This window comes from Aethalodelphis obliquidens, unplaced genomic scaffold (assembly GCF_003676395.1).
Source record: "Aethalodelphis obliquidens isolate GAN/ISIS:26980383/991018 unplaced genomic scaffold, ASM367639v1 scaffold17, whole genome shotgun sequence".
Taxonomy (NCBI): domain Eukaryota; kingdom Metazoa; phylum Chordata; class Mammalia; order Artiodactyla; family Delphinidae; genus Aethalodelphis; species Aethalodelphis obliquidens.
The window spans coordinates 33,106,050-33,178,138 of NW_020837961.1; the positions used below are offsets into that span (position 1 = coordinate 33,106,050).

Below are 72,089 nucleotides of genomic sequence, written 5' to 3' on the forward strand. Positions count from 1 at the left end.
TACTTCTGCCATTTAGTAAATATATGAGGCCAGTAAATTAAAAGAATCTGAAAATTATATAAAGAGAAAGGAGACGTTACTAGCCATGATGAAATGAACATGGAAGGAGGAATTAAGGAAAAGCTGAACAGCTTTTTACCTTTTATGGAGATGGGCCTTTACAATGTAGCTTTATTATTTAAAACAAAAGTTCTTTAGGATATCACATATACCTGTTCTTCAAGTGTAAATACATTTTTAAAATGAATTATCAGTACCCAAATAATATTGATGGGTGGATATTCTGTTTTATTACAAGGATGACAGAATGTTGACTATTTAAGCCATTGTTGAATTCTGTTACTATTCACTGGTTAGACTAGGGCAGATGTAAGTTGTTTTTTTTTAATTATATTTGGAAAGATAGCTCTTAATTAAGCTTGCACATATGTAAAAGTTGTGTCTTGGAAGAGGGGGGATAAGTTAGGTCATTTCATGTATGGAGCACCAGTTGGATTAGAGAGGAGGGTGGGAAGAACTGGTTGGTTAAACCTAAGAAGATGAAATTCAGTATGACTCTAAAATCTAGTTACTTGATATAGGCTAGGACAGATTTGGGTTTTTTGGTTTTTGTTTGTTTTTTTGACAGTTTGCTTAATTTGAACTGTGAGTGTCATGCAGCTGTGTAAAACATGTAATCTTTCTCTGTACTGGTGGACTTTTCAGTCTTGGCCATCATGCTTTTAAAGGTAAAAGAGGATAGTGAGGGAACATGAAACTATACAAGAAGCAGTTAATATACCCATTTTCCAAATGGCTCTATAGAAAGCTAATAGAGTTACTAAGGAAAATGAGGGTATCATATTGAAATGTTTGGAAAACACTGAGTTAAACAAAGCCGAAAGGTTTGTTTAACTAAAACTTTTTGTGGGCTTAAATATACTGGTTTTCCTTGTGATGCTCTTAAGAGGAAGGTATAGTGATTCTCAGATGTTTTTAGGCATTGAACACAATTTTGAGGCCTGTTAATAGCTCCTGGAGTAATCATTTTAGGCACATCAACTTAGAAGATGTTGGGTTAAAGAAACTGATAATGTTTAACCTGGAGAAGAGACGAATCGTTTTTCAAATGCAGTTATATGAAAGATATGTTCAGTTTGGCCAGAAGAATAAAGTCAGAACCTATAGGTCAAAGTTACAAGGAAAGAGATTATGATCTATTAAAAAGAAGAACTTTCTTAAAGAGTTAGCCAAACTTACGTTGCTCTAGTGGATAGTGAGTTTGTTGTAAGAATTCAAGAATAAGATGGATGACTGCTCTTCAGCAATATTATAAAGAAGATGTAAACATCAGGTGGGTGGTTGAATTAGATGATTTTTAAGGTCTCTGATAAGTTTGAAATTATTTTATTAGGGGTTTTCCAAAAAGTTTTTGTTGATGGATTTTTTTTTCCCTCTAAGTTTGTACAGTGTTGTGGTTTTTTTTTTTTTTTTAATTGTGTTGTAGTTTTTCAAAGAAGGCATGAGTAATTGATTAGTTATTTTAACCTTTTTTTTTAAACTATTCTGAAAAAAGTCTGGATTCAGGTACTGGTATTGCAGTTTATAAGTTATATGATCTCCAGCAAATTATATCACTCTTTGGAGATCTCAGATTATTAAATAACTAAAACGAGGGTAATATAAAGTAGGGGTTTAGGAGTCCAGTATTTAGGCAGACGGGTCTCTGATTTGCATATCTACCCTACAAGTGCTATGACTTTTGTCTCTCTTAGTCTTAGTTTATTTATTTTTAAAATGGAAAAGAAAACTTACCTCACAGGGTAAGTACTAAATGAGATAATGTGTATAAAGTGCCTGTCATCATGCAGAGTATATAATGTGGTAAATAAATGAATGCAGAAATAAGCGTAAAATGGAATTTCAGAAATTAGTAAAGGTAAAAGTGTAAAGTGATTTGTCAAAGGTCTGTTGACTGAGAAGTAGAACCCAGGTCCATTACTTTTAGTTAAACCACAATGTCTCTCCCTGTCTCATTCATTGAGCATTAAACATACGCCAGGGAATGTACATTGTGGTAGAGATCTGGAAATAAAAGACTAGACCCTTCTAAAACTCTGTCGGGGGTTGGAGAGGAGGAGCGGTAGGGGTTGACAGCCCAGCACTCTGAGATGGTGGCAGTACAAAGGAATACAGTACCTAATTTAGCGTTGAGAAGGGAGGGTCGACAAGGGTTTTTTGGGAAAATATTAAGAGTGGGAAAGGCAAAGAAAGTGAGGAAGGACTGTGGGAGCAGCCTATGCAAAGGCTGGTATATGAGACCATGGCATATTTGTGAAATTGCAACTAGATAAGTGTTGTTGTTGACATATAGTAAGAAATGAAGTTGGAGAGGGGTAGGTGGGCCAGGTTAGGAAAGGACCTTTATGACTTTTCTAAAAAAGAGTTTAGATTTTATCTTTATGGAAGAGTGGGAAATCCCTGAAAGGGCTTTCTGCTTTTAATAAAAGTAGCACACTCTTGATATTCACAGAAAAGTGACAAATTAAGGTCCCTTAACTCCTCATTCCTACTTACCAATGATAACTACTGTTAAAGTTCCTTGTAAATTTTTCCAAAATTGTATGCCTTAATTTTTGTATTCACAAGCATCTGTGAGTGTATACATATATATCTTTAAACAAAACACACAGTTGATATATAGTAAAATGTATTGTTCTCCAACTTACTCTCATGTGATATTTCTTGAATATTTTTCCATATCAGCACACACAAATCTATGACATTCTTTAATAACTACATAACATTCCATTGTGTAGTTATACCATAAGTTTTAAATCATTCCTCTATTGGTAGACAACTAGATAGTTTTTAGATTTTTTATTTTGCATACAATGTTTCAGTGAACATGCTTGTGCATATATCTTTATATACTTGTGCAACTATACCTGTAGGTTAATTTCTTAGTAATTGAATTACTGAGTATATGTACATTTTAGATTTTTTTTTTTTTTTTTTGCGGTACGCGGGCCTCTCACTGTTGTGGCCTCTCCCGTTGTGGAGCACAGGCTCCAGACGCGCAGGCTCAGCGGCTATGGCTCATGCTCTGCGGCATGTGGGATCTTCCCGGACAGGGGCTCGAACCAGTGTCCCCTGCATCGGCAGGCAGACTCTCAACCACTGCGCCACCAGGGAAGCCCTAGATTTTAATAAATATTAACAAATTTTCCTCAAAAAACTCATTCCAATTTAATGCACACCTGCCCAAAGTGTATGAAGTTATATTAAGGATTTTTTTGAATTTTCTGTTAGATTCTTCATCCAACAAGTAATTACTGAGTACCTACTGTATACCAAGCACTGTGGTGGGTAACAGGGAAAGTGTTCAAGGCAGGTGGGATCTCTGCTCTTATGCAGCCCAGAGTTTAAACCACAGAAAGTCTGCAGATACTTCGTTTGGTCTCTACAGTTTTTATTATTGTTTTTTTAATTGAATTAATTTCCAGTTTTTTTTAAAACCCTGCAACATTTTGTTTTCAAGGAACTATGAATCTCTTGTAGAGATAATGCTCTCTGAAATGCAGGTTTAAAACAAAGAAGGCACCTAACTGGATGATGATGATGATATTGCTCTTTCCTGGATTGTAAGTCCTTTTAAGGCAGGGTCTATGCGTGAACTCTCTTTGTACTAAATTTTGGAAGGAACGTTAAAAGCCACGTGGTCCAGCAATGCACCCTTTGTTTGAATTTCTCCAGCATGTCCAACCTGTATTTGAATACTTCAGTTTGGCAGGAAGATACCTTCTGTTCAGCACTTTCCAACTTTGTGCAGTTCTCTCTGCTTAGTAGAACAATACAATAGCCAGGTGTTCCTTTTAAAATGAAAGATCATATTACCCTTGTGCTCAAAATCTCCAGTGGCTCCTCATTTACTCAGAATAAACCGTGAAGTCCTTCGCCACCTGACTTACAAGGTCTGTGTGATGTGGCAGCTTGTTACCTTGCTGACTTCATCTCCCACTGTTCTCCTCTTGGCTTTACCATACTGGTCCCCTTGCTGTACCTTATATGTGCCATGCATACTTCTACTCTTGGGCCTCTGTCCTCGTTTTTCCATTTGTGTTGAATGTTCTTCCCAAATAACTGCAATGGCTAGGTTCCTCAGTGTTATAGGGAGGCCTATGCTGCTTATCTGTTTAAAATTACACCCTGTCTTCTGCAAACCTCTTCCCCACCCATGTGCCCTATCTCTGTTCTTTTTCCCCCTACTGTTATCTTTTAACATATATTATTTACATATTACTTGTATTATCATTTGCTTTCCTTACTGGAGTATAAGCTATACAAGGGAGGAATTTTGGTCTTTTACTTACTGATGTATCCCAGACATAAGGAATAGTGCCTGGCACACAGTTGGTCCTTAATAAACATTTCTTGAGTAAATGAATGAATTAGAGTTTGCAGTCCCTGGTCAGCAGTTTGTTTTTTTATTGTTCTATTAATTTATTATACAACAGTATTATTTTATTAGAAATTACTATTAATTATATATTCTATTATATTAATTAGATAGTAAATACATTTATAGTGCTTATATGCAAAATACTATTTTAAGCACTTTATGCTTAATCCTGACAATAACTCTATGAAGTAGAAACTGTTACTGTCTATCTTTTAGAGACAAACTGAGGCCAAACTTGCCCAAAGTCATAGCTAGTAAAGGGGAGGAACCAGGGTTCACATTTAAGCAGTCGTTTAGGTACCTGAATTTGCTCTCAATTATGACACCATGCTGCTCTTCTTATTTGAAGGAAATTAGCCTTTTATTATGTTGTGTTGCGGATCATTTTTCCCTGTTTGTAATTTTCCATCTTAGTTTTGTGGTATTTTTTGCCTTCAAAATAGTTAATACTTAGGTAGTAAAAATAATCTAGTAATATTTTTCTTTGAGGCTTTTTGTTTATTTTTTAGCAGGGCCTTCTTGACTATAAGATTTTAAAAATAAATTTACCCATTTTTCCCTTAGTTCTGATTTGTAAGAGAAGCTTAAAGTAGTCATATACATATTTTATATCATCTTGACAGCATTGTGGAGATTTTGTTTGTAAGAGACAAGGCTAAAACCTGGAACAATGGTTAGGAACCTAGCATAGTTGGCCCTCCGTATCCGCAGTTCCACAGCTGCAGAGTCAACCAATCTTTGATCGAAAACATTTGAAAAAAGAAATTCCAGAAAGTTCCCCAAACTTGAATTTGCCAGGAATGCTGGCAACTATTTATATATCATTTGCATTGCATTTACAACTGTTCATATACCATTTACATTTTATTAGGTGTTCTAGTAATCTAGAGATGATTTAAAGTATGTGGGAAGAGGTGCATAGGTTATAGGCAACTACTATGCTATTTTATGAGACTTGAGCGTACGTGGGTTTTGGTATCTGTGGGAATCCCCTATGGATACTGAGTAATGAGGAAGGATTATGCTAATTCAAGTAAGAAATAATTGAGAACAGGCTGTGGGGATAGACAGGAAAAGATTGATTTCAAGAAATATTTAGGTGGACACAAAGCACCAAGCTGATCTCCCTGTGCTACGCATCTGCTTCCCACTAGCTAGCTATGTTACATTTGGTAGTGTGTATATGCTTGTAATCTCTCTACGGCAGTTGCCTCTCGATGAGAACCAGTTCTTTCTGGTACATTTACCAAATGCATTTCATTTTTGAAAAGTAGAAATTAATTACGTGCTCCATGAGCTGAAGGAAGGGAGGTCAATTTATTTCGAAATGGTAGAATTTACATGGAAAAATTCAGCCAAAAGAAGTAAGAAATAGGTATTGTAGGGTTCCATTCAAGGTCTACAGTTGGTTCTACACGGTGTTCATTTCTTTATTTTTACAGCATTCTTTTTTTTCAGATTTTAAAAATTTTATGTTGCACATAATAGAGTTATGTCAAAGTTATTGAGAACTGTTAGATGTGGTGATAAAAAATAAAAATTCTTTCCTTCAAAAGAAAAGAAAAAAAATATTTAGAAGGGAAAATATGCAGGTCTTTGTGACTGATAGCTGTGAGTCAAAGGAAGGACTTCAGGGTTTAGTCCCAAGTTTCTGGTTGTGACAGTTTGGAGAAGGAGTAATACATACTCCTTGTGGTGCCATTTATTGGTTGGATGGATGAATTGATGGAAGTCAGGTAAAACAGGAAGGAACACGTTTGGAAGATAAAATGACATTCAGTTCTGGATCTGTTGAATTCAGGATGCCAAATGAAAATCTCATTCTCAGTGCTCGTTAGGCAAACTCAGTAGGCAGTTTGATAAATGACTTTAATAGTAGTTTAATAAAGTAGTAGTTTATTGTTACTTTAATAGTAGTTTAATAAAGAACACTGGGCTGCTAAATTTAAGGCAATGAGGTAGATGGCAGGTAGAAGCTGTATGGGTGCATGAGCTACTCTCCTGCCGTGTTCAGAATTACATGATTGGATGCAATAGGATTGCTTGGAAAGAAATTTAAAGACTGTAAAAAGATTGGGTGTGATGTGTATGATATGGATGTGTTTGTAGCTGTATTCCTCATCACTCAGAAAAACTCAGATATTTTAAAACAAGGAAGGACTTTTGGAGGTCACCTAATTTTAGCTCTATCAATTTATAATTTCTGAATACTTTGTTACTACTTCTGCTTGCTTTTTTCTCCTCTCCCTTTCAGTTACTTCTGTTTTCCCACTTTTGTTTTTGTTGTTGCCTTTCTCTTTTTCACTTTTGACTTCCTTTCTTTGTAGCTTAGGCCTTAAAAAGGTACTGCTTAATTGATCAGAGACATTAAAAGAGTTTTCCAGCTTCCAGTGTAGGGAAGAACTTTGGGGGCAGGGCTACAGTGATAACCAAATGTAGCAGCCACAACTATCCTTGGTTTTTTGCTACTCAAAGAAATGCTTCATAGATTCCTCCTGGCGCTCCATGTCATAAACACTGCTTTTAAACTTTGCTTTAGGAACTGCAACCATGAATGAAGAAAATACAGATGGAACAAATGGATGCAGTAAAGTCCGAACTGGTACTCAGAATGAAGCAGCATTACTTGCTTTGATGGAAAAGACTGGATACAACATGGTTCAAGAAAATGGGCAAAGGAAGTTTGGTGGTCCACCTCCAGGTGTGAATTTGTTTATGTTCAAAAAATTGAATCTTTAATGTAGTCATTTACATCAGGTATATCTCCACAAGTATCCCAAACAATAGCTCTTTCCTTGTAACCGCTTTAAGACGTCAGCAATCATTTTTACTGTTGGGAGGGAAAAGAGGTAGATTATATGGTTATGCATGTCTTTCCCTTACATTTTTTAACTCTCCTCTTGGTTTAAGAAGCAGTTGAGAAAGAAGTCAGGATTAGGTCAGTCGGGAAAGGGTACTCTAGCTATGAAAGGGGTGGTCATTTGGAGAGGAATTTCAGAGTAGTGAGTAGAGGAGTGCTGTTTATACTAGATGCAAACAGGTTATTGGATATAATGTTTTGCCTTTCTACCAATAGCCAGTACAATTTCCTTGCTCAAACCCTCCAATTAACTTTCTGTCAGACTTAAAAGAAAATCTTGGCCTCTGACTGCATTGATGGCTACCATTTTACTCCTCCCTCAAGTATGCATTTCCTATACAGACCTGCATGCTCTGGTTGTTCTAATATAACTAATATAAAAAGCACTTGCTTTTCTTTTTTCTGATATATCCTCAAGGCTCATTCCCTCATTTCATTCAGGCTTTATTTTTCTCCATAGCACTTATTACTCATTGTCTCCTTTCTCTATTGAATATAAGCTTCATGAGGGAAGGGGGCTTCTAGTTTGTTCACTGTTGTATCCCCAACACCTGTAATAGTGCATAGCATATAAAAGGCTCACAGTAAATTTGTGGCATGAATTACTGAATAGTGAACATAAATATCTTATTAGAATTTGTCTGTTTGTTTATTTTTGTCTTTCAGGTTGGGAAGGTCCACCTCCACCTAGAGGCTGTGAAGTTTTTGTAGGAAAAATACCTCGTGATATGTATGAAGATGAGTTAGTTCCTGTATTTGAAAGAGCTGGGAAGATATATGAATTTCGACTTATGATGGAATTTAGTGGTGAAAATCGAGGTTATGCTTTTGTGATGTATACTACAAAAGAAGAAGCCCAGTTAGCCATCAGAATTCTTAATAATTATGAGATTCGACCAGGGAAGTTTATTGGTGTGTGTGTAAGCTTGGATAATTGCAGATTATTTATTGGAGCTATTCCAAAGGAAAAGAAGAAGGAAGAAATCTTGGATGAAATGAAGAAAGTTACAGAAGGAGTTGTAGATGTCATTGTTTACCCAAGCGCAACTGATAAGACCAAAAATCGCGGTTTTGCATTTGTTGAATATGAATCTCACAGAGCTGCTGCTATGGCTAGGAGAAAACTAATTCCAGGTAAACTTATCCTTTTTCAAAGGTTATTTTTCTGTGTTAACCTTACTATACATATGGACAGACGACAGTACCTCATAGATCAATTTATGAAAATATGTAGTGCCCTTAAAGAGGAATGGAGATTGTTTAAGGAAGTAAAATAAGTCAAGTGATTCGAAAAGACATGAAGCTGATCTTATGAGTCATTATTTATAATAATTTACTGATTTACTAAATGTATACATTTTAATTTAGCTGTTCATTGTTGTTTGATAAAAATACAAAGGACAGTACCTAATTCTTCTAATAAAGGTCCATCTTTGAAGTGTTTTTGTTCTTTTGACTCTTAAAATTAATTTCACCATAAGTTCTGGCTAGGTTTGCCTTAGTAAAAACTATTTTGTGAGTAGGAAACTAATGCTGACTAAATATATCGACATGTATTTGAGTTTCTGCTTCTTTGGAGAAACAGATTTACTTAATTTTGACTTTTGTTTTAATTGTCTTCAAATTAATTTATTCTTTTTTACAGGAACCTTCCAACTATGGGGCCATACCATTCAGGTAGATTGGGCTGACCCAGAGAAAGAGGTTGATGAGGAAACCATGCAGAGAGTTAAAGTTCTCTATGTACGAAATTTAATGATCTCAACTGCAGAGGAAACAATTAAAGTAGAATTCAGTAAATTCAAACCTGGTGCAGTTGAACGAGTAAAGAAACTTAGAGATTATGCTTTTGTTCACTTTTTCAACCGAGAAGATGCAGTGGCTGCTATGTCTGTTATGAATGGAAAATGCATTGATGGAGCACGTATTGAGGTAACACTGGCAAAACCTGTAATTAAAGAAAACACTTGGAGACAGCATCTTAATGGTCAGATTAGCCCCAATTCGGAAAACCTGATTGTGTTTGCTAACAAAGAAGAGAGCTACCCCAAAATTCTAGGCAAGCCACCAACTCTTCCAGCTCGACTCAATGGCCAGCATAGCCCAGGCCTCCCTGAAATTGAAAGATGCACTTACCCACTTTTTCCTGGAACAAAGCTTACTCCAATTAGTATGTATTCTTTAAAATCCAGTCATTTCAATTCTGCAGTAATGCATTTGGATTATTACTGCAACAAAAATAATTGGGCACCACCAGAATATTATTTATATTCAACAACAAGTCAAGATGGGAAAGTACTCTTGATATATAAAATCGTTATTCCTGCTATTGCAAATGGATCCCAGAGTTACTTCATGCCAGACAAACTCTGTACTACTCTGGAAGATGCAAAGGAACTGGCAGCCCAGTTTACATTACTTCATTTGGGTAAGTTTAAAAGTACTTTAAACAATATTGTAGAATATGAAATTAGGAAGTATTATAGATTATTTATAAATTCATTTCTTTTGAACTCAACATTAGTGGTGAGTATTTAACATAAATTTTACCTCAATTTTGTGAATTCATGGTAAATTTTGTTGAGACCTTTCTTTTGTATAAACTTCCTATATTTAGCTATTTAAACATTACTTGGGGGGGATCATTTAGTTTTGATTTACTTTAGAGTTCATGATCCTGTTTCATCAATTTACTGTTTTTGTAATGACATCCTCATTTGAAATGATTTCTATATAAGTTAAACAAGATTTGTTACTTAAACCAATTTATAAGAGTGTTACTGCATCTTTGGTGAAGTCTACACAATAATCTTTTTTTGAGGGCAGGGATAGGGAGTTGGTAAAATCAGAGGCATTTCAGGTGGGTCATGTGTAGACACAACCTTATGCTCACCAATCTGGAAATCTGTCATTATTACTCATGAAAGACAAAAAGCATCATTAAGAGATGTTTATGACCATTCTCTTTAATTTCATGCTTTAAAAAAAGTAAGTTTCTCTAAAGCATTTGAGGGATAATTAAGACAAGCTTTGGGCCATATGCTAACTAAATATTTGGCATTGTGAAGGAGGAGATGTAATATCACTCTGGTATTTTCCTACTGCCTGTTTGTTACTGTGTTAACCTCTACCCTCCCCCCTCCCCCTACACCAGTTTGTCTCATTTTTTAATGCAGCTGTAGATTTCAGTTGGTTATTACTTCATGCTTAAAATAATATTTATTAGAAGAATATTGGCTTATTGAAAAGTCCAATAGAAAGAAAAGGTCTCCTACTAAGGATTATAATTGTTCTTGATTATAATTTCAAAGCCATAGCTTAAATTGATATATAGTTGCAGAATCATACTACTGAAGCTTATATCTATTTAAAATTGATATTCTCAAATTTGGTAAGAAAAGGAAATTGAAAAGGAAAAACATTGTCAAAAGGGAGAGTAATTTTTATACACTGTATAGACTTGCTTATCCATCATGGCCACTCCCATGGTATTACGATGAATATTTTTAGGAGATTCTGATTAGGAGGTGGAGTCAGAATTTTAGACCTGAAGGGAGGGTTCCCTACAAGAAACTTTTCAGCAGTATCCTCAATTATTAGTTTGGAATTTGGGAACTTTACAATCATCTAAGTTAATAAAGTCTTAGGTATGATTTCTATTAAATTACAAAATAGAAATACTTCCATTTTTCTTTTAATAAAGACAACTGAGTTAAAGATAAAATTAGGTGGATAGCAAATGATTAACAGAGTTCTTAGAGCAAATTGAATTAAATTATTCTTTTGGAGTGGAATATTAGGCATTTAGTTGCTGAGCAAGATGCTTGCGTCTGTTTTAACATGGTAATGCTGAAACATTTTATTTCTATATCCATTCATTTCCCTTACAAAGTTAAGTTAAATTTCAAGATTCTTAAAACTGTTTTTAGTTTGTCAGATTTTCTATTTAAACATGGTTTACCCATCTGCTTTTTTTTTTTTTTTTTTTTGCGATACGCGGGCCTCTCACTGTTGTGGCCTCTCCCGCTGCGGAGCACAGGCTCCGGACACGCAGGCTCAGCGGCCATGGCTCACGGGCCCAGCCGCTCCGCGGCATGTGGGATCCTCCCAGACCAGGGCACGAACCCGTGTCCCCTGCATCAGCAGGTGGACTCTCAACCACTGCGCCACCAGGGAAGCCCTTACCCATCTGCTTTTAATTCGACTTTTAAGATGTTTTTTACTTGAGTCGTAGGGCCATAGTTAACTTCCTATTCACCTGTAGTTCCCAAAGAAAACCCCTGTTCAGTTATAGCATTTCCAACTTGATTATGTTCATTAGGGATACAGTTAGCTTCAAGAATTGAAATTCTTAGAGGGCGCAGACAGTTTGCTTTAGTCATTCTATTTCAGATTTTATAAACTTTATATCAAAATTGCTTATAACAAAAAATTGAACAATTTGTGTTTTATATATTTTTTCAGTTTTAGTTCATCATCAGAGGCAAAAGCTAAGATCCAAATATAAGCCAAAAATTTCAATTAAATACTAGGGCTTGTAAACACAAGGCTCGAGGCCTTGTCTACAGACAGTACCACAAAAATCCTTATTGTGATTGACTAGAAATATGAGTGAAGCTTGAGTTAAGAGGCAACTAAGCAGGAAAAGAGAGAATTCAAGGAAGTGGAAGAATCAGAGATCAGGGGTCTAGGAATCTTTGATAAGAAAGCAAATATCAGGTCTTCAGAGGTCATTAAAGTAGGGGCAGGAGCTATAGACAGCCAGGAAGTTACATATTGCCACAGGGCAGGTTAAGAATAGATTGAATATTGTTGGCAGTGTTCGGGCTTACCTTTTCCTTTTGTTAATATTGGATCCTCTGGGCTTTAAAGAGCTGATGCCTTTTTATGTGCAGTTTCCTTTAGATAAAGGTTGTAGGGTTTTGCTGGATGGCTCAGGGTTGAGATCATTTGGTGGTAGTGATGTGTTTTTAGAGGGGAAGGGATACTCTGTTACTGATATATCCTGCATGTTTCAAGCATTGGATTGTTTTGAGATCTTGAGAGGTTGCTACTGGTTCCTAGAGTCCCTTAAATGCACTTCCATTAGATCATCCTTTGCCTCTGTTTTCTTGAAGAATTTGAATCTAATTTTCTAGATAGTGAATTTAACTGCTATTTTAAGATGTTTTCTTTGGGTGTAGTATTTTTTTTTTTAAGTTGCTTTGACACTCTTCTATTACCCTTTCAGTTTTGATGCTATTTCGAGCATTACTATCAAATCTTACCTTAATGATCTTTTGCTATTATATGTGATATAAACAGTCATTTACATTTTTATTTCAGAGGTCTTTAAGAATGTGCTTTTACTATCCACATTGTTTTGGCATTACCACGCCCATTTTTCAAGTCTGAAAAATAAAAGAGAAAAAAATTAGACTTCTTTTAGTTAAATGACGATCATTGGTGTTGAGGAAAATAGAAGTTTTTTCCAAGGGAGAGCAGGCATCTATATAAGTACTAAAGCCAGAGTACTTCTGGTGACCATTTAGTGCTCTTACTAGAATCCCAAATGTTCTCATTGCATAGTAACTTAAAATAAATTTTTAAAATATTTTGGGGTTTTTTTTTTTGGTTCCATTTATAGCGAGCTTTATTTTAAGCAAAATATTTTAAGAAAAGCTGAAAACTGGGGCTAATGCCAAAATTACCCCCCCACACACACCTTTCTTTACTTCAAAGATAGAGACTGTCTCCATCTCCAAAATGTCAGAGAATAACCTCCCTAACCTCACTGGGAACTCAGCACCCAACCAGCAGGGTAAGAAATTATCTATCACCTGGTTATATTAGGAAGCTGTAATAAATAGGATACTTACTGGGTTTAATGGGTAGAGTACAGACTTGGGGGCTAGGTGATAGGTTCTATACTAAATATTTGATGTATGGAAACATCTTAGGTCATTCAGTATCACATCTTTTTCAATAAGCCTTTTCTATCTCATAATTTTGTATCTGTTTAATAATGGATCAGACTATCAGTGTGAATAATCCTGCTTTTGCTAAAACTTTGCCTCTGTTTTGAATCTGGGCCTTCTAATATTGCCACTGCTTTCCCCTGGAGGATTCTTCACCGTCTAGGAGATCAAAATCAAGGAGATAAAGGAAAGTCTTAGTTTTGAAGAAGAAAGTCTTGGAAAATATTTAGTGGAAGGAGTGAGGTAGCCTCAGTGTGTGTTCATAATTCATTTTATTAAATAATTTATTAACAAATAACTGTAGGCAAGGCATTTCTTGTCTCATTTCTGTGTTTGTGTAATCCTGATGCAAGTGGTAGTTTTTTACTTGAATGACCAGCTAAAACTTCTAAAACAGAGGTGAAGAACCTCTGTCACAAACGAGCTTGTGCCATTGATTTAATTTCATCTGACTTTTGTACTGTTGTTTTGCCCATGACTGATAAAATTTAATTAAAGAACAAATCTGTTTTGAATGCCTCTCATGTGTTAATTGTACTTTCCTAAGTAATCTGGAGCTAAAGATAAATAAAACATTGTTTTGGCTCTTAAGGAGTCACAGTCTGCTGAAGAAGGCAGAGACACAAATGCTAAGCACAGGTTATTTGGGGAGTACAGAGGAAAGGGACGCCTCCCACCTGATCTTGGTTGTAAATCTTGAGGAGAGTTTATGGGCAGAAAGGGGCACAGTATGAGCAAACACCTATTAGAAAAACAGCGTGATGGTGACTTAATGGCAAACATTTCTGTATAGCATTTGCTTTGGTGATTTCAGTGAGATTTTAAGAATTAGAAATTGAGAAGGTGTGGACTTTTAGTTAACTGAAATTTTATCAGTCCTGCTTTTTGAGACTTAGAAGATTTTTTTTTTTTTTAGTACAACTGTGTTGACTGTGCTTGCTTCTTCTCTAAGTAATTTTTTTCTTAGATGAATCTATTCTGATTTGTGTGGACCATTTTATATGTGAATATTCATCTTTTTTATATCTTCTGTACTTTCTTCAGTATTTATTTTGTGTCTGACTTGCATATTGCTTCTCATATTTTGACTTTGTAATAACAAACATCATCAGAAACTTTAATTTTTTCTCATCGAGTGCTAAAATATTTAATATATATATATTCTAAGCATGATAGCCATTGTGTTTGCTATCTCTTTAATATCATTTAAAGATTAGGGGATTAGGTTTTGATTTCTGCTATCACTTGTAAGTTGGTTGAAAGTTACTGAAATAGAAGACACAGCAGGATGAAGGTATACTATTCTGAGAAGCTTTAATCTGAAAAATAACTGGTGCTTTTTTCTTATGAGCTATCATTATTTACAGATTGATGGGCAGAAATGAAAAAATAAAATTTTGATTTAAAAAATTTGCCAATAAATTGCTTTGAAACAAAGAGAAACCTTCTCTAGTTTTTTTTAATTTAAGAAATAATTTTAGAAGACACTTAAGCTAAGTATAATATAATGGTTATATTATAGTGAAATTTTATTATAAATAATTAGAAGAAAAATAACAATACTTTTAGAAAATTATTCTTTTCTTTCCAGTTTTAATTATAGATCTAACTTTTATACTATTTCACACTTACATTTTAAAGAACAAAAATAATTTGCTGAATTTGCTTTAAAATTCACCTAGTTATGTAGGATGAGCACCAGCATTTTATACACTGATTTGTTTTCATATGACCAAGTGGTGAGATGAAAATTCCATTAACTCAACTATGTTTCTTTGACCCTCTGAGAGGGCCCAGTGTTCATGAAAATGTGTTTCTATTCCTGTTGAAACTTACAGTTTTTTTTCCTGAAAGATCATCATCTGGTATTACTCATAATTCTTATCTTACTAACACTTGTATTAACAGACCATAATTGTTACGGAGTTGCTGCTGTGAGAGGAGAAACTTAACAGAGTAATGAGTAGTCAGGTAAAAGTAAAAGAAGCTGTAGTCTCAGGTGCCAACAAATTGTGACCTTGAAATGGGCAATGAATCATTTACTCTGTGGACCTCAGTGCCTTCATCTCTAGAGTATCAGGGTTTTAATTGGTGACCTCTAAGGACATTTTTATTCCCCAAATTATGGTTTTGTTTAAAATATGACAAAAATTCTATGAAGTACCAAAAATAATACTTGAGTTTTTTTTGTGTGTGTACTGAGATAGATATTTGAATTAAAAATAGTTTAAAATCAAGAGCTACTTTTGTAGGAATTAACTCTTCTCAGTTTAATATTCCTTTCTTTATATATAATAATTCAAAGCTTATATTTGTCCACTTCATAGCAGAAAAACTAGATAAAAAAAATGAGTCAGTTACCTGTTTCATTTTCATGATGACAGGTAATTACTTTTTATTTCTTTCCCTGAATTTGTCAATTAATTATAATCAAAACCAAGATTTTATAAAACAACCTAATTAACAGTTTGGAAATTAGTTTTCTTTTTGTAACAGAAAATCTAGGAAAATAATGATATATATTAAAACATATCGTGACCAGTATTTGTTCCATAGTTATGTTATTAACTGATGAATGTGATCATGTGATTTCATTTACTTTATACATTTATTTAGTCATGCTTGATCCTCTGTCCTACAGTTTCTTAGTATCTTTGGTTAATACATTCCTAAAATATTTGTTCTAATACACTAGCTTTAATAGTAGCTACAGCTGTTTAATTTATAAATGTAGTGTTATGATATTTTTATTTAATATTTAAAAAAATCATGGTTTGTAAATTTTCGCCTGTTGTATCAAAGGCCACACAATAAATTTTGCATGTGCATTCTTAGATATCAGCAGCAATTCATAATTTTGCCACATGATGTCCCCTAAAATATTTTTCAGTGTGGCTTTAAAAGGAATTTCAATGTTGTATTGATTTTTCTCTCCTCTAAGGCTTACTTATTTTGGAGGGGTTTAGAATAGTGAAAATCTATGTAGAGGTTGCACTATCATGCCTTTATTTCTGTTTCCTGTTTAATATTTAGTAGACAGTAACTGCTTGTGCTATAGAATGAATGGACTGGTGAATGGAGATGGAAAATGTTTTGGAAAAACGTTTTACTGTGATGAATTTATTCAAGTGATCATCTGTGCTTTTAACCATTTTAAGATTATTCAATGTGAGTTGCTTCCAGGCCTTTTGGTTAAGATTAAATTAATCTTAAGTATTGTTAATCTTAAGTATGGTTAAGTATCTACTTTTCTTAGTTAATTTCAGATATATTATCTATCCTAGAGCAATTCATCCTCTATCCTAGAAGGATACATCCTCTATCTAAGATCTGATAGTGCGTTACCTCTAAGAGGAATGCACGTCCCTCTGGAGATTCAAAACAAAAGCAAACAAAATTAAAAAAAAAAAACTCTAATTAGAATCTCTAAATTGCCAAAATGTTAATAACAACTTGGATTTTCTTGCCCTTAAATTTGTAATATTTGGTTAAAGATCTATTAGTTACATGTGGGCCATTCCTTACAGCAAGTGACATTTGAGCTGTAAAAATGGCCTGTATATTGATTTTTATATATATATAATAATTGACATTTCAAGAAAATGATCTATTTGGCTAGCTGTATACCTTCCTGCATTGCTTTTACTAAATATAATCTACATACCACCCTGATAATGATTTCTACCATAAATGTATTTATAACTTTATGTTAAAAAGCATATAGGAATGCAGTCATTAGAAAACACGTCTGTTGTAATTGTATTGCCTGATAATTTGATGAGTATATTCTGAACTCCCTCATTTCTTACATGTTTAAACAGTATAGCTTGATTTTTATACACAGATTAATCAAGAATAAACGTGAATAAATAAACATTGTAAACTAGGATGTACAACTCCAGCTTCTTTTATACAGTAGTTATGGTGACCTTCACTTTTTCTTTTGCATATTTGATTTCCTTTCATTATATTTTCTAAGGATGTTATTTCTAGAGATACTTCACGCTTTTTTTTGTAATCCTGTTTTATAGGTGGATTGTTGTAAGACTACAAGCCCATGAAATTAATTTTTTTCTTGTTACCTTTGTTTCAACATACATGTTCCAGTCTGCTTGTTTACTGGCCAGATTAGGGGGTAAACAGATTTACAGCAGATGTGCCATATGTGTCTATGGCTTTTTTTTCTTCTGCTGCTATGTCAATTTTTGGTCCAAAGGTGACCAAATATGTAGTTATAGATTTGTGAAAGTGCAATTTCCCCCCACTATCCAAGTTAGAGCACTCCTGTGAAACATTTTGTAGGCTGAAATGGCAATAAAGCGAAGAAGCAGTTACCTTAGGACACATCTTGCTAACAGATGGACAAAATAAATCAAGGTAAAGCACAAACGCTCACAGACACAGTTCAAAGCTATGATGGCTTGATGCTGAGGCACTGATGTAGTTCTGGGGGAAGGATCTTGGCCATGCCAGTCTGGATGTTCAGGCTGCATGCTGCCTTTATAACGAAATTGCTACAAAACAAACCCTGAACGCTACTTTTGCTTTTTGCCTTTTTTCATAGAAGGGAAAATCCTCTTTGGATTTCTTTTGGTTAGCAAAAACAGATACTAATGTATGGTGTAAAGTGAACTTTTGAAAAGTGGGAGGTACCTGTATTGGATAATTTGGGGCACAGAATTTAAAAGGTTCCAAGTGAGCCATTATGATTCTTTGAAAAACAGGTTTAAAATTGTATTCTGCACTATAAAGTTATAATTTTTACCAAAAGCAAAATAATTCAAACAGAGAAATGTTTACTCATTTAAATGTCTCACTTGTGTGTATTAGGTGTCTACATATATTTCTTTGAGAGATCACAAATCAAGTTTCCTTGAGGGATTCCTAGATGTAAAATTTAGATATGTCAAGTGTAGGAATAATGAAGATATCAAATCGTTGGAAAGTTAATTTCTTTTCTCTTAAGAACTAGAGGGAAAGTGGAGATACTGAGCAAAAATAGGATTACTTACCCTGTGAAAGCACTCTTTTGGCTTCTGAGGGGGATTTACAAATATGGTGAGATAGCTGTGTTTGTTTTTCCTTCTTTATTTCTTTAAGTCTATGATTTACTGACTTAAGATTTTTAAGTGCTTGTATTGAAATGCGTCTAGGGTATCTGTGACTCTCTAGGATATCTGCTCTTTTTTACAATCATCTATTTCTCATTTATGCACTAGTGTCCTTTTTAAACCTCACTTTTCCTGATTTTTAAAAATATTTGCACTTTATTTACTTGCTTATTTATTTTTATTTATTGTGGTTTATGCCACAAGCAGGGAGTGGCATGTTACTGAACATGACTTGGGAAGGAGGGTGAACAGCCTTTTTCCATCAATCGTCTTAGGCTTTGGCAAGTAGACTGATATCAGCCAGTCTTTGATTTAAATTGGTAAATAAGGCAAATTTCATTGCCTTGAGATTTTATCTGAATTTTTAGGCAGTAATGATTATTTTCAGTTCTTTTAGTCTGATGTTCTATTTTTAAAGTTTTTATATGAGAAGAAAATTTTCTATAGTCAACTAGCAAATATTTATGTTTACATATGAGGTATGAATAAATTGAAACTAAATAATTCAAATGTTGCCTCATTTATTTAATTATATTTATCCTGGGATGCTCTTTAAAGATGTAGTTCATTAATTCAGGGAATTTACATACATTCTAAAGCCCTATTATAAAATCCAGGTTAGGAGAAAGATTGAAAGATGTTCAACTTCCCCTCAGCTCAGTTTCTTTTTGGGGAGAGATAGCATTGTCTCATATCGATGGGGCAGGCTGACCTAAGCAGAATATTAATCTTACCTTTCTCTTTTTTTTTTTTTTTACATGTGATGGGCTATCCACTGTAGTCCCTGCTTCACTCCCTGAAAGATATGAGGTGGCTTATTAAAAATAAATAAAATACGAAAAGATTCAAATCTTACATTGAAGGAATTGAGGCAATGGGAAATTATGAGTAGGAAAATAAAGCCAAGCAAAACTAAACAATATATTGTTTAGGGATGGAGGAATATATGACAAAACTATAAAGGAAAGCAAGAGAATGGTTAACACTTAAAAATTAGGATCATGATTACTTGAAGGACTAAAAGGAGAAGTTGGAAAGGATATAAGAGAGACTTCTAAGGTATTGATAATCTTCTGTTTCTACACCTGAGTGGTGAGTGCATGTTTTTAAAATTATGTTGACTGTACATCTATATTTTATACATTCCTCTGTTTGTATAACATACTTTTATAATTAAAAAAATAAGGTGACAAAGAATGAAAGTCAGCCAACCAACCAATAGTAAAAACCTGAATTATTTTGTCAAAACCACAATGAGTCATTCTACTCTAGAGATTGTCAGATTAACATACATACCCTGGAAACAATATGGGTTTGAATTGTGCTGGTCTACTTATATGTGGAGTTTTTTCAGTAGTACGAGATCCAAGGTTGGTTGAATCTGCAGATGTGGCGGGCTGACTATAAGTTATATGCGAATTTTCAACTGCTCAGAGGCTCAGCACCCAGCCTCTGCATTGTTCAAGGGTCAACTGTAACTCAAGGCAAAATTGGAAAGTTATGTAGTATTCAGACCAAATAATTTTATTCTGCTCAGCCTATATCTGGAATGTTTTGTTTGCTTTTGGGCACCAGCATTTAATTAAACATTGGCAACTAAGGAAGACTTAGAAACTCTGTAATAAGAAGTTGGGACAGTGAACAACTGAAGTATGTAGATCTGTTTAGTCTGTAAATATTAATGCAGTATTTACGGGGGAATATGATTGCTGTCTTCAACAGCTTGAAGAGCTGTCACATAGAAGGAGAGACTTCAATATGAAGCTCCAGGGGTTGGAATTAAGTCTAATAGAGGAAATTTTCAAGGAGGTAGATTATGATTGAATATAATGCAGAACCATGTAAGCTTTTAAACTACTAAAAGCTCTGTACAAAAGGAAAAAAAACTTTACTTTTTTAACATTTATTTTAAAATTTTAATTTTGTAATTGAAGTATAGTTGACTTACAATATTAGTTTCAGGTGTACAGCATAGTAATTTGATATTTTTATAGATTATACTCCATGCTAAACTGTTATAAAATGCTACTATATTCCCTGTACTATACATTACACTTTTTTAAACTTATTTGTTTTATACTTAGTAGTTTGCGCCTCTTAAACCTGTTTACAGTGTTAAGTAAATGTATGGAGGCAAAGCAAGATTCTTTACTAGACTATTTTAACTCAGAATTATCTACTTTAACACCACGTGGAGTGTATTAGCCTTGCTATTTTGATGCCCTCTGAAAAATTTGCCCTTTTTCACACTTCGATTTAAGAAAGTTTATTTTTAGAATCCTTATTCTTATCATATGTTTTTGTTATTATTGTTTTGTTTTTATTCAGTTTTTGTTATTATTCAGTCCTGTAGTCTTAATTATTTTCATTTGCAGTTTATTAGCTGGCTGATGGTTAATCCTTGTTAATATATATGTTCATGCAACAAATATATATTGAACACTGTGCTTTATATGAAGTCCTGAGGATCACTGTAGTGAATCAGACACAGTTGCTGCCTTCATAGAGTTTACATTGTATTGAAGGAGACAGTTATTCAGTTACATGTTCTGATAAACACTCTAAAGAAGTATGGGGTGTTATGAGAAAATATAATTGCATGACCTGACCTAATCTGAGATGAGAGGGTCAGGAAATAGTACATTGCATTTTAGAAAGAATTACAGCAAAAGGAAGTTCAGTACTTTAAATTTAGTATAGCATACAGGCCACATTGAATAAAAGAGCATGGCATTGAGAGCCAGATTTCCTGGATTCACATCCCAGCTTCATTACCTACTTGGAAAAGTTACTTTAACCTGTCAGTACTTCAGTTTCCTCATCTGAATGTTAACAGTATTTATCTCATAGGGTAATTATATATATTAAATGAGTTAAAATTGTAAAGGGCCTACAGCAGTACCTTTTATATTGAAATATACTATATAAGTATCGAAGAATAATACTTAGAAAACAAATCCAAGACAACAGATTTTTCCAATTATTTATAATAATGAATTTTATTAGTAATAATAATAGTTAAGCTTCTTTGAGCACTTACTGTATGTTAGGTACTGTGCTTAATGCCTTTACATGATACTACATTATTCTGTCAATTCTTTGAGGTACTATAGATATTATTTTAATGTCTTCACTTTCTTTTTTCTAACAAATGAAGAAACCAAGGCTTCAGTAGATTGAATAATTTGCCCAGGATCCCCCAGTTGGCTAAGAGGCTGTGCTCTTAACTGCTGTTCTTTGTTAACTTCACATGATCCCAGTGAAAAACTGACTAATGTCTAATGTTAAACTTTTGATAACAGGCTGTGAACTCGTGGAATATTATTGGCAAGTTATTCTTCTAAAACTTAAAATATAGTGTAATGGGCTTTTGTTTCATACTTTATCTCCTTTTCAGAGACAATTTTATCTCTACTAGTCCAACAAACCCATATACCAGACCACTCCATGTAGTGTGGACCTAGGACATCTTTCTGAATCCTGGAAGAATCATTCTGAGCTACAAAGATCTTGTGAACATAGCTTGTTTACATTGTAGCTTTGAGATTTTTAAGTTTACTCTAGGATAAGCATTGCCAGCTGATGGTATATATGTCAAGGTGGCAGAAGATATGTGTTTTTTTCCTCCATTAGATGCTAGACAGAATTTCAAATAGGCAAAGTTTGTCTACGTCTTTTCATGGTCTCTTGTTGCTTGGTATTCTCATTTTGCTTTTTGATTATACTCCAAACGTCTCATTTTGTAATTCAGCAACATAATTTATCACTCCAGTTAGGTCTGATTATTCTTTTTCATCATTATTTCCTTGCTCAGGAACCTACAGTGGCTTGCCATTGTAATGTAATAAAGTCCTCTGAACTCCACATTCTCCTGTTCAGGATGCTCTGTTGTTTGGCCCCATCTTACCTAACCATAGATAATACCTCTTGCTTTGATTATCTGAACTTGCCATGCTCATTGGTGTTTCCAAGCTTTTCCTAGTGCTGCTTACTCTGCTTGGAATATTATTCTAGTTTTATCTGCTTTATCTGTTATACAAAGCTTTTCTTGGACATTGTAACTGAGAATGATTTGTTCTTTATAATATTACTCAACAGTTTAGTAATTTTTATATTACTGTTTATTTACTATTATAAAGTTTTGATCCATTAGGATTATAAAGCCAGGGGACTTTGTACATATATTTTTTTAAATTGTTGTTTTTATGTCCTTCATTTATTATAGGTCAGTACTATCTCCTCCTTTAATACTCAGCATGTGGTGCTTTTCAAATAATTGAAAGTGATCTACATTCTGTAAGATTAAAAGATAAAATTCCGAGGAAAGATAAAGCTTGGCTGTGCTTTGAGCAGAAAGAAGAAAGGATTAAAAAAGAAATATCTGAGATATAGAGTTGGTAGGTGCAGACACACAATCAGATTATGAATGGTATTTAACAGGATGATATATATGTATATTTCACTGAAGTAGAAATGAACAGTAAATACTTTTTAGAAGACTGATAAAGTGTTTTAAAATAGTGAAACCTTTGAAATATAGACTGAGTCGTGGGTTATTTTATATTGAATATATAGATATGTATTGTGTGTGTCTGTATGTATATATATGAATGAAATTTGGATATTGGAAGAACAGGAGAGTATGGTTGTAGTAGTTGCTTTTAAATTATCTGAGAAAAACTTCATGTTTTTATCTCTGTCAACAAAATGTAGTGTAGAATATAATGGATTGTATTACGTACAATATTATTATTTTAATGAACATTATGATAGCTTCGTAAGTTCATTATGTAATCTACAGTTCTATTTAGTGCCATTTGTTAGGACTTCACAAGTGGAAAATAATTGGCAATAGCTTATTGTGTATTATTTCTAAACTTAGTTTATATTAGCATTGCATTTCTTCATTCTTCTACACAGGTATAGACCTAGGCGATGGAGTTGTTTCAGTTTAGTTTCCTAAAGGCAGGAAAAGCCCTGAAAATTCAGGATGCTGATATAGCAGTCTTATTTGGAATATACTGGAATCCTGTGCATTTAGTCATTTTCTATTTTCAGAAGAAGAAATAGCAGTATGACACATCCGAGAGTCTGAAAAACAGCTTTTCATCTTCATACCATTTACTATAAAATGTATATGGAAATCTTCTTCAAACTGAAACCAGTAAAATCTTCAAAGATACAGAATATACTTGTAACATTTAGTTTTAAGTGACTTTTAAAACTTTTCATCACATCTTTACAGAACAAGTCATAGTTCTACAGTGTCGTGTCTTCATGAGTATAATGAAAATTAGAATCCTAATTAGTGGAAATTATACATAGTTTATCATTCTTTTGGCTCTTATTCCTACATAGCAGAAGAGTAAAATAACATATCCAATGATTTCAGTTTTCAGAAAACAAGATCCTGTCTCTGACCTTTGAAGTTTAATGTATCCTATTCTTATTCTTGACTTTCAATATACCTTTTCTTTTCCTGGCCTCTTCCTGTATCTTGATTACTGAATAATCTCATTCAAAATAATTTATCGGAATATATGTCTTTTTTTTAAAGGAACAACACTAATAAATGGCAAATTAAACTGGACTAAAGCACCAGTAGTAACCTTGTGTTTGATATTAAACTGAGGTTCTGCTGATAGGTTTTCACCATCTCTTCTGTATATTTATTAACAGAAATGTAATTGTCCTATATCAGTAATTGAACCCAGCATTTTTTTCCTGTTGAACTTGATTTCATTCAACTTAAAGATTAACAGAAAACTAATTCTTAAAACCCCAGGTCCAGGTGGTAGTCTGTGAAGGCATTTTGGAAGGAAGACTTGTTCCATATTTAATAGTAATTCCATTTAGCATCTCTACTGAAAATCAATCACCATTATAGTTTTTTAAAGTTACTTTGAATCATTTTTCTTTTATATCTTATTCTGTATTGATAGTAACTTTATTAAGTGGTTTAATTTTTTATAATTATAAATGATCAACTTCTCATGTGTATGTTCTAATTCCTCCTTTTTATAATTTATTACATTACATACAAACAGAAAAGTGCACAATTCATAACTGAAAACTTTGTGAATTGCCACAGAGGGACCACATCAGTGTAACCACTAGGTGAAGATATAAAATATCAATCAATACCCTAGAAGCCTCCTTTGTACCCCCACTCAGATATTACTCTCTCTGTTCCCAAGGAAACCAGTCTTCTGACTACTTCTGTTGTTGAAATTTGTACAAAATTTTGTAAACTTTTGTCTGGCTTATTTTGACATTATGTTTATGAGATTGGCCCATGTTGTTGCATGTAGCAGTACTGTTCATTCACTCTCATCAATGTAAGGATTCAATCGAAATCATAGAATTTATTTGCTGTTTCTGTTAGAAATTTGAGTGCTTTCAGTTTGGGCTGTTTGAGATAATGATGCTGTGAAGATTCTTGTACATGGTGTTCTTGCATGTATTTCTGTTGAATATATAGGAGTGAAAGTGGTAGGTCATAGTTTTAAAACTTGAGTAGATAATGCCAAACAGTTTTCCAAAGTGATTATACCAATTTACACTTTATTAGCAGCACGTGGGTTTCAGTTGTTCCATACATATCCCTGTCAATACCTTGGGTATTATGAGTCTTTTAATATTGAATATTCTGGTTAGTATATATTGCTGTCTCGTTGAGATTATAACTTCTATATCACTATTTAGTAATATTAGTGAGCATCTTTTAATAGGCTTATAGGGCATTAAGATAGCCTCTTGATGAAGTGTCTCTTGATTTAAGTCTCTTGTCCCTTTATTGTACTGGGTCATCTGTTTTTTTTCTTTATTACTTAAGATACAAGCCCTTTGTTGGCGATAATACTTTAACAGATACCTTCTTCCACTTGTGGCTTACGTTTTACTCTCTTCATGATACTCTTTGAAAATAACAGAAGTTCTTAATTTTAGTGTGGTTCAATTTATCAGTCTTTAAAGCTAGTGCTGTTTGTACCCTGCTTAAGAAATCTTTGCTTACCTTGAAGTGATAAAATAGTCTCCTGTATTATCTTCTGGAAACTTTTTTTTTATCTTTCAAATTTAGTGAGGTTGTGAAGTATGTATTGTATGTATGTGTGTGTACACACATACACATACTTATGTGCACATACATATATATATATGTCTTACTATACATTCTGTATTCTCTTCCACTGATTGATTTTATTACAGTGTGTTAATTATGAAAATCTTAATATTTGGTAGAGAATATCTTCCCAACTTTTTTCTCCATAATTATCTTGACTCATCACAGCCCTTATATTTCCACATGAATTTTAGAATCAGATTATAAATTTTTACCAAAAAAATCCTACTGGGAATTTGATTGGAATTGAATTGAACCTGTGGCTCAATTTGTGAAGAAATGACATTTTCATAGTATTGGGCCTTCTGATCCATGAAAATTATAGATCTATCCATTTATTTAGACTTTCTTTAATTTCTCTAAACATAAATATTTGTTTAAATATCTCCTACATTTTTTATTAGATTTATTCCTAGGTATTTAATGTTTTGCAATGCCGTTGTAAAAGGGGCCTTTTCTATTTCTGATTGTTCCTGTTTATATAAATACAATTTATTTTTTATGTATTGAATAAAACATTTGAGTATAATGGTTTGTTTTGGCTCTACATTATTTAAAATGTTTCTGTATACACAGTCATGTCAATTGCAAATAATGAGAAATTTTGTCTTCCTTTCTATCCTTATACTTTTCTTTTTTCTCTTGCCTTATTGCACTGGCTAGAACCACTTGTCCAGTCTTGAATACAAATAATGATAGAAGGCATCCTTGTATACTTTCAATATTTCTCCATTAAGGTATGATGTTTGCTGTGGTTTTTATTATAGAAGCCCTGTATCACAGTAAGAATAGTCCCTTCAAGTCCCTTCCTAGTTTGTTAAGAGATTTTATCACAAATGGGTGATGAATTTTTTCTGTATCTATTTAGATAATTATATCATTTTGTCTGTTATTCTTTTAATGTGGTGAACTGCATTGATTGATGTTTGAATGTGACATCAGTCTTGAATTTCTGAAATAAACCCAGTTTGGTCATGGTACATTATCCTTTTTATGTATTGATGAATTTGATTTTTGATACTTTCTTTAGGATTTTGTATCTATGTTCATTCATAAGATTGGCCCATAATTTTCCTCATAAAAACATTAGGAAGTTTTTTCTCTTTTACCATTCTGTGGGAGAGTTTGTTTAAGATTGGTGTTGTTTATTTTTTGGATATGTGGAATATCATTTAAGAAGCCATCTTAGTTTAGAGTTTTCAGCCTTTCTTTTATTACACTGTATGCATTTCCAGGCTACAAATTGACCTTTTAAGTGTGGTTATAGCTGCATCACATATGTTTTGATGTACTTTATTTTTATCATCATCTTTTTGAAAATATTTTGATTTCCTTTCACGAGTATAAATTTCTAAACATATGACGATTTTTTAGTTATATTGTTTTTATTTTACTATGATTGGAAAGTATATTATGTATCATTTCAGTCCTTTGTCTTTTGTTTTTTAATGACCAATTAAAGTAAATATTTCATGCCTGCTTAAAAAGAATGTGTTTCCAGTTGTTAATTGCTGTGTATTAGTTTGCTAGGGTTGCTGTGACAAAGTACCACAATCTGGATGGCTTCAGCAACAGAAATTTATTCTCCAACAGTTCTGGAGGCTAGAAATCAGAAATCAAGGTGTTGTTGGGGCCATGTTCCCTCTGAAGCTGGTAGGGGAGAATTTCCTTGCCACTTTTAGCTTCCAGTGTTCGCCAGTAGTCCTTTAGTTCATTGGCTTATAGATGTATTACTCCAATCTCTGCCTGTGTTGGATATGGTTATTTTCTCCCTGTGTGTCCCTGTGTCTTTACGTGGCATTCTCCTCTCTGTGTTTCTCTATTCCTATAAGGTTATGAATCATAGATTAAGGGTCCACCCTACTCCAGTATGACCTCATCTTAACTAATTACATTTGCAGTTACCCTATTTCCAAATAAGGTCACATTCTGAGGTACTAGGGGTTAGGACTTCAATGTATCTTTTTTGGGCACACAGTACAACTCGTAAATTAGGCCAAGTTTACTAATTATATGTATAAATTTATTTATCTTTCATGTTTTTTTGGCCTGCTTATTCTATTACTATGAGAGGGTCATGAAAATCACCTACTATGACTACAAATTTATCTTTTCCTCCTTTTGTTTCTGTCAGTTTTTGCTTTTTATATTTTGAGGTTGTGTATTAGGTGCATAGAAATCTAGAATTGTTATATTTTTCTGGTGAAGTGTACCTTTTATTATTATACTGTGTCATTCTGTCTCTATCACGCATCCCTGCCTTAAAGAATACGTTTTCTGATATTAACATAGCCTTACAAGCTTTCTTTTGATTAGGGTTGCATGTGTATTTTTTTCTATATTTTAACTTTTACTTTCCCTGAATCTTAGTCTTAAGATGAGCCCAATATATGGTTAGGTTTTGTTGTTGTTGTCGCTGAAGTTTGTTTTTGTTGAAAGTCTGTGTTTTGAGTTTGCTCAGCTTGAACTGAATATACTTATTGAAATGCTTAGAATTAAGTCTGTTGTCTTGCCATTTGCTTTCTATTCCTTGTTCTGTGTCCCTATTCTATTTCCCTTTTCTCCTTTCTTGCCTTCTTTTGATGGATTATTTATTTGCCCTTTTCTCTCTTCTTCTTTTAGCTGTATTAGTCATAGAGTCTTTATTATCCTTTTAGTTATTACCCTGTAGTCTCCAACATGTATTCTTAACTCACTGAAATCTAATATTAATTACTGCTTTTATTCCATTCCAGACAATGCAAGGACCTTAGTACACTCTTAACTTTTAAAATTTTCTCTTCCAGTTTTGTGTAGTGTCTTGATATGTCTGTATGTCTTTAACTTATATGTTTTAACTCCCCACATACCAAATTATAATAGTGTTAATATAGATTAGTATTCATTTACCATTTATATATCATTTCCTTTGCTCTTTATTTCCTCCTATGTGTCAACTATGATTATTTCTTTATTCTGCTCAAAGAACATTTCATTTGTGTTTTCTTTGGTATGAATATACCTATGACAGGTTACCTCAGTTTTGTTTGCCTGAATATGTCTTTAATTCACCTGCCTTTTGAAAGGGTATTTTTTACTAGATCAGCAGTTACTTTCCTTTAATTCTCTGAGCTTATTAATTCCACTCACTGTCTTCTGGCTTCTGTTGTTTCTGTTGAGAAGTCAGGTATAATTTGCTTATTACTCCTTTATTGTAAACCTCCCCACCCCCCCAGCTACTTTTAATATTTTCTCTTGTGATTTTCACAAGTGTTACTGTGATAGACTTACGTGTAGCTTTCTTAGTTTTTATCTTAAATGGCACTTTCACCACTTCTAAAATCTGTGGATCAGTGTTTTTCACTTGTTTTAGAAAGTTCTAAGTGATTCTCTTTTCATGTATTGCTTTTGTCCCATTTTGTCTTTCCTTTCTATTCTTCCAGTTATACATTTCCAGTTTACATTTCCATTTCTTCCAGTTATACATTTCTTCCAGTTATACATTTCTTAGACCATTTTACTGTATCCCATTTATCTACTATGTTCTTTCTGTTCTTTTCCATTCTTTTGTATGTTTAGTTTTTTATATTTTCTTCAGACCTATCTTTTGGTTCATGAATTCTTTTTTTCATCTGTGTCTAGCATAATAAAACCATTATTTGAATTTCTCAGTTCTAAAATTTCATTTGACATTTTTTTATGATTTACACTTTCCCTCCAAAATTTTCAGGTTTTTTATTTCCTTGAGTATATTAGTCATAATTATTTTAATATCTAGTTCTGAAAACTTTATCTACATTTCCTGTAGATCTGTTACTGTTGACTTTTGTTTCTTGTGCTTTTAGGTCACATTGTATCTCTTTATTTGATTGGTTCTTTTCGATTGAATTCCAGATATTGTATATGAAAAAAGTGAACGTGCTGTTAACTTTATTCAGAGAGGATTTATTTTTGCTTCAGAAAGGTGACCAAAGGACTGGCAATCCCACATTGTCTTAATCCAGGCAGGGATTGAGAAGATTTGAATTTAGTCATCATTAAAGTTGGTCTACTTCTGGTTCAGTTTTATTCACGGTTCCAGACTTGCCTCATCAGTAGCTCCTCAGTTCCAGTTTTTGTCCTCTTGTCCTCAGAAATTTGTCTGTCTCTTGCCATCTTCCCTTGCCTTTCAGATTCTTTAGAATTGGCCAATCCTCCTAGGCAAAACACACCTCCAGAAGACGTGCGCACCTCTTTGGGTTTCTTGTCTAAGATCACAGTCCCACAATTCTTCAGTCTTGGCCATTCTCAGTGCTTTCATCTAGGTAGTTTTGCTTTTAATAATTGTCTAGGTGTTATAGTTCTCACTGGGTGGGGGGTTGATTAAATTACCTATTTCATTATGTAAAACTCAGAAAATACTGTGACTGTTTTTTCTGCTGAGTTACCTTCAAGATGGGTATTTAAAAATCTATAGTTTTATGTGGATCATCAAACATTTTTCATTTGTTCATACTCTAATGCAGTTTCTTAGCATAGCTTTGGATATACATTCCTATGAAGAGAGATCCACCAAAATGGATGGATGTCCAGAGTTGTACTATATATGGCTAAACTAGGCTTCTAAAGTTTAGCTGTTAATAACCCAGATATTTTTTATGGTATTATTTTGGCCATTTATTTCTTTTTAAGATGGAAAGAAAGGATATTGATATTTTTCAAATTCACTTAGATTCTTTGGCTATCCGCTTATCAAAAATTGGGCAATCTCAGTTGTTTTTAAAATCCTTTTCTTATTTTATTGGTAGAGTAGTACTTCTTGGAGAAACCAACTAATAAGGACTTAATTTGTATAGAAAGATTTTTTTTTTTCTGTTAATGTATTAACTCATAATTTTCATTCCAAAATCAAAATACTGTTCTCTTTGTTCATCTTTGCAGAACTTCAGAAATAACTATCACTTTTTTCTTTTCCTCTAAATTTATTTTCATATTTACTGATCAAATACTTTTAACCTAAAGTTATCAAGGATTCCATGCACTTCCAAGATAAGGGGTAACATCAATCTAAAGACTCAATTCTTTTCTGTCTTCACTGCTTACAGACAGGGAACACAGTCTCTTCAGCCTGGACTTATGTAGAAGAATTTGGAGAAAATAAACAGGTAAGAAAGTCTCTTAGGAATATTAAGTGATATATTTAGTTTCCAGAAAGCCAGTTATAAATTATTCTTCTTATGGTTTTAAGAAGAAATAGTTAAAATTGTTCAGTGAAACCTTGTGAAAATGTTTAATTATTATAGTTTTGTTAATTATAGATGCATTAAGCAAAGTTTTAAAGAGTTAAACTGACTTCTATATTTCAGGTCTTCTGAAAACTTTTAACATGCTAGTGTGTACATTGTGAACCACCAGGATGGCAAACAGTATTAAGGTGGATGTAGTTGGAATGAGTGTATTATAAAGTAGATTACCCAGAATTTCTCAAACTTATTTGAAAATGGAACTCTAGTTTTTTCAAACTTACTAAACCAAAATTATTATTGATACAATTTAGAATAAAAGTTATGTTTATTAGGATTCACTGTTTAGTTTTTCCAACATGGTACTGAGAAGGATAAGTTTTAGTAGGAAGCTAAAGGTAGTTTATAATAAGTTTGAGTAAAGATTATTACTATCCAAACTCCTTTTTACATGTAGAGGCAAAAAGAATGTTGTAGTTCCCTGGGTAGTAATCCGTATGTTCTTGAGTAGGTTACAATCCTAGTTTGCTATAGCTTGGATCATAATTTTCCCTCTCATAGGCTGCTCTTTTATTCCTCTTTTTCCAAAATGGTATAGAAACTAGCATGGAAAGGAATTTGATGTTAATTCAATCTCTTAATACAAAGGTAGCAAACTGGAAGCTCTTGATATGATTTGTTTGGTCTCTTCCAGTTTTTTGAAAGGAAAGCAGCTGGGTTTCATTTCAGTACAAATAGCTGGACAGCATTTGTTTTATATTTGTTCCTTTTTGAGTTCTTCTTTTGTTTGTTACATCTTGGACTCTGAAGGCATTTGAGTTTGTAATTGCTGTGTTTAACGTATTTTAAGAATTTTTCTGATTTGTTTTTAATGTTTTCCCATTATATAGTATCCCTATTAAAAGTTCTTCCCAAACTGATTTGCCAAGTTGTTGAGTGAAATAACTGTTTCTATGGTCAAGTTTGGGAAGAACCATGTACTATGTATACTCCCCTTGGAAATCATAATGCATGTTAGCATCCTGAATAATTGCAGTAGCAATTTGTTTAGCTGTTAAACCCATCTTTCCTAAAATTTTCCCAATGTTTTTTGGCCTAAGGGATTCTTGTTTTGACAAGGTACTTGAATTGTGTGGGATGTAGTTTGAGAAACATTTAAACTAACCTAGAGAAACACTTGGGATTTCTTTATAACTTTTTTGAGGTATAATTGAAATACAATAAAATGCACATATTTAAAGTGTACACTTTGGTCAGTTTTGCTTTATGTATAAGTCTGTGAAATGACTAAAATCAAGAAAATAAACATTTCTATCACCTCTACTATAATCCATTCCTCCTACTCTCTTTCCTAGGCAACCACTGAACTGATTGCTGTCACTATAGTGACATTAGTTTGCATTTTCTAGGATTTCAAACCCTTGTTTTTGAAGTTTAAATTATAATCTTTAGAGATAATTTAGAATGAAATGGCTGTAATTTCTTAAAAATAAAAGTACTGATACCTGACAAAGTATATGTTTATGATTGTTATACAATATCAAAGTTTCAGAGTAAGAATTTAAAATCCAAATCACTCTTTCAAAATTATATGGGAAAATACGTTGTAAATTAAAAAACTAATTTAGTTGAAAACAGAAATAGATGATTTTTCCCCCAAAATTGAATCTGAAAAATATAATCATCTAGTAAAATCAGAGAACTAATTAACTAGAACCTTATAAGGAAACAGTTATAGACAATAATTTTCTTATCCAGCCACCTGTTGCTAAGATTATCATACTCAAACCCTCCTATAAATCATCTTAAAACAGAAATAGTGGCCTGAGTTACCCTGTGGGCCTAGTCTTAGAAAAAATGTTGGTCATTGCCCATCTACTTTTTGCCCTTTGCTGTCAGTCACCTGATAGGAAAAATTAAGTAGACAATAAAAATACTTTTTAAAAATTGAAGTAGGGAATGTAAATGAAGTAAAAATGCCAGTAAATTTGATAATACTAGTGTATTCCAGCCAAAAGTATCACTTAAAAATTTATAGTTAATGATTTTTAAATATTTCATAGGTTATAAGTTGCTTAATAAGTACCAATACTGAAAATTCTTTCCTCTGCCTTATAGTTAGCTCTTGGTCTTCAGTACTGGGAGAAAGTACAAAATAATAAATGATAAATGTTAATAATATTCTAATACAGATGATTTTTGTAAATCTCTGTGTTTGAACCCAGCTGTATTTTATATTCTGGATATGTATAATAAATACTGTTACCAAAAACTTGTTTTGCAGATGAAATTCAGTGGTTCAGTAAAAGAAAGTTATTGAGTTATAGTTATGACTCTTGGAATGTTAGAAATTGAAATAATAAAATGGTAAAATGAAATTTTTTCCAAAATTTTTATAAAGATCTCATAGAAATCTAAAGAAATACTTAAAATATGTATTAAGTGGGAAATGTATTTCATAGGTTAAAATATCAGGTGCTTCAAACCTTATACATTGCTGTTGGAAGTGTTAAAATGGTACAGCTGCCTTGGAAAATATTTGGCAATACCTCAGAAAGTTAAACGTAGAGTTTACCATATGACCCAGCAATTCCATTCCTAGTTATTTACTGAAGAGAATTGAAGACATATGTCCACACAAAATCTTGTGCATATTATTCCTTAGCGGCATTATTCCTAATGGCCAAAAGGTGGAAGCAACCTGGATGTCCATTGACTAATGAATGGATAAACAAAATGCAGTATCTCCAGACAGTGGTTATAAAAAGGAATGAAGTTCTGATACATACTACACGGATGAACCTTGAAAATATTATGCTAAGAAGCCAGTTAAAAAAGACCACATAAATTATATGATTCCACTTATATGAAAAATCCAGAATAGGCAAATCTATAGAAACAGAAAAATTAGTGGTTGCTGGGTCTGGTGGAGAGGGAATGGGGGGCGACTGCTAGTAAATACAGAGTTTCTGTTGAGGGTGATGAAAATTTCTGGATAGTGGAGTTTGGTTGCACAACTTTGTGAATATACTAAAAACCACTGAATTGTACACTTTAAAAAGGTGCATCAAAAAGAGAGGGGGTGGGTGGTGAAGGTAGAACTCAGAGCTAACAAGGAAAAGAAAAAAACCAATTATGAAGAATTTACTTTCTAATGGAAAATTAGTTTAAAGAATATATGGTCAGAAACAAACTAAAAGAAAAAGATTAGTATGAGAAAATGGTTTCAACTGAACTCACTTTAAGGTCTCTATTAAGGGTTTCCCCCTCTTCATATGAAACAAAAGCAGCTAGAGGATCTGTGATGTTCGGTCAAGAGGTGTAAGAGAATTAGAAACAAAAAAGGGACACACAAGAAGAGAGTAAATCAGTATATATCTATTGCTTAGTTTTCACTGAGGAACATATTGGTGGTATTCATCTCTTGTGCTGGACAGAGAAAGGTAGGAGACCAAATTATAATCGCTGCAGAGGCGGGACTGGCAAGCAGGTGATGAATGTGCTGCCAGGCTCTGCTCTTGTGCCCATGTCAGATGTGGCGCTACAGTTACTACTCACTTTCTTGCTCATTCCAGACACAGCTTCAGAATCCCTTGGAATCCAGGGTCCTTTTAGCGATTACTGCTTGATTCGAATTGGCACTTAAGGTTAAGCCTATTTACTAGTCTTAATATAGGTCAAAGTTATTCTGTAAAAATGTGTCCATTCAACATATAAATATGAAGTTTTAGAGGATTTGATCAAAATGTTATCTCTAATAATTATATTAAAGCGTTAAAAGGGCCTTTTCTTCAAATGAAGTGTTACATAAAAGTTTAGCATATAAAGCAAGGGAATGCAGAGCTGTGTGAATTTAAGTGGGAAGTGTGGGCGTGGGCAGGCTCAAGCAGAAGCCAGGTAGCTTAGAGCACCCTCTACTTTATTTCTCTCCCCCTACGCACAACAACCTTTTGAAACGCTTTCTCTCAACCCAGTTTTGAGAAGATTGCCGGAGTAAAATGCTTGATCAAGTGGAAATAATACTTTCCTAGGAACTGGGAAGCCTAATTTTTAATTTGTTTTTTTCTCCATTTAACTGTGGGAATATGGAACAGTCACTTAATCAACCATCTTTTGTCTGTAATATTCTTCAGTGAAAGAGGTGGTTTGAATTAGAGACTTCCGAGGACTCAACCTATTGCTATTTAATATTTTGATTTAAAGAATTTAATTAGTCAAAAATTTTATTGATCTCAATGGTAAAAAGGCAAAACCAATAAGAATGATCAAAAGGCTTGAACAGATATTTTACTAAAGAAGATGTTCAAGTGGTCACTGAACACGTTATTAGTCATAAGGGAAATCCAAATTAAAGCTAAAATGAGATACCATTCATATCACTGGAAGAGCGATGATTAAAAACACTGGCAATAACAAATGTTGGTGAGGGTTTGGAGCAACTGGACCTCTCATATTTTATTGACGTGAGTGTAAAAATGATCACAATGCACTGTTCGGCAGTATCTATCTCTAACCTACCACCCAGCAATTCTACTCTTAGTTATTTACCCCAAAGAAATGAAAATATGTATCCACAAAAGGACTTGTATAAGAATGTGCATAACAGCTTTATCCGTAATAGTCAAAATTTAGAAACAACCCAAATCTTTATCAACAGGTGAGTGTGAGTGGATAAAGAAATTGTAGTATATTCATTCAATGGAATACTACTGAACAATAAAAAGGAAGCTACTGCTACATACAATATGAATGAATCTTAGAAATTATGTTGAGAGAAGACATAAAAAAATACTTTAAGAATACATTTTATATGAAGTCCAAGAACAGTCAAAACTAAGCTATAATGATAGAAATCATAAAGTGGTTGCCTCCAAAGAGCTCTTGACTGGAATGGATGACGGGAACTTCTAGATTGATGGACATGTTTTATAACTTGTTTTGGGTGTTGGTTACATAGCTTTATACAGTTTTCAGAACTCATTGAAATGAACACATAGGATGTATGCATTTTATTGTATGTAAATTGTACCTCAGTTTAAAAAGTGTTAATTAAGACAGTTGAATAATTCTCAGTGTAAAACTTAAATTCTGAAATTGGCTCTGTATCGTTCCCTTAAGAAGAGGGGGGAAGGGGAGTAATATCCCAGTCTGAGGCAGAAACAGTGGGATTGAAGAGCTAAGGATGTTCATTGGGAAGAAAAAGCAGGGGTGGGCAAGTAAGTATATGTTAGGAATTTTAATTCATTTGTTAATTTGTGAATCAGTGATGTTTTCTGATTTTTATTGTCTGTGATATATAAGTTGTATGTTAGGGGAAAACATGGTTCATCTAGGTTTATCTCACAGTTATTGTCTCAAGTTTGACATGTATTATATTTTCTAATCACCCAGATGTTTTCCCGAATATATTTAGATTCTTAACTTGTAAAAAAAATATTTTTGAAATGCTTATAAACATCTGAAGTTTTTCGTTTCCTAATCTTCGTAGTATTGGGGGAAATTTTTTTCTTGATTTATCCTCTGTGAATAAAGTTATCAAAGTGAACTTTTAATTTTATACTTTAATTTAGTCTCCTTAAAAATGTGAGAATAAAACAGTCCATTAGGGTATTTGTAAATTGAAGGTTTACATCAGGGGAATATCAGAAATACAAATTTTCAGACCTGATAAGCACTCTGCTAGTAGCCAGTTGTCTGTCTATCTTCTTTGTGAAATCTTCTCCTGAAGATCTCTTTTTTATCCACATTTCATGAGTAGGCTGCATTAGATCTTGAATGAATATAAACCCAAAGTGAAAGTGATTTCTCTGAAAACTACATTTCCCCACATACAGAAGTGTAAATATTTAAAGATCTGTTCTTTTAAATCATGTTGTCTGTACCACACTGTTAAAATTTGAAAGAGCTAGTTATATATACATGCTTAATAAGGAATTTATTGTATTTGTGTGATAACGTTTAGAAGAAGAGTATCAGAACTTTTTTTTTTTAGCAATTATTTGAATTATCAGGAACACTAAGGTTTTTGTTTATACTCAATGCCATAACGCTTCAGGCAAAGTGGATCATTGAAGAGAAGAAAAAAAGTTCTCTAATGCCTAGAGAACTAATCCTACTTTGGGATATTAGAAAAGCAAATGGTGTCAAAGTCATTCCTTATCCAGTTTCAAAATACTGAAAATATTTTGAACTGTATGCCTTGAATGTATTTATGTTTTCTTGGAACAAACTGCTTGTATTGATCTTATGGTACCATTAATAAAAATAAAAAGGTTATAAAATTATTCTAATTAGAGTTTTACAGTGCTAGAAATTAAACCTATATTTAACAGATTTTTTTTTTTTTTCTTAACTAGGTCCTTTCTGATGTTGCTTGAGCTTATTCTCCTGCAGTTGATCTCGTTCCTGTTGGCTTAATATTAAGTCCCATGACAATACTAAGTTAATATTCATTTTTAGGCCTCATTTATAGCACCAGGAAAATATAGAAAAAACTTTACCTGTGCATTAGATGACCTAATTTCTTCTGTTCTTAGAAACACCATACCTTTTATAAATAATCACTTCATAGTCATTTTCACACCCTTGGCTTACTCTACACCAAAGAACATAGTTGAGTTTTTGGAAAGTACAGGATTTGCAAATTTGGTCTTTAGTACTCACACACATCTATAAACATTATAACTAATGAAGCAGGAAATTATTCATACATAAGATGAATGTTTATTGTGGAATAGTAGTATTTCAAATGTTGGTTTCTAAAGAAATAATTTGGTTTAATTTTTGGATTTTTCTGTACTGTAAGTTGATAATGGTTTCTTGAAGTTTATTTTATAAAGATGATTCATTTTACTGTTTTATGGTACCAGTAGGATTCTAATGTTAAATTGGTTTGTGGGGTTATATAAATGTTTACATTAGTATTTAAATAATGAAATATTAGACAATTTTTGCAGTCCAGGGGTAAATGTGTCTGCTGGTTTGATACAAAAAAAAAAAAAGAAGCAAATATGAATTCACTGTTTTATATCTTTTCTTCTTGGACAATCCCTTAGTGTCAGTACCAAATTTAAAAGGAGTTTCCTTGTGGATAGAGCAAGAGAAATCAGAGGTTCTCTTTTTCGGTGATCATAAAGACACAAAACAGTTAATAGATATCCAAGAATGCATTCTAGTAAGATCTCTGAAGTATTGTGTCAGTGAAAGTTTACGTAATACTGACTGATGAAACTATCAGGATTTGCAGTGCAGTGAATGCTGAAACAGTCTTTACCAGCAATATAAGATTATCAGGATTTTGAATGTTAGAACATTATGTTAAACTGTGATTATAGTTTTAATGCTTTGTCTCTTTGAATTAAATTTGTAACCATAAATATGTGAAGCATAATTGTTATGTATTTATTTACAGACTACAATTTCCGTCGCAGCTCAATAAATAGTCTTTCCCCTGTTAGTGCTACCCTCTCTTCTTGGCCTCCCAGCCTGCTTCCTTACACTTCAAGGCCTTATTCTTATCCAGGCTATCCCTTGTCACCAACAGTATCACTTGCTAATGGCAGCCATGTTGGACAGCGGCTATATATCTCCAATCAAGCCTCATTCTTCTGAAGAAAATATTATAAATAGGAGTATGAAAGTTTCCTTGTAAAACATGCAAATTAAAATACTGTTTTATTTTAGAATCGGGTTTGTACATTTGGTTTTAAAATGATAATTATATATTTATTTCAACATAGTAAATATCAGTCACAATTCAGAATAACCTACCATTGTAAAACTTTTAAAAATGCTAAGTTTAAAAAGTTACTTAGTGATTTCTCTTGATAAAGTTATAACAAACTGCTGTTCTTTTTAAACTTTTGGGATTTTAAATAACTTCTGATTCCTGAGTGGTCAGTAGAACCCAGAAGTTTTCATTGTAACTTTGCTAAATAGAGTTTCTCAAGTATTAAAGCACTTGCAGACAATGGTTACACTAGATTTGATTACCAAGGATCACTATCTGTATTAGCGATTAGAACAATTATATAAACAGAAGCATCTAACTATTATGTAGAAAGAAATGAAGGGCAAAAAGATTAACATGCAGATTTTATGCAGTACTAAAGAAAAAGCAATCTACCATTGTGGTCCTTGAAAATAACTATAAATATTTTAGTTAATTGTTTGTTGTAGAAATACATTATAATTTTGCTGTTAATGTATTTAAGGTTTTTATAGTTATGCTCCATTTGTGTTTTTGATATTCACTGTATAGTTCTTTGAGTAATAAGTGTTACGGTTTTTAATGTTGAAATCATGTGTTAATTTTTGTACTTGAATTCAAATTCTTTGACATTAAATATACAATGCTTCTAACATGCACGTGTTTCACTTTTGTTTATTGGTATGCACAAAAAAATTAGCTCTCACAACCGCTTTGACCTTCTGAGAACAATTTCCCCTACTTGGTATACATAGGCTCAGTGTCTTCATTGGGACAAAAGCAAAGGATACTGCAGAAAGAAAATTAATAGTTTTGTGAAACGTAACAAAAGTCCTTTTCAGGGGCCAATAGAAATACTATTTTCATGAACCCAGTGACGTTTCCTCCATTTTTTTATGAATAATTAATGAATCCAGGTTATTTGGACTGTTTAATAGTTTAGCAGTATACATCTGTAATCAGTTTCTAATGATGGTTTGCATAATTTGTAGAGACAAAAATCTTTCCTCTTAGAATACCAGACATTAACTTTGTTGATCAACTCATTGTATGGGGTATAGGGTTTTCATTAATAGAATATGAAATAGTTGCATATATTTCTTCTACTAAAGTTTTTTCCAGCAGAAGTTATTGGAGAGTAAACTAGTTTCTTTTTTCATAGAGTAATCATAGTTGTAGGTTTTTCCCTTTCATCACTTTAAGTATATCTTGCCACTCCCTTGTGGCCTGTAGAGTTTCTGTTGAAAGGTCAGTTTATAACCTTGTGGGGATTCCCTTGTATGTTATTTGTTGCTTTTCTCTTGCTGCTTTTAATATTTTTTCTTTGTGTTTAATTTTTGTTAGTTTGATTAATACGTGTCTCTGCATATTTCTCCTTGGGTTTATACTGTATGGGACTCTTTGAGCTTCCTGGACTTGATTGACTATTTTCTTTCCCATGTTAGGGGAAGTTTTCAACTATAATCTCTTCAAATATTTTCTCAGACACTTTCTTTTTTTCTTATCCTTCTGGGATGCCTATAATTCGAGTGTCAGTGTGCTTAATGTTGTCACAGAGGTCTCTGATATTGTCCTCCATTCTTCTCATTCTTTTTTCTTTATTCTGCTCTGAAGCAGTTATTTCCACCATTCTATCTTTCAGCTCTCTTATCCATTGTTCTGCCTCAGTTATTCTGCTATTGATTCCTTCTAGAGTATTTTTAATTTCAGTTATTGTGTTGTTCATTACTGTTTGTTTGCTCTTTAGTTCTTCTTGGTCCCTGTTAAACGTTTCTTGTATTTTCTCCATTCTATTTCTGAGATTTTGGATCATCTTTACTATCAATACTCTGAATTCTTTTTCAGGTGGTTTGCCTATTTCCTCTTCATTTATTTTGTCTTGTGTTTTTTATCTTGCTCCTTTACCTGCAAGATATTTCTCTGTCTTCTCATTTTGTCTAATTTACAGTATTTGAGGTCTCCTTTCCCTAGGCATTGGGGTCATAGTTCCTCTTGCTTCTGTTCTCTGCCCTCGGTGGTGAGGTTTGTCCAGTGGATTGCATAGGCTTCCTGATGGGAGAGACTGGTGCCTGCGTTCTGTTGGGTGGAGCTGAGTCTCCACTCTGCACTCCACTCCATCAGTCTCCACTCTGATGAGCAGGGCCATTTCAGGTGGTGTGTTTTGGGGTGTCTGTGAGCTTAGTATGACTTTATGTAGTCTGTGTGCTGATGGGTTGTTTTGTGTTCCTGTCTTGTTTGTCATTTGGTGTGAGGCGTCCAGCACTGGGAGTGGCTGGCAGTTGGGTGGAGTCAGGTCTTGGATTCAGGAAGAGGCCTTTGTGAGAGCTCTCAGTGATTAACCTTCCCTTGGGCCGGGAATTCTCTAGTGGTCTAGCATCTTGGACTCGGTGCTCCCACCCCAGAGCCTCAGGCTCGATTTCCTGTCAAGGAACCAAGACCCCAAGAGTTGCTCATCCCAGCAGTAAAGGGGATTAAAAAAAAAAAAGTCTAACAAAACCCCAGAAAAATGGTAAAAAGTAAAATCAAACAAACAAAAACAGAAACAAGGAAACACGCACACACACAGAAGAAACAAAAACGGAACCAAATAAAACAAAAATCAAGAAAACAACCAGACAAAGAACCCCAGAACAAGATCAAACAATTAAAAAGAAAACTGACAGAAACACAAAACCGAAAAACAAAATCAAAGCAGAGTGTCAACTGAAGAATGAAGCAAAGAAACAAAACAAACCAACAAAAATGATTTAAAAAGAGAAAGAAAAAGAGGGGAAAGAAGACATAACAGAAAAGCAATGTAGAAAATGAAATATAAAAAAATAAAATAGAAAATATATTAAAGAAAAATAAAAGACAAAACCCCAGAGAAATGGTAAAAACAAAATCAAACAAACAGAAACAAGGAAACACACACACACATGCAAAAGAAACAAAAACAGAACAAAATAAAACAAAAAGCAAGAGAACAACAAGACAAATTGAAGAACTCAAAAATGATATCAAATAATTAGGATCAAAACTAACAAATATACAAAACCTAAAAACAAAACCAAAGCAGTGTGCCAACTGAAGAATAAAGCAAGGAAACAGAACAATAAAAACGATTTAAAAGAATAATAGTAAAATAAAATAAAAAGGGAAAAAACACAGGACGATAGAAGAGCAAAGTAGAAATGGAAATATATATTAAAAAAAAGATATATTAAAGAAAAAGAAGAAAAAAATAAGGAAAAGAACACAACAGAAAAGCAAAGTAAAAATTGAAAGATATAAAAAAATAAAAAATTTGTTATAAAACACGAAGATCCCAAAAGACTAAAAAAAGACTAAAACAACTACAAACAAACAAAAGAAAAAAAAAAAAAAAGCCAGAACGAATGACAGAATGAATCAGAACATAATAAAATTAATAGTAATAATTATGTTTCCCTTGGGGTCTCAGTTGTAAGTGTCCTGGCACATGCTATGAGCCACAGCCCCCCTCCACCTCCCCAAGAGCCCCTCCTCTGCCTCTGGGCTGGTTTCTGGACCTGTTGTGGGCATTGTGGGGACCACTCAGACTCTGATCTGGCCCAATTCCTGCATGTGTTTGCCCCCAAAGTCCACAGCTGCCAGAGCTAGACTGTTTTCATTTGTGGGAACACAAATGAGTACATTGTCTACTCAGATATTCCATAGATGCAGGGTATTGTGAGGATTAAATCTGCAGCTTGTACAGCTTATGGAAAGATTTTTGATCTCCTTCCTTAGTCGCCCCATCCCTGGGGTTCTGCTTGGTTTTATCCCCACCTCTGCATGTGGTCCACCCACAGGGGTCTGGTCCTGAGGCTGCCTTGGAGCTCTTGGGTCTGCCTCAGTGAGGACTGGGTGCAGAGATGGTATGACTGCTTGGATTGCAGCAACCTTGCTGGCACCAAATGCGCAGGGAATCTGGCGGCCAGGGGTGCAAGAGATATGGCCTTAGTGAGGGCCTTTTCTGGTGCCTGATATATGGTGCGTGAGGGCCGGACCTGGGAGGGCGTTTTTTTAAATTGCCCTGCAGCCAGCGTGTGAGCACCAGCCCTGAGGGGGCTTTTTTTTTATTGCTCGTCAGCCAGCACACAAGAGCCTGCCCTGAGATGGCTTCTTGTATTGTCTGTCAGCAGGCATCGGCATGTGGAGAAAGAGAGCCTACAATAGTGGTTCCTCCCCCTGCATGGGACTCAGCAATAGTGCCCTGCTTCCATGGCTGTCTGGTCTTCCTCTGTAGGCATCCCCTGCTGCAGGTTTCCTCCCTCCCATCCCCTCAGTCCATCTTCCCACAGCCAACAGCAGTTCTTGCTCCGGGCCTGTTCTCCAATCTCCACACTCCAGCTCCCAGCCCCCTTGCACACCTGTGAACACACATCCCAGTCTGGGGCATGTACAGCCGCAGTACGGACCGTCTGTGTATTTCTCACTCTGTCCCGTCTGCCATAGATCGGCCACTTAACCCTCTTCCGACAGCCTCAAATGTTTCCCTTCTGTCCCCAGAGAGGGTGTTTTCCCTTCAGGGAGGGGTTTTCCCCAAATTCGGGAATCTCTCCTCTGCTTCAGCTCCCCCACGCCAGGGTTCAGGTCCTGTCCTGCTTCCTTTCCTCCTTATCCCTTCTTTTTTTTTTGTCCTACCCAGTGATGCAGGGATGTTTATAGTCCTTTCTGGTGTCCAAGGTCTTCTAGTTTTCAGCCAGTGTCCTGTGAGAATTGTTGCATCTATAGATGTACTCCTGATGCATCCGTGGAGAGAGATGTCCTCCACGTCCTCCTACTCCTCCACCATCTTAACTCCTCTGACTTATTTTATAGCTGGAATTTTGTATTCGTTTACCCCTTTTACCCATTTTGCCAACTCCCAGCCCCTTGGATTTGCACTCTGTACCTATGAGTTCAGATTTTTTGGTTTTTGCTCTTAGGTTACACACATGAGATCATATGGTATTTGTCTTTCTCTGTTTAACTTATTTCACTTAGCATAATGCCCTCAATGTCCATCCATGTGGTCACAAATGGCAAATTTTCCTTTTTCATGGCTGAATAACTTTCCATTGTATATATATACCACATTTCTTGTCCATTCATCCATCGTAGGACACTTAGGGTATTTTTCTGTCTTGGCTTTTTAAATAATGCTACAGTGAACATAGGGTGCAGATATCTTTTTCAGATAGTGATTTTATTTCCTTCAGATAAATACCCAGAAGTGGAATTGCTGGATCATATGGTAGTGCTATTTTTAATTTTTTGAGGAACCTCCATACTGTGTTGCATAGTGGCTGCATCAATCTACACTCCCACCAGCAATGCACAAGTGTTTCCTTTTCTCCACATCCTTACCAACACTTGTTATTTCTTGTCTTTTTGATAATAGCCATTTTAACAGGAATGAGGTGATACTTCATTGTGCTTTTCATTTGTGCTTCCCTGATGATTGGTTATATTAAGCATCTTTTCATGTGCTTGTTGAAAATATGTATGTGTTCCTTGGGAAAAATGGCTATTTTGCCCTTTTTTTTTTTTTGGCGATACGCAGGCCTCACTGCTATGGCCTCTCCCGTTGCAGAGCACAGGCTCCGGACGCGCAGGCTCAGCGGCCATGGCTCACGGGCCCAGCTGCTCTGCGGCATGTGGGATCCTCCCGGACCGGGGCACGAACCCGTGTCCCCTGCATTGGCAGGCGGACTCTCAACCACTGTGCCACCAGGGAGGCCCCTATTTTGCCCATTTTTAATTGGATTGTTTCTTTGCAGTTGAGTTATGTGAGTTCTTTATATATTTTGGATATTAACCACTTATCAGATATATGATTTGCAAATATTTTCTCCCATTTTGTAGGTTGCTTTTTCAGTTTGTTGATGATTTCCTTTGCTGTGCAGATGCTTTTTAGTTTGATGTAATTCCACTGTTTATTTTTGCTTTTGTTGCCTTTGCTTTTTAAACAGTCTTCGCCAAGACTGATATCAAGAAGCTTACTGCCTATAATTCCTTCTAGGGGTTTTAGAGTTTCAGGTCTTACATTCAAGTCTTTAATTCATTTTGATTTAATTTTTTTGTATGGTGTAAGATAGGGTCCAGTTTTATTCTTTTGCATGTAGCTCTCCAGTTTTCCCAACAACACTTATTGAAGAGACTGTCCTTCCCACATTGTATATTCTTGGCTCTTCTGTTGTAAATTGATTGTCCATATATTTGTGAGTTTATTTCCAGGCTCTCTATTCTGTTCCGTTGGTCTACATGTCTATTTTATGCCAGTGCCATATTGTTTTGATCATTATAGTTTTGTCATATAGTTTGAAATCAGGAAGCCTGATGCCTCCAGCTTTGTTCTTCCAGTAGAGTTATTTTTTGAGTTCTTGATAGAAACCTTTGTGGAGGACAAGGGATGTGTTAAGGGGTCTAGAAAACTGTAGAAAAGGAAATGGGAGTAGAAAGCTTAATGTAAGCTAACAGTCCACCTCAACTGTGAAAATAGTGGGGAAAAAGTTCTGGTATATACAAGCAGTCTCTTCTTGGAGAAGAAGGTCGAAAGGTACTGGGACATGCCCTTTGGATTCTGGACAGTGAAGGGGAAAAAATGCAAAAGGTGAAATTCAGGATTCTTCAAGACAAATGAGAACCACAAGAGAAAAGGGAGCATACAACCCCTATCACCCACAAAAAAAATCCATTTAAAAAATTGTACTTTACTACACTGAGAGCAGAGGACGTTTTTGAACATGGAACCTTATGAACCATTCCAAATTGCCAAGCCTGTCTGGTGAAATGAGTAGACAAAATCAGTCTACTTCTTTACAAAGCCACTATAAAAAGAAGACAGTAATGAGAACACATCTCAACTGATGAAAATTTCCTGAAAAAAACCCCCACTAAATAGCAGAAAACAATGACACAATATACTAAACTGAAATATCCTCAAACAAGAATTTGGCAATGTGAGAAAAAACAAAACCAAAAAGCACCTTAGGCACTCCTGAAATATCCTTCTGAGGCTTCTTGAGGAATCTACTAGAGTGATCTTTCAACAAAGATATGACTAGGGAAACTTTAGGAAAAGAAATGATGGTGAGCATTTCACTAATTGTAGATCTAAGACTAAAAGGTGGGGCTAAGGGTGGGAATATACATAAATGTTGTTATAACAAAGTAGAAATAATGCAACTAAAAATGGGAGAAGGGAAAAATGAAGGTGGAATAAGCTCTTTGTTTTGTAATTGGTTGGTAGCACTAGGAGGATTCCTTTAATGACTGACAAACCAGATTGTAAAATGTCAAATAAGAAAACAGGTACTAAAAAGCTTTATAAAAAATATAAGTAAAAAGGTTACCACCAAGGGACTGGCCAAGATAGAAGCTCAACTCCCTGAGCTCAACTCCCCTCATAAGCACACCAAAATCACAACTATTTGCAGGACAACCATAGATGAAAAAGACAAGAGCCTAACAGAAAAGATCTTCTACAACTAAAGACATAAAGAAGGAACCACAATGAGACCAGTAGGCAGGGTGGACTCGTGATATAGTCAAGTCTCATAACCCTGGGTGGGTGACCCAAAAACTAGAGAACAATTATATTGTAGAGGCTCTCCCACAGGAGTGAGAATTCTGGATCCTACGTCAGGCTTCCCAGACTGGGGGTCCAGCACTGAGTAGATGAACCCTCAGACATTTGGCTTTGAAGGCCAGTGGGGCTTAATTTCAAGAGTTCCACAGGACTGGAGGAAATAGAGACTTCACTCTTAAAGGTGCACACAAAATCTCACATGCTCTGGGACGCAGGTCAAAAGCAATAATTTGATAGGAGGCTGGGCCAGACCTACCTGCTGGTCTTGGAGAGTCTCCAAGAGAGGTGGGGGTGACTGCAGCTCACTCCAAGGACACAGACATTGACAGCAGCCATTCACAGGAGTTCCTTCTGCTGTGTGGATGATGGTGCAGGTGGGTGTCATTGCAGAATCCTCCTTCTAGCTCATTAACTCCATCCAATAGCCTGTAGGCACCAGTGCTGGGACACCTCAGGCCAAACAACTAACTGGGTGAGGACACAGCCCCACCCATCAGCATACAGGCTGTCTTAAGACCACATGAGCCCACAGCTGCCTCTGGATGTGGCCCTACCAGCCAGAGAGCCCAGGACATAGCTCCACCCATCAGGGGGCAGACACCAGATACAAGGAAACCAAAAGCCCACAGCAGGTGAGACCCTGCCCTGGGGCCAACTGGGCCCCAGCCCTGCCCACTAGCAGGCCAACACAAGATTCAGGACACCCTGGACTCTGTACCCAATGGTGTCAGGAATGGTCCGCCAACCAACCAGTGATCTGACACCAGGTCTGGGATTCCTAGGCCCTGGAGCCAGACTCCATGATCCTGTTCTGCCTGCCAGTAGTCCAGCACTAATCCTGGGGTCCCCTGGGGTTCTGCAGTCTGCTGCCTTGTGACCCAGCCCCACCAAAAAGCACCTGACAGCTTCTACACAAAACAGGGTCTGGCAGTCAACCAGACCAGGGACCAGTCAAGCCTACAAGACTGCCCACGTAGTCAGCCTGCCACAGCAGAAAAACCCACTTAGCCCTCATAAGGGAAACTCCTAAAGCATATAGCTTCGGTGACAAGAGGGGAGTGTGCTGCTGGGATGCATAGGATGTCTTCTACAGAAGACCACTTTTCTGGAGTTGGGAAACATAACTAACCTACCAGATACATAAAACTACAAACACCAACTTAGGCAAAATAAGGCAACAGAGGAATATGTTCCAGGTGAAGGAACAAGATAAAACCTTAGAAGAAGAACTAAGTGAAGTGGAAATAGGCAATCTACCTAAGTAGAGTTCAGGTTAGTGATCATAAAGATGATCAAAGGACTCATGAGAAGAGTGGATGCACAGAGCAAGAAGTTAGTTTTTAACAAAGAATTAGAAAATATAAAGAACAACCAAACAGAGATGAAGAATACAATTAGTGAAATGAAAAATACACAAGAAGGAATCAACAGTAGACTAAATGATTATAGAGGAATGGATCAGCAAACTGGAAGACTGAGTAGTGGAAATCACTGATGCTGGACAGAAAAAAAAGGAAAAAGAATGAGAACAGTTTAAGAGACCTCTGGGACAACATCAAGCTCACTGATATTCACATTATAGGGGTCCCAGGAGCAGAGAGAGAGAAAGGGCCTGATCAAAAGAAAGAAAGGGCCTGATCAAAATCAAAAGAAAACTGGAGTAGCAATACTTATATCAGACAAAACAGACTTTAAAATAAAGACTGTTACAAGAGACAAAGAAGGACACTACATAATGATCAAGGGGTCAATCCAAGAAGATATAACAATTGCAAATATATATGCACCCAACATAGGAGCACCGAAATACATAAATAAAATATTAACAGATATAAGGGGAGAAACCAACAGTAACACAATAAGAGTAGGAGAATTTAACACCCCACTTAAATCAATGGACAGATCATCCAGAGAGAAAATTAATAAGGAAACACTGACCTTCAATGACACATTAGACTAGATGGACTTGATATTTGTAGAGCATTCCATCTGAAAGCAGCAGAATAAGCATTCTTTTCAAGTGCACATGGAACATTCTCTAGGTGAGATCACATACTGGGCCACAAAACAAGCCTCAGTCAATTTAAGAAGACTGAAATCATATCAAGCATCTTTCTTGACCACAACACCATGAGGCTAGAAATCAGCTATTAAAAAAAAACAACCTGCAAAAAACACAAACATGTGGAGGCTAAACAATATGCTACTAAACAACCAATGGCTCATTGAAGAAATCAAAGAGCAAATCAAAAAATACTTAGAGACAAATGAAACCAAAAACACTATGATCTAAAACCTATGGGATTTATTCTCTATCCCCTTAACCCCTAATATTTCTTCATAGCAGTTGTCACCACCTGACATTTTATTTATTTGTTTGTTCAACTGCCTTTCTGTCCCCATGAAAATGTGAGCTTCATGATAGCATCATTTTTTTTCTATTTTGTTCCCTATTTATCTGAAGTATCTAAAATAGTTCCTGGCATATGTTCACTCTCAACATATCTTTTAGTGGATTTAATGATTAAATTCACAAAAGTAGGAAACACTGAAAGAAAAAACACAAAAGTGATCTAAGAAAACCCACACTTGCCTCTATTTCTAACACTTTAGTTCAGATGCTCCTTTGTTTTTCAGTCAATGAAAATATAAGACATACAGAAAGGTGCACAAATCAGACATGTATAGCTCAATGAATTATAACAAAATGAATATACCATGTTACCAGCACACAGGGCAAGAAATAGAACATCATCAGAGTCCCCAACATGGCCCTCCCAATCACTCACCCCCTTCTTCCTCCCCAAAGGTAACCAGGAAACTGACTTCTAACCCCATCAGTAGTTTTACCGGTTCTTGAGCTATGCATAAATGGAATAATTTCATTTGTATTCTTTGTGTCTTGCCCCTTTCACTTAATATTAGATTTGTGAGATTCATCCATGTTGTTATATGGAGCAACACTTCCTTCTTTTTTGTAGCTGTATGGGATTCCACTTTATGAATGGTCTACAACTTACTTTCTACTGTTGATGAACATCTGGGTGTTTCCAATTTGGAGCCATTACTACTGACACTGTTATGAACATTCCAGTATATACCTTTAGGTGAACATATGTATTTGGGAGGGTGGGCTATATATCTAGGAAAATAATTACTGAGTCATAGAGTATGTATATGTTCAATTTTAATAAATACTACCACAAAATTTTCAAAAACCAAAACCTATGGGATGCAGCAAAAGCAGTTCTAACAGGGAAATTTATAGCAATACAATCTTACCTCAGGAAACAAGAAAAATCTTTAATAAACAACATAACCTTACACCTAAAGCAACTAGAGAAAGAAGAACAAACAAAACACGAAGTTAGTAGAAGGTAAGAAATCATAAAGATCAGAGAAGAAGTAAAAGAGAGACTACAAAAAAAAAAAGAGAGAAAAGTTCAATGAAACCGAAGGCTGGTTCTTTGAAAAGATAAACAGAATTAATAAACCTTTAGTCAGACTCATCAAAAGAAAAAAACAGGAGAGGGCCCAAATCAGAAATGAAAAAGAAGTTACAACCAACACCACAGAAATAGAAAAGCTCATAAGAGACCACTACAAACAATAAAATAGACTACCTAGAAAAAAAGGGCAAATTATTAGAAATGTACAATCTACCAAGACTGAACTGGAAAGAAATAGAAAATATGAACAGACCAATTACCAGTACTGAAATTGAATCTGTGATTAAACAACTTCCAACAAACAAAAGTCCAGGACCAGATGGCTTCACAGATGAATTCCACCAAACATTTAGAGAAGAGTTAATGCATATACTTCTCAAATTATTCCAAAAAAACTGCAGATAAAGGAATCCTTCTGAACTCATTCTATGAGGCCACCATCACCGTGATATCAAAAGCAGACAAAGATATCACAAAAAAGAACATTACAGGCCAATATCACTGATGAACATAGACACAAAAATCCTCAACAAAATACTAGCAAACCGAATTCAACAATACATTAAAAGGATCATACACAATGATCAAATGTGATTTATCTCAGGGATGCAAGCATTTTTCAATATCTGCAAATCAGCCAATTAACAAATCAAAGAATAAAAACTATATGATCATTTCAACAGATGCAGAAAAATCTGACAAAATTCAACATCCATTTATGATTTAAAAAAACCCTCCAGAAAATGGGCATAGAGGAAACATAACTCAGCATAATAAAGGCCGTATATGACAAACCCACGGCTAACATCACACTCAACGGTGTAAAACTAAAAGCCTTTACTCTAAGATCAGGAATAAGATAAGGATGCCCACTCTTTCCACTTTTATTCAGCATAGTATTGCTGATAGCCACAGCAATCAGACAAAATAAATAAATAGATAGATAGATAAATAAATAAATGGAATCCAAATTGGGAAGGAAGAAGAAAAACTGTCATTGTTTTCAGGTGACATAATACTATACATAGAAAATCCTAAAGGAGCCACCAGAAATCTACTAGAGCTTATCAATCAATTTAGTAAAGTTGCAGGGTACAAAATTAATATGCAGAAATCAGATGAATTTCTATACAACAACAACAAATTTTCAGAAAAAAAATTAAGGCAACAATCCCATTTATCATTGTATCAAAAAGAATAAAATATGTAGAAATAGACCTACCTAAGGAAGTAAAAATCTGTATTCAGAAAAATATAAGACACTGATGAAAGAAATTGAAGACCACACAAACAGATGGAAAAATAGATCATATTCTTGGACTGGAAGAATTAATATTTTTAAAATAACCATACTACCCAAGGCAATCTACAGATTCAATGCAATACCTGTCAAAATACCAATGGCATTTTTCACAGAACTAAAATAATTTTAAAATTTGTATAGAAACACAAAAGACCCTGAATAGCCAAAACAATCTTGAGAAAGAAGAACAGAACTGGAGGAATCATGCTCCCTGACTTCAGACTATATTACAAAGCTACAGTAATCAAAACAGTATGGTACTGGCACAAAAACAACACCAACATCAATGGAACAGAATAGAGTGGCCAAAAATATACCCACACACTAAAGGTCAGTTAATCTATGGCAAAGGAGGGAAGAATATACAATGGAGAAAAGACAATCTCTTCGGTAAGTGGTGCTGTGAAAACTGTACAACTACATGTCAAAGAATGCAATTAGAACATTCTCTAACATCATATACAAAAATAAACTCAAAATGGATTAAAGACCAAAATGTAAGACAGGATTTCATAAAACTCTTAGAAGAAAACTTAGGCAGCATATTCTTTGACATAAATCATAGCAATATTTTTTTGAATCTATCCCCTAAAGCAAAGGAAATAAAAGTAAAAATAAACAAATGAGACCTAACTAAGCTTAAAAGCTTTTGCATAGCAAAGGAAACCACTGACAAATCAAAAAGACAACCTACTGAATGGCAGAAAATATTTGCAAATGATATAACCAATAAGGAGTTAATATCCAAAATATAGAAACAGCTCATACAACTCGACATCAAATAAACAAACAATCCAATCAAAAAATGGGCAGAAGACTTGAATAGATGTTTCTCCAAAGAGAATATGCAGATGGCGAACAGGCACTGAAAATATGCGCAACATTGCTAATCATTAGGAAAATGCAAATAAAACCACAATGAAATATCACCTCACATCTGTCAGAATGACTATCATCAAAAAGAACACAAATGACAAATGTCAGCGAGGATGTGGCGAAAAGGGAATCCTTGTACACTGTTGGTTGAATGTAAGTTGATGCCGCCATTGTTGAAAACAGTATGCAAGTTTCTCAAAAAACTAAAAATAGAACTACTATATGACCCAACCATTCTACTCCTGGGTATATATCAATAAAAACCCCACTAATTAGAAAAGATATATGCACCCCAATGTTCATAGCAGCATTATTTACAGTAGACAAGCTGTGGAAGCAACCTAAGTGTCCATCAACAGAAGAATGTGTAAAAAAAGATGTGTATATGGATATATATACCAATAAAATACACAGCTATAAAAAAATGAAATTTTGCCATTTGCAACAACATGGATGCAACTGGAGGGCATTATGCTAAGTGAAATAAGTCAGACTGGGAAAGACAAATAATGTATGATATCATTTATATGTGGAATCTAAAAAATACAACAAACTAGTGAATATAACAAAAAAGAGCAGATTCACAGATATAGAGATCAAACTAATAGGTACCAGTGGGGAGAGGCAAGAGGGGAGGTGCCAAACAGGGGTAGGGGATTAAGAGGTACAAACTAGTATGTATAAAATAAGCTACAAAGATATGTTGCACAACACAGGGAATATGGCCTATATTTTATAATATATATAAATGAAGTATAACCTTTAAAAATTGTGAATCACTATATTATATACCTGTAACATATAATATTGTACATCAGCTGTACTTCAATAAAAAAATGTGACTGCCAGAGCACAAATGCAAGCCTTCTACGATATTAAAAGAATCAAAAAAGAAGGAAAAGCTACCTGTAGAGAAAAAAAATAAATATAACTTAATATACATAGTAATTATATCATAAAATAATAAGGTAGTTGTGAATGGGTTTGCTTCAGATTGGCTCACAAAACAGGTTTCAACTCTATGATCTATATAAGAGATAGACATAAAACAAAGCAATTACAAAGGCAGAATACAAAGGGATGGCAAGTGTATACCAGGTAAATGGAAATAAAAGTACATATGTACAACTCTATTCATTGCAGCACAATTTGTAATCGCAAAATGTGGCAAACAACTTAAATAGTCATAATGAGAAATTGGTTGAGTACATTGACACTTCCACACCATGGAGTACTATGCAATTATAAAGAAAGAAAAAATTCTATGAACTGATATGGAGTGATTTCCAGGATCTACTGTAGGTGAAATAAACAAATTATAAGAGTATACCATGTGCTACATTTTGAGGATGATGAAAGAAATGACCCCTATGTGAACCAGTGATTCATATCCACACCTGAATTCACTTTCTGTAAGCATTTCAGCCCCAGCTCCTGCTTAGCCAAGACATGGTGTTACATAAGGTTGGAGAGAATTATACCAAGGTCAAAGCCAAGCCAAGTAATCACCAGCTGTGTCAAGTCCTTAGGCCAAAAAAGGCTGTTATAGATAAAACACAAATTTCAGTTGCTTCATTATTTCAGTAATATAGAGGTCTCATGACTAGCTGGAAAGAGGATCACCAGGGATAATAACCCAGAGAGAATTATTTATATTCAATTAAACAAACATTTATGGAACACATCTTGTGTGCTGAATTCTAGAAAGATGCACATGAATATTGTCCCTGACCTGAAGGCAATCACAATATTGTAGGGGAGATAAACATATAAAGAAATAAAATATGACATGGTGTGGCCAGATAATTTTAAGAAGCATCTGGATAGATGTTACTGGAACTGAATTCTAGGGTCATGTAGTAAAAACACAAGGTTAGTCTGGTGTCCAGAATCTTAGGAAACTTTATGGGTCTTCTGTTGTCCAATATGTCATAGGTGTAGGTGATAAGGTATTTCAGATCAACATAAAGTTTAAAAAATGTTTATATAGCTGAGTCTCTCCACATTTAAACATTTTTCACAATCACCTTTTATACCATGATACTGATATTCCAAACTAATAGAAGCCATTCTCAGGAAAGATTGGAGCAGCAGGCCTCAAGTCACCTTTCACCTCTAATTTGAGGATCTCATGTATTCAATATGTAGACCCTTTATATTCATTCATTCAGCAGCTGTTTATTTTATGCCTACTTTTTCCTGTTGTAATTAGTGTTGGGTTTACAGTAATTACTTGTACATTGTCCCTCTTCTCTTGGAGCTGATATAATTAGGCAGTACTGATCAACCAAATATATGAAAGCCCCCTCTAGGTCAAAGCTTCCAGATTACTTGGTAACAGAGATATTACTAAGAACCACAAGCGTACACACCGATATTCAGTCCTCAATAAATAAAACAAACGTCGGGATGTCATGAAATCCTGGAAAGCACAAATGTTAAGGTAAAACACCTCAGCTCTGATTATGTAACCATGGACAATACAAAAGGGCTCTTCAGAATGTTCTTCAACAATAGGTAATGCTTAAAAGGCAACATTCATAGGCTCCTCAAGGAAAGGGTGGCTTGCCTTTTGCCACTTCTCCAGGATTCAGAAAGGGCTTGGCTCACAACAGGCAATAGATTGACAAAAAATGACTTAAAGAAAACCAACGGTGAAAAAAATTAAAAAAACTATACTTGATGTAAGCAGACAGGGAGGCAGAGACTGCTGGATTTTTTTTAAGAACTCAAACATACTGAAAGACTTGTAACAATGTCCATTTACTATTTTGAAAAAAAATAATTACAAAATCTTATGTAAAGTTCTAAGGATGAGCATACTGTTTGGTCATGATCAGTTGTGAGATGCATTGCAAGTCATTTGTTATTACTAATAAAGTAATGAAGTAAATAGTTCATTTCTTAAAAAAAAAAGGCAACATTCAGACAACTTTGGAGAGAGGAATGCAAACCAAATTGTCATCCACTGAAGGCTCTTTGACTTTTGAACTGGTATCTTATGCCAGTTTCTCTTGAGTTGCTGCTCTCTGGCCTTTTAAATTCTCCAATACAATCACTGAAATAGTACATAATGATTAATGATCTTGGATGCCACACAGATAATTCTGGATAATATGCTGTGTGAACTAAGGAAAATTGTTCTCTAAGCAGAGAAGAGGGCACGGTCTTCCAGGGAGAAAAATAATATACACAAAGATGCATTGTGAGGCAGCATTACGTATGTAGAGGATTTCCTGTATTAAATTCCTTTTCACTTGAAATATCTAGAATGGTTTCTATGTCCTGCACTGGCAGGATGGGGAGTATATCTCTTGCTGTCTTTAGTATGGAGCACCCATTTCTACTAAGTTGCTGGTTACCTTAATCACTTAGTATCTGAAATTTTAATTTTTGGGGAGGAGTAAGCTGTCAGATTGAAACCTGCATAGGTCAATGTAGATGAAATGTCAAATATATCTAGGAAAAATGCTTAAAAATTTGGAAAAGAAATATCATTAGATCCTACCTCACATTATTCATTAAAACAAAAAACTCAGTGGATGAACAAATAAAATGTTAGAAGTTGAATACATAAACAGGTTCACTCTGATATGGGAGAATAACCCCAGGCATAAAATGTTCCTCAAATCATCACGGCATCATATGAATCACTCATAAGCTACCTCACCTTTTCAGCCATCTCCTTAGATAGTCCTTCTCTGTAACAATCAGAGAATCCACGGCTATTCTAAGGGCAGAACAGAACCGGGGAAATGTTATACTCTGTGCTTCTTTTTGTTTGAGGTGTATGGGAAGGAGTAAACAAATAAGCACGTCCTCCTCACCCACATTTGTCAAAATTTATGCAAAAGAATGCGCTTCAGTAGCTATTTCCTCCAAACTGCCTTTTCTCAGTAGCTCTTTTCAGGTGGGGTCTACGTTTTCTCCCAACCAAAATAATGACTGTTCCAGATGTATCTTTCTTTAACAGTTTGTGAACTTACCTGAATTTTCCTGCAGGGGGAAACATCCTCCAGTTTATGAGGAAAAAAAAAATTAAAACCTGTAATAACAGCAAACTGGCTTTAGTAAAGATTGTAAGTTCTTTTTAAAAATAAAAGTTGAAAATGTGTCTGCTTGATTCCTGTTCTATTTTCCTTGGGTGAATGATAATTCTATTCTCATATTTTTTAATAAAAAAAGAAGGACTTTAAAAGAATGTGTGCTATCTTAAATAAATCTTAGCTGACCATATTTACTGCATATACAGTTCTTAGATGGTCCACGTAATCTAAAAGCATACCTGTCCACCTATTCTATTTAGTTTGTTTATGTGCAAAGCTAGAAAAGGCTACCAGGTCACAGGTAAAAGCTAAGGGAACAAGTGAGATATTCAGGAATGAATAGAATGGGGACTGCCACTCCCTCAATTTACTGACAGCCTTTCTTGTATGAGACACTGTGCTATGTGCTAGGGATACAAAAGTGAAAACAGTCATGTTTTTGAGTTTGAGTTCAACGAGAAAAAACATAACTTTTGGTACTAAGCATTTGAAGACTTTTTTCAATCTGATTTTTAAGATGTTTGTTTTTCAGGGACATAAATAAGGCATGTTGTTGTCATCTTGTTTTATCTTTTGACCTAGAGAGAAGTTACTTTTACTTTCTATTTTTCACCCTGTCCTCAACCAGCTAATGGCAGCACCCAGAGGCCTTTGCCAGATCCTCACTTTCTTTGACTTTCCTGCATCATTTGATGCCGTTTCTTAGAAAGCTTTACTTGTATGTGATTTGGCAAGTACTCTCACACATACTATTTTCTTTAATCCTCCTTCAAACCCTGTAATGTTAGTGGTGCAATGAAGCTGAGCTACAGTAAAATTAAGTGAATTGATAAGGATCTTTCCTTTCTCCCCAAACCTAAGTGTATAACCACTTATGTTTATTATCATTATTATTATTTAGATATTCTTTTTCTTTATAATCTCCCTCTAGATATCCTGTGCATATCTAAAATTCAACATACCAATTAATCAATTAACCAATTAACCAATCTGGTTAATCCAATTAACCAGATCTCTTATTTCCTAAGCCAGTTACAGTACTCTTTTTCCAGACTTCTTTATTACCATGGAATTACTTTCATTCTTTAGGTCACTGAGGTTTAAAATACTGATCCCCTTACTCCCATCAGTTACAAAGTCTTCCCTTTGTATTTCCAAATGTATCTTGCTTTATTTCTATCCTGCTCACCTGCCACCAACACTCCCTAGAGCCTGAATGATTTTTTTTTGTTTGGACTGTTGCAGTAGCCTTCAAGTCAAGGTTTGTATTAAAGACTTTCTCCCGCTGACAAAGTTTGTCACTATATATTATCAGCACTTGTATTTGTTTGTTGTCTATTTCCTTGAGAACAAGGACCCAATTATGTACAACACTTAGAATAATATATTGAAGTTTCTAAATAACTGTTAATTGAATGAATGTTGGATTGATGATGATGCTGTAATGATCATCCCAGAGCTCACTCTGATTATATCATCCTTGTTGCACGGCTTCCATGGTGCACCCAGGTCTAAACTCCACTGTAACTGTCTGGCTTATACCTATTTTCCCAATTGTCTTTTACAGGGTTCCTTTGCTTACAAGACAATTAAATTTGTGAAAACAAGCTTATATAAAAAAAGGATATTTATTTTGGAAGAATACAGGTGTATGCATCTCACAGAATGCAAGGGCATATAATACAATCTGGCCTCATGAGGGGTTATAACCAGCAGTAAAGAGCCCATCCAAAATCAAGTACCATCTCTCGTTCTCATGGTCCCTCATCTATGCTTTACTTTCATATCTAATTCATTCCTTACCTTCTCTGTGGACTGGCTTTCATTCGTTAATAAATTCAGTAAATTCTTATAGAGTGATACTATATGTGCGCTGGGTATTTTTCTACAGTGTTCTAGATATAGGTAAATGGCAAACATCTCTGCCCTCCTGCAGCTTATGTTCTAGCTGGGGAGAGAGATCATTAACAACAGTACAAATGTAGTGCTTGGTAAGTGCTATGAAGGAAAAAGAGATAAGGGAAAGTGACTGATGGCCTTTTTTTGGGTGGGTGAGGAGCCATGGTGACGTGGGATCTTAGTTGCCCCACCAGGGATTGAACGTAGGCCCTGGGCAGTGAAAGTGCAGAGTCCTAACCACTGGACTGCCAGAAAATTCCCCAGATGGGCCATTTTATATAGGGAGGAGAGTGACATCCGAGAAGATAATTGACATTGCAGACACGTGCTGCCCTGACCCACCCTTCTGCTTCCCCGGCTTGGCCCGGGCCCCCAGGTTCTAACCCTGTGCGCTTCCCACCTCGCCAGGAATCCCTCAACTCCTCCAGCTCATCTTTTGGTCTGTACAACCTCTGGGTCATTATGCCTGTTATCACTTTGGTTTTGTCAGCTAAAAATAGAGGCCCAATGCTCAGCTTTAACAACGGCCTCACGGGTACAGGGAACAGGTCTGCCGTTTCCACACTCCATCCACAATTCCTTAACACATGCTATTAAAAGGTTATCTAATTAATAAATGTTATCTAGAAAAATATAATATATTATATATTAAACACATGATATAAATGTATAATATAAATTCTATCTCTTAAGGCTCAAGTCAGATATCACTTTCTTCAGAAGCCCTTCCTGATTCCAAGTGGAATTGATTGCTCTCTTGTTTTCATGGTGTGCATGTCTGTTTCACTGCTGAACTTTTCCTATCGGTGATGTGGAGCCAGCTGTGAACACGCCAGTCTTCTCCACTGGATTGTAAGCAAGAATCACCTTATAAAGCTGTGCGTCTTCCATTGCTGAGCACAGCCCCTAACGCCTAGAAAGTGCTCAAGAGGGATTTGTTAATTTAGCTGGACAGTGACTCAAATCCCAGGCTGAAGAATGAGGGTAATTAACAGGTAGTCTGGAGAGCAGACTCGGGGTCCCTCTTAGTGCTTCGTGGAGCACTGGCTAACCCGACCATACACTTTGCAGGCCAGTTATTACTGTCTGCATGACTGCCTTTTCCTCCTGGCCTTGATTTTCTATTTTTATTTTTATCTTATCAGATTGTAATAAATCTATTTTTGGTAAATTTTCTCAACCTTCGTGGGACAAGGTAAAATACAAATAAATTTTGAAAAAATATCTACTTACGATAAGTAATATGCACAACTTTTCTGTTAAATATGTAGCACTGTGAAAAGGGCCATTATGAATGAAAATGATTGATACTAGATTCTCCACGTTATAGGAATAGGCTCTCAGTGTTCAGAATGGGCCTTGAGACATCTTCAGAAGAAAAGAAAGCCTGCTGTATACGTTTTGAAGTTTGGGAAACTGTGAGCATGGCGCTAAGCAGCATTTGGCAGAACCCTTCTTTCGTGTTTATGCTGCTTAAGTTTCAGAATATGTCATCCTGAGACTTTTCTTCTTAGATATGTGGATGGGAAAGAAACCCATGAATCCAATACAGACAAGCGATGAAGGAATTAAACTCAACTGATTTCCATAACAAGTAAAACTAAAGTTAATCTAAGCAAAAGAATAGATATTTAAGGAGGTTCAAGTTCGCATATAAGTTTAGTGATGGTATCAGGCTTCCGTAGGCATAAAAATTTTCATTGAATTGACATTTGATCAACATGTGTTTCTTTCATACATCTTCTTCAGTTGAATTTTTCTTCAAGAAAGCAGAAGAAATCCTGACAGTTGGTCTGAAATTGCAAACCAACAGCTGTTTTTCACAGATATGAGTGAAGCTTTAGTTACCTAATGGTAATTAATGTTAATTCAAGCAGATGCTTGGCTTCAGAGAAAATCATGCTCTCGCCAGCCCATGTTTGTGCATATGCAATTTCAAAAATCGACTTTACGGTGTGGTTTTTCAGTAAAATCTGCTTTGGTGAACTTCTCACTCTTCAAAACATTTAACTTGTAAATATATAGCTGTACTGTTTCTTTTTACTGAAGGTGTGTATATAAGCAGGTCTCCAAAGCACAGTGTCAAAACTGTGACAATAAAGTCATGAGTGATTATTGTAAACAAATATTTTTAAAGTTTTATTCATATCTGAAAAGGACATACAAGAAAAATTAATCTCATTATTTTAGTCACTTCTTGTTTCAGCCTCAACATGCTATTCAAATTTGTTCAACATATCCACTCCATTGCTTCCAAATGACTTTTGGATTTTTAAAAAGTTGCATCCCTTCTCAGTGGATTAATGCCATCACTGAGACTACCTTGAAGACTGACTCTGTTTCTGACTCGTCTTGTTGTACAATATATTGTCTGGCTTATGGTAGATGCTCAACAAGTGAATAACTGTGCATCTGAAGAAATTCCTCAGGAATTCCTAAACTTCTTCAGTGCAGGGAACTTATCTCCAATTTCTGAGATGTCACATAACTCAGTACTTATGCCCCACAACTGAATCTTATACCCAAGAAACCACATTCCATTTTGAGCTGGAAAGGAAAACCCATTTATGGAAGTCTTCCTACCACATGTGGAAAATTTAGGTGGAAACGAGTCATAGTCAAAGCAGTAAAACACCAAAACTTTTTCAGTACTACAGTAATTTTTACTGTTCCAAGTTCTTTAAAAGGCATTATTTTATTTTGTGTAATTCATACTGCATTATCCTCATCACAGTCATGTCAATCAAACAAAAAGTTCAAACATAGAAGAATCCAGGTTTTATGATGAAGACTGAAGTTAATGTAATTTGTAGGATGCTTAATAAGAAAAAGAACATAAAATTATATAAGAAAGAATATTTATTTGGAATGAAGAAAGAAATCACAGTAAGTTACAAACTTAAAAAGATGATAAATACCCTAATCATCCACAAAATCCAGAAAAATAATTATATTTTTATAATATAAAAATATAGTTTATTACTATCTGATAGTTTATTACTATCTGACACATATCTGTATGACATTTTCCCTATATTTCTGACAGTATAATCTTTGATTGCCTATTCATATGACAACAATTTAATGTAATTTTATAGAGGTATGGGAAAGATAATTCAATCTTTCTTTTAGCCTGTTTGATTATTGTCTTTTATGATGGTAGTTGGGATGTATAAAACATGTGACTTCACACACAGTTGCATTCATGACTTGCAGACTGCTACAGGACTGTGCCCTAAAAACCCAAGAATTCTGACAAATTCTATTTTGCATGATTCTTAACATGAAAAATATTTATGGCTCATTGATAATTATATACATTGGATTATAGAATAAATTCCTAAAATATTACTATATTTTATAGTAACTAAAGCCATTTAAATACAGTTATTCTGGAAATTACACGTAAGTTAAACATTAAAGACTTCACATCACATAAAGATATAGAATTTGAGTGACTATTTAACTTTTATACATCTTTCTTCATTCTAAAGAAGTTAAGATAGCCCTTATTTATACAGACAGTCCACTCTTATGAAATACACTTTAAATAGATAAGAAAATGAGGCAAAGGGAAGATAAGGTTATGTGGAAGCCAAATGAGATTGAGCAGTGACTACAAAGAAGGATGATATACTAACAATCTAGGCCTAGGACACTTGAATATTGTATTAGCTGAGCAAGTTACTCAACCCCTCTGAGTCTTTGTTTTCTTATCTGTAAAATGAGGACATTAGTAATATCTACCCATAGAGGTTTTTGTGGGAGGATTGAATCACTTATATGTGAGGTCCTTAACACATAATTAGTGCTTCATAGTTTTAGGCAATATTGTTTCTTAGATTATGAACTTCAAATGTTATTAAAGTTTATTATTAGTTACTCCTTAAAATAATGATCAGCAGACAACTGATTTTTTACAGTGTAATTTATTCTTCTCTAATATTTGAGTTTCTTCAGAATAGTAGAACCAGAACAAACTACCACAGTGATAATTTTTCTTTGTGCTGCAGCAATAACTATGTGATATCTTTTTGAAATTAGCTGGAGGATTTGATTTAGTTTGAGGCTGAGTTCTGTCCTATATCAGCAAATACTTTAAAATATACTCTTTAGTGGTTACCTGAATTCATAGCCAAATTTCAGAGACAAGGGAGAAAGTAGAGAGAGACATAGAGGGAAAAATGTGTGTCGGTGTCTGTCTTATTCATTATTGTTATGGAGTCACTGTCTGTCTTACTGGTTATTGTTTCCTAGGACCTCTTACAATGTCTAGTACAAGCAATAGTATAGGCCTGCAATAAATGTTTGTTAGGCTTGCATTTAGTGGTTGAGAATGTAAAACAAGAAAATGCTTGAACAGTTGGCTTAGTTTTAAAAAATCTATTTCCAACGATCTTTTCCTAGACAGCTGAACACTTTATTACCTTCTAATGGCGATACTGAAATAGGAAATTTCACAATTAATTTTTAAACTCTTATTTTATCGACTGATAATAAAATGTCTTTTCCAAAAGGTATTTATGCTAAGGGAGTAGATACGATATCACTTGTATGTGGAATCTAAAATATGACACAAATGAACTTATCTATGAAAGAGAAACAGACTCACAGACATAGAGAACAGACTTGTGGTTGCAAAGGGGAAGGAGGGTGGGGGAGGGATGAAGTGAAAGTTTGGGGTGAGAAGATGCAAACTATTATATATAGGATGAATAAACAACAAGGTCCTACTGTATAGCACAGGGAGCTATATTCAATATCTTGGGATAAACCATAATGGAAAAGAATATAAAAAAGAATGTATATATATGTATAACTGAATCACTTTGCTGTACAGCAGAAATTAACACAGCATTGTAAATCAACTACATTTTGATTAAAAAAAAAAAGAATAGGTCAAGTTTCTGCCAGTTGCCCTGCCACTCTCAATCATCATCTTCATCTGCTGGTTCAAAACTGGATTGCTGGTGTATCTGCCTTCTAGTTTGCAGGAAAGAATAAAGAGCCAAGGTCCTGGAAAGGCAGCTTGTCCATAAAAAGGAGATACCTGGAAGTTCTCCGCCTTCCTTTCCCTCTCTTCCCACTGGCCCACTGAGTCACGTGGCCTCACCTGGCTGCAAAGGAGGTTCAGAACTCTCATCCTTAGCTGGGCAGACATGTAAGAGGGAACAAGGAAGAATAGACTTTGAAGGGATATTTAGTACAGTCTGTCACATTACTTAAGGCCATTCTAAGCAGTGATTTTTGTGTTGGAATTCCTCAAAACACTATTACACTTCTTCTCTTCCTTAGGTAGTAAAGCTTTAGTGTGTTCAAAAGAATCTCAAGTGAATGATGACATAGAACAGAGCACCCCTGTGAGAGTAGACAGACAGACTGCTATGTAAGAAAGAAAGGAACCATCTCATTTCAACTATGTGTCCAGGGATATCTTTGTTAGAATAGTTTAACAAATTCAGAAATAGGTACCTGGAGATGGTGTCCTGTCATAACAAAAAATGATGATGTGTTGCATACTATGTGTTGTGTAAGTGGCTTGTGATGAGAAAGATATTGCAGGTTGGAATGCCCTTGAACATTTGTCATCACATAATAAAACATTTGGTAAAATGGTCTATTTATCTCTTAGCAAACTAGGAATAGAGAGAAGGTAGAATTCTTATTTTCCAAAATAACTATAGCTAACATCACACTTAATGGTGAGATGTTGAGTTCTTTCCCTTCATGATCAAGAAAAGGACAAGCATGTTCACTATCACCACTTCCACCCAACACTTTACTCAAGGTTTCAGTGAGCTCAATAAGGTGAGAAAAAGAAATTAAAGGTACAAGGATTAGAAGGAAGAAACACAACTGTCATTATTTACAGAAAGTCTTGCAAGAGTTTGCAAAGACAACATACATAAATTAAATTGTACAAAGATACCATTCACAAAAGTGTTAAAAATATGAAGCATTTTAGAATAAATCCAAAATATGTGGCAGGCTTCTAAGATTATTTAAAAATATTTTTATTGAAAGGATGCTACAAAAATGGAGAGAGATGCACTACATTCACAAATTGGAAGACTAAGCACTATCTGTGCCAATTCATTTAGAGTCAATGCCATTGAAATCCCCAGAGTGCTTTGTGTGTGACTTAGCAAGCTGAGTCTAAACTGTATACAGTATACAAAAGGCCAAGCTCACCCTGAAGAAGAGCAAGCTGGGAAGATTTGCTCACTCGCTATCAAAACTTATTTTGACAATATAGTAACTAAGGCATCTTGTATTGGTGTGGAGAGAAACAAGCCAGTGGAATGGACTAGGGAGCCCAGAATCATATCCACACAAGTATGGGTACTTGATATTTGAAAGAGACAGCACTACAGGTCAGGGGAGAAGAAATGTAGTATTATTTGTAATAGATCGTGCTGAGACAATTGTATCCATGTGGAAAAATATGAAAATTGATCCTACTTCATCTCATACACAAAAAACAATTCCAAATGGATTAACTCTTTCCATATGATTCTAAAAGGCATATTTTAAACATTCAAATATCTCTGAAATCAGAATGTTTTAACAATCAATGACATACCATAGTTTACCTAGCAATAGTCTTTCTTTTCGTATGTTGAAAAAGTTGATGGTAGGTCTTATATTTGATGATGACTTAGGTTTGATGAAATATGGCGTAACAGTTTAGGTTTGCTTAGGAAAATAAAAGTCAAAATTCCAAGAATAAAACATTTTAATACAGGAAATTAGAAGCTTCCACAACTAATGGAACGACTAAGGGAGTGAAGAGCAGAGAAGTTGCCATTGCTGATCTTACCAGTCAGTGCTTGAGAGCTCACCTGTAGGCAGCTGTAAATCTCAGGAACCTCCAAGAAGCTACTGACAACTCCCTCAGCTCAGGAAGCCACTCCCAGTGATCTCAGAGACCTAGAGCACCCAAACTGCTTAATTTGAAGATTTGCTTTCCTATGACCCTTTGACACTGTTAGCAAAGTGTTATAAGGAAGTAATATGCTCAGGCTAGTATTTGGTCCTCATTTGTGTGTTGTGTGTCTACTGGGAAGTATGTAGATACATATCTAACCTGCTTTCTAGGTTATACATTTTCTGGGCTTGAGGAGCCACACTGGACAAGATGGAGAAGCTTCTCATCACTCAGGCATCCTGAATTTTGAGCTGGCTGCAGTAAACGGATGGAATTTTGAGTATTTTCCCTTGGGAGAAGGGTGGTGTGTTGTATTGCAGGTAGAATGGTGTGTAGGATACTTGGGTGGACAGAGGGGAAGACTAGAGCCAACTGCAAGTTGCCTCTTTCTTCCTGGTAGAGACAATCTAGGTAGAGACAATATTTCCCATTCTTCCTTGCAATTAGGTGTGGCCATGTGACTAACCCTGGACCAGGTAGACATGAGGGGTAGTGATGTATTCAACTTACATCTGTTCTCCAACTTAAAGACTAGTCACTTTTCTCAGACTAAGTTCTTTTCCTCTTGCAGGAACTGGAATACAGATGTTCCAGAGGCCTGGCCATAACCATGAAGACAAGGATTATGCCTTTGGGCATGGCCAAAAACAAGGTGTAGACACGTGTGTCTCAAAATGTCCATGTGGGGTAGAAAGGCCCTGCCAATATTTACTCTATTTCACTAAAGGATTTATTGCTGTTTTCCGCCTGCTGTGTCAGTGTTAATTTACTTTTTAAATCCTTCATCAGAGATGGTGTGGTATGGAGGAGTATATTAATTAGATTTAATCCACATTGGCAGCGGTGAGTTGCCTGAGGAGGGAATATACACCACAGGGGTGGTGCTGCGGCATTTAATCAAAAGGGCCCTGGAGAGAGTTCCTGTGAGCTCTTCAACTACTTTTAGCTCTAATCAACAGTAGTTGCTTTGTTGATTAGCAAAATGAAGGTTAGAAATTAGTTTTTGCTGGTGAAATTAATTCTGTTGAAGACATGTGGATTGGCCAGAAATATAGAGTATAAGAGTCGAGCAGACCAGTAGTCTGTACCCTGTAGTATGGTGCCTACTCTGAATTCTTTTTCAGGTAGACTGCCTATTTCCTCTTCATTTGTTTAGTCTGGTGGGTTTTTTCTTTGCTCCTTCATCTGCTGCATTTTCTCTGTCTTTTCATTTTGTTTAACTTACTGTGTTTGGGGTTTCCTTTTTGCAGGCTGCAGGTTTGTAGTTCCTGTTGTTTTTGGTGTCTGCCCACAGTGGCTAAGTTTGGTTCAGTGGGTTGTGTAAGCTTCCTGGTGGAGCGGACTGGTGCCTGTGTTCTGGTGGGTTGGGCTGGATCTTGTCTTTCTGGTGGGCAGGGCCGCATCCAGTGGTGTGTTTTGGGGTGTCTGTGAACTTAGTATGGTTTTAGGCAGCCTCTCTGCTAGTGGGTGGGGCTTTGTTCCTGTCTGACTAGTAGTTCGGCATGGGGCATCCAGCACTGCACCTGACCATTGGGTGGAGCTTGGTCTTAGTGTTGAGATGGAGATCTCTGGGGAATTTTCGCCAATTGATATTATGTGGGCCAGGATGTCTCTGGGGGTCCAATGTCCTGGACTCAGCTCTCCCACCTTGGAGGCTCAGGCCTGACACCCCGCTGGAGCACCAAGATCCTGTCAGCCACACAGCTCAGAAGAAAATGAAGAAAAAAAATTTTTAATTGAACAAATAATAAAATCAAAAAGGAAGAGAGCAACAAGACCAATAAACAAATCCACAAATGATAACAAGCACTAAAAACTAAACTAAGATAAACTTAAAAATCAGAAACAAATCAGTTGCAGACAGCAAACCCCAAGTCTACAGTTGCTCCCAAAGTCCACTGCCTCAATTTTGGGAACATTCGTTGTGTATTCAGGTATTCCACAGATGCAGGGTTCATCAAGTTGATTGTGGGGATTTAATCCACTATTCCTGAGGCTGCACTGAGATATTTCCCTTTCTCTTCTTTATTCGCACAGCTCCTGTGGTTCATCTTTGGTTTTGGCCCCGCCTCTGCATGTAGGTCACCCTCAGGTGTCTGTTCCCCGCCGAGAGAGGAGGAGGTTAAAGCAGTGTCTGATCAGGGCTCTCTTGCTTTCTCAGTCTGGGGAGAGGGAGGAGTACAGTAGTCATAATTGGAATGCGGGGTAAGCCTGCAGTGGCAGAGGCTGGCATGACATTTCAACAGCCTGAGGTGCACTGTGTGTTTTCCCGGGGAAGTTTTCCTTGGATCTTGGGACCCTGACAGTGGCGTGCAGCACAGGCTCCCAGGGGGTGCGGTGGGTGTAGTGACCTGTGCTTGCGCACAGGATTCTTGGTAGTAGCGACAGCAGTGTTAGCTTTTCATGCCCGTCTCTGGTGTCCGAGGTGATAGCCATGGCTTGTGCCTGTCTCTGGAGCTTGCTTAGGCAGTGCTCTGCTTTCTGTGGGCACACAGAGAAGGAATGCCCTCTCCTCATGCACCCTGAAATGATGGTCTCTTGCCTCTTAGGCAGGTCCAGACATTTTCCCAGACTCCCTCTCGGCTAGCTGTGGCACACTAGCCCCATTTAGGCTGTGTTCATGCAGCCAACCCCAGTCCTCTCCCTGGGATCCGACTTCTAAAGCCTGAGCCTCAGCTCCCAGTCCCCACCCATCCCAGCAGGTGAGCAGACAAGCCTCTCAGACTGGTGAGTGCTGGTCAGCACCAATCCTCTGTGCAGGAATCTCTCAGCTTTCCCCTCTGCACCGCTGTTGCTGCGCTCTCCTCCACGGCTCTGAAGCTTCCCCCTCACCCACCCACCCCGTTTCCGCCATTGAAAGAGTTTCCTAGTGTGTGGAAACCTTTCCTCCTTCACAGCTCCCTCCCAGAAGTGCAGGTCCCATCCCTATTCTTTTGGCTCTGTTTTCTCCAAGTATGTGAAGATTTTCTTGTCTTGTGGGGAGTCTGAGGTCTTCTGCCAGCATTCAGTATGTGTTCTGTAGGAGCTGTTCCATACATAGATGTATTTTTGATGTATTTGTGGGGAGGAAGGTGATCTCCACATCGTACTCCTCCACCATCTTGAACGTCCCCCTAATAATTCATTAATTTTTAACAACTCCAGGACAATATGTATCTGTTTGGCAGTACTATTTACAGACTTTTTCTTTTCTGTAGTTATTTAGGTAGATAATCAGAAAACTGAAGTACAGCAATTCATAGGAAGGCTTTTCTGTGGAATTTGTTAACTGTATCTGCATAGATGAAGACATTTCCATTTTTAGCAAGCTTTAGTTACTCAATATATTTCACAGTCTGAATAGCAAAAACAAACAAAAAACTCTGGTTTCTGTTGCTTCCATATTTTCTCAGAGGAATTCTTACATCCTAACACATATGTAGCTATAATGTCAATGTAAATCATTCATTCACTTATCTTTCTATTCATTCTGGCCTGGGAATATAAAAGATGAGTAAGAGAGGGTCCTTGCTCTTAAAGCATTTTGGAATTAGTCTTTGCATTTCAAAACTAATTTGCCCAAGCCATTGGGCAAATACTACTCACAGCATAAATGGGATGGTTGATTTGGGTAAATCCAGAATAGAATTATCCCAATGAGGTACACATTTGAATTCCACTATAAAGCAGTAAGAACCTATAGAATATTTCCTTAATTTCCAGGTTCATCATACGAGACACCCTGATTATCTGTCTCACTGTAAGCAACTGAAAATACTGGGTGATATATTTTAAAATCATCTTTTCTTGTGCATCAGTGAGCTGGTTACCAAAAGGAATTTGTAAAAGTAAAGACCAACTGAAGCAGGAGTACAGAAAGATATACATTGAAGTTACACAACCTTAAACTTTTGTTTTGATGGGGTTTTTTTCTTTTTATTAAGGTGTAATTGACATGTAAAATTATGCTACTTTCTGATGTACAACATAATGATTCAATATTTGTATACACTGCAAAATAATCACCACCATAAATGTAGCTACCATTCATCATCATAAAAGTTACATATTTTTTTTCTTGTGATGAGAACTTTTAAGACTTAATCTCTTGGCAACATTTAAACTTTAAAATACAATATTATTGACTATAGTCACCATGCTGTACATTCCATCCACATGACTTATTTATTTTATAACTGGAAGATTGTACCTCTTGACCTATTTTGCTCACCTGTTTTGCTCACCCCTAACACCCACCCTTCTGGCAGTCATCATTCTGTTCTATGGGTTTTGTTTTGTTTTATTTGGGTTTTTCATTTGTTTTTTTTTTAGAGTCCATGTATAAGAGAAATCATATGGTATTGGTCTTTCTCTGTCTGACTTATTTTACTTCTCACGATACCCTCAAGGTCCATCCATGTCATCACAAAAGGCAAGATTTTATTCTGTTTTATGGCTGAGTAGTATTCCATTGTGTATATATACCACATCTTCTTTATCCATTGATGTACACTTAGGCTGTTTTCATATCTTCACTATTATAAGAAATGCTGCTGTGAACATAGGAGTGTATATACCATTTCAAGCTTTAGCATTTTCATTTTCTGGTTAAATTCCCAGAAGTGGAATTCCTGGATCATTTGGTAGTTCTATTTTTTTTGGTGGGGGGGCACCTCTATGTAGTGGCTCACTAATTTACATTCCCACCAGCAAAGCATGAGGGTTCCTTTTTCTTCACACTTTTGCCAGCACTTGTTATTTGTTGCCTTTTTGAGGATAGCCATTCTGACAGGTGTGAGGTGATATTGTGGTTTTGATTTGCATTTCCCTGATGATTAGTGATGTTAGCATCTGTTCATGTGCCTGTTGGCCATATGTATGTCTTTGGAAAAATGTCTATTCAGATCCTCTGTACATTTTTTATTAGGATTGTCAGTTTGTTTACTATTGAGTGAATATTAATCCCTTATCAAATATATGATATGCAAATATTTTCTTCCATTCGGTAAGTTGCCTTTTCATTTTTCTGATGGTTTTCTCTGCTGCATAGAGCTTTTTAGTTTGATGTGGTCCCACATGTTTACTTTTGCTTTAGGAGTAAGATCCAAAAAATCATTGCCGAGACCAGTGTCAAGGAGCTTGATCCTTATGTTTTCTTCTAGAAGTTTTATTGTTTCAGGTCTTACACTCAAGTCTTTAATCCATTTTGAGTTAATTTTTGTGTATGGTGTAACATACTAGTCTAATTTCTTTCTTTTGCGTGTGGCTAATTTTCCCAACATCATTTTTTGAAGAGACTGTTTTTTCCCATTGTATATTTTTGGCTCCTTTCTTGTAAATTAATTGACTGTGTATTTGTGGATTTATTTCTGGGCTTTCTATTCTGTTTTAATAATCTATGTGTCTGTTTTATGCCAATATCATACAGTTTTATTTATTAGAGCTTTGTAGTATAGTTTGAAATCAGGAAGCATGATGCCTCCAGCTTTGTTCTTCTTTCTCAAGATTGCTTTAGGTATTCAGGGTCTTCTGTGGTTCCATATAAATTTTAGGGTTGTTTGTTCTATTTCTGTGAAAAATGCCGTTGGAATTTCGGCAGGGATTGCATTGAATATGTACATTGCTTTGGATAATATGGACATTGTAATGATAATAATTATTCCAATCCATGAGCATAGTATATTTTTCCATTTATTAATGTCTTCTTCAATTTCTTTCATCAACGTCTTATAGTTTTCAGTGTACAGATATTTTACCTTCTTGGTTAAACCTATTTGTAGTTATTTTATTCTTTCTAATGCAACTGTAAATGGGGTTGTTCTCTTAATTTCTTTTTCTGTTAGTTCATGGTTAGTGCATAAAAAAACAACAAAATTTTGAATATTGCTTTTATACCCTGCAACTTTACTGAATCCTTTATTAGTTCTAACAGATTTTTGGTAGAGTCTTTAGGGTTTTCTATATATAAAATCATGTCATCCACAAATAGTGACAGTTTTACTTCTTTCCTCCCAATTTCAATGCTTTTTATTCCTTTTTCTTGTCTGATTGCTGTGGCTAGGATTTCCAGTACTATGTTGAGTAAAAGTGGCAAAAGTGGGCATTCTTGTTTTGTTTCTGATCTTAGAAAAGCTTTCAGCTTTTCACTGTTGAGTATATTGTTAGCTATGGGCTGGCATACATGACCTTTATTATGTTGAGGTACATTGCCAGTATACCCACTTTGTTGAGAGTTTTTATCATACATGGATGTTGAATTTTGTTAAATGCTTTTCCTGCACCTATTGAGATGATCATATGATTTTCATCCTTCATTTTGTTAATGTAGTGTATCACATTGATTGATTTGTAGATGTTGAACTATCCTTGCATCTGTGGAATAAATCCCACTTGAACATGGTGTATGATCCTTTTAATGAATTGTTCAATTCAATTTGCTAATATTTTGTTTAAGATTTTTTTGCATCTATGTTCATCAGGGGTATCAGCTTGTAATTTTCTATTTGTGATGACCTTGACTGGTTTTAATATCAGAGTAATGTTGGCCTGGTATAATAAGTTTGAAAGCAGTCCCTCCTCTTTAACATTTTGGAAGAGTATGAGAGAGGTATTAAATCTTTGAATGTTTGGTAGAATTCACAAGTGAAGCCATCTGGTCTTGGACTCTTGTTTACTGAGAGGTTTTATTACTGATTTAATCTCTTTACTAGTAATCCATCTATTCATATTTTCTATTTCTTCATCAGTCAGTCTTGGAAGGTTGTATTTTTCTGGGAATTTATCCATTTCTTCCAGGTCATCCAATTTGTTGGCATAAATTGTTCATAGTAGTATCTTATGATACTTTGTGGTATTAGTTGTAACTTCTCTTTCATTTCTGATTTTATTTATTTGAATAGTCTTTCTATTTTTCTTGATAAATCTAGCCAAACGTTTGTCAATTTTGAGTATCTTTTCAAAGGAGCAGCTAATAGTTTTTTCATTCTTTTCTATTGTCTTGTTAGTCCCTCTTTTATTTATTTCTGCTCTGACATTTTTCATTTCCTTTTTTCTATTAGCTTTGGGCTTTATTTGTTCTTTATTTTCTAGTTCCTTTAGGTGCAAAGTTAAATTTATTTAATTTGGTATTTTTCTTGATTCTTGAGGTTGGCCTGTATTACTATGAACTTCCCTCTTAGAACTGCTTTTGCTGTATCCTTTAATTTTTGGTATGTTGTATCTACATTTTCATTTGTCTCTAGGCATTTTGTGATTTCTCCTTTGATTTTTTTTTAACCCTTAGTTTTTCAGTAGCATGTTGTTTAATGTTTACATATTTGTGATATTTCCAGTTTTCTTCTTGTAATTGATTTCTGGTTTTCTACCATTGTGGTTGGAAAAGATGCTTGATATGGTTTCATTCTTCTTAAATTGACTGAGACTTGTTTTGTGGCCTAACATATGACCCATTTTGGAGACTTTTCCATGGACACTTGAGAAGAATGTGTATTCCACTGCTTGGATGGATGTTCTCTATATGTTAAGTTTATCTGGTATAACGTGTCATTTAAGGTCAAAGTTTCCTTATTGATATTCCATGTGGATGATCTATCCATTGATGTAAGTGGGGTATTTAAGTCCCATACTATTATT

At 35.2% G+C, this 72,089-nt stretch overlaps 1 protein-coding gene across 2 annotated transcripts; it reads left to right on the forward strand.

Annotated features, from left to right (window-relative positions):
* Positions 1-3,316: 3,316 nt before the first annotated feature.
* On the forward strand, positions 3,317-39,054 carry RBM46 (RNA binding motif protein 46). Of its 2 annotated transcripts, XM_027117253.1 has the most exons (6): positions 3,320-3,623; positions 6,981-7,142; positions 7,968-8,435; positions 8,947-9,729; positions 30,556-30,615; positions 37,050-38,222. In XM_027117253.1, the coding sequence occupies exons 2-5, from the start codon at positions 6,992-6,994 to the stop codon at positions 30,609-30,611; spliced, it is 1,458 nt and encodes a 485-aa protein (XP_026973054.1). In that variant the 5' UTR covers positions 3,320-3,623; positions 6,981-6,991; the 3' UTR covers positions 30,612-30,615; positions 37,050-38,222. The 2 variants fall into 2 exon arrangements, with proteins under 2 accessions (XP_026973053.1, XP_026973054.1); XM_027117252.1 differs by lacking the exon at positions 30,556-30,615 and having other exon boundaries at positions 3,317-3,623; positions 38,105-39,054.
* The last annotated feature ends 33,035 nt before the right edge of the window (positions 39,055-72,089 follow it).

Excerpts from the sequence above, each read along its gene's own strand:
- RBM46 (XM_027117252.1), top strand. The coding sequence starts at position 6,992 with ATGAATGAAGAAAATACAGATGGAACAAATGGATGCAGTAAAGTCCGA. Across the intron at positions 7,143-7,967 it reads GTTTGGTGGTCCACCTCCAG|GTTGGGAAGGTCCACCTCCA; the intron begins GTGTGAATTTGT and ends TTTGTCTTTCAG. Across the intron at positions 8,436-8,946 it reads TAGGAGAAAACTAATTCCAG|GAACCTTCCAACTATGGGGC; the intron begins GTAAACTTATCC and ends TCTTTTTTACAG.